A 72,089-nucleotide genomic window follows, 5' to 3' on the forward strand; every position below is an offset into this window, starting at 1 on the left:
TTATAGGATATGCAGTCTTAGATATCTTAGGAACTTAGAAAAATAATTTCAGCGCTACTTTAAGTTTTGCAGTGCTGTATTAATAACTTGGCAAAAAGACTTTTCCTTTACATGTGAGCAGGCTTATGGCTGTTCCTAGAATTCTCTTTCTGTTGTACTACATCTAGAAACTATACCTAACTTCTCAGACTTTCATCATGGCCTTGTATTCTCATGCTATCAAACAAAGTGATCCTTCTGATCCTCTAGTCAGAACAGACAAAAAGGGTCTCTAAAGCCAATCTGTCTTTTTCCTGTCCTATTGCTGAACAGACACCCAGAGGTGCTCGCTGGGCTGCCACATTTCCATGCAACACAGTGAGGCCTTGCCTGGGTGCGTGGCTTGTCTTAAAATGACTGACTCCTCTTCACGAGTCTTAAACAGACAGTTAGAAGAAAGGCATTAGAGACACATCTCTTTATGATCAGGTTTAGATTTTCTGTTTTAAATTCCTCATTATATTTTGTCTGATCAGAAGAAACTGTTCATCTAGTACAGTAAGTGCTTGCAGGCAGACTATAAAAGTATGTTATTCTCTTTCAGCATATTCAGCTAATGGGTAATCTTACCCAAAGATCTAAACTATTTATTTATAAAACACAGTAAAAAAAAGATCTCTGGTGTAAAGCAGTTACTGTAGAGAGGGTTTGGGCCAGTTGGATCTAGCAGTGCAAACGAGAAAGGGAAAACAATCCTATAAATGGATGAGATGAAGAAGATTTATGAGATCATCTTGAAATTCCCCCAAGATAAACATCAGGAATAAGTTACCATAGAAAACAAGTGGTGATTATCTATGACTTCAAGAGATAGATACCTGATTCTTTCTGAGGAACAGTGAATCATTTTATTCCAGAATAAGATCCTGTCATAGTTACATTTCAGATCCATGGTCTAAACTGGGCTGAATGGGAAACCTCCAAGGCCACCTATGTATTACTGGAAATATAACTGGGGATTCTGTGAAGGATTTCCCAACTCAGTATTCATTTCTACATATATTTCTTGTGCTCTAGACTGGTCAAGGGGTGGTGGCCAGAAGAAAGACACAGTACTTTACTGTGGTCTTGCTGCAACGAATTGGGGTAAAAAGGAAGGGAGCAAACCCAGAACCACTGGAGCATTATAGACTAATCTAGTTTCCTACAGACAGCTCTGTTTTCTGATTGCTTTCTGAAAACCACTCAGATCTGTAGATAATATATTTTAAAGTGATAATTCTTCCTTCATTCCACAGGAGCTAAACCGTGCTTCACTGTAAAAGTGATCTGAAGGATATTCAAGAAGAAAATTGACAGAGCACCATGGACTCCACTTATCCGCAGGTCAGAGCTACAACTTTCAGTTTGTTAAACAGTTTCACAGTAGAGAAATCCTAATTTCCTCAAGCCTAATTGGTACTGTGAGAATCCCTCATGGGTGTAAATTGTTACATCTTTATGGATGAATTTGAAATATCTCTTTGGGTTTTTTCTTCCTTTTCTTTATCAAGTCCAGACATCACTGAGTTTTATAGAATGTATGTGAAATCATATTTAAAGCAACATTTACATTGTGGAAAGAAGGAAAACCACCAAAACTGTGTAATATTTTGCTTTTCAAGGTATTCTTTTGCAGCTTATGTTATGAACTCTTGGTTTATTCAGTCAGAATATCTAAGGATATTTCCCAGTAGCACAGCTTTCTAACTGTGAAAAAAGGTTCACAGTTTTAACTCTCCTGCATCATACACACCTGTGTCACAAGAAAAGCACTTTAACTGGACAGGAAAGCATGCTCAAAAGAAATGTGGCTTTGATCAGGAAATGTGATTGAATGGATTATTGCATGAGTTTTAGAAGGGAAATATTGAAGTTCAATATTTCAGATTGTGTATCCTCCCTACTTTGACTCTATCATGTGCAGACTTTTTGCATACATAAATGAAAAGACCTGGCTGATCTGAAAAGCTGGCAGGTATCAACTAGTAATTCTAATATAAATTTAATGCTGGTAGAAAGTATAATGAATATGAACAACCAGGTATAGAATGCAAATAACAGTATATACCTACCTCCTTTGAATGAAGACTAGTGGAAGTCTGCCCTGTCAATAGATTTTTTTCCCCTAAAAGGAAACATTTCACAGAATCCAAAAAATAGCCATGCACAAGCCCAATTGTACATATCTCTGCCGTAGAGTGACAAACTTTTTATGAGATGATAGTTTAAATTGTATCTTTAAGACATTTCCTAAAAAGGAAGAGAAAGAATTGTCCACAGCAGATTAAAAGATGTGCTAAGAAACAATGAACAAACAATCCAAAATTGGACTCGATAGTATTTAAATTTATTTGCACTTAGCACACATCTGAATATCAAAACACTAAGTCAAATTCAGCATCAATTTATATTTTGCCTGGCTTCCTAGACTTCACTGTGGGTTACAACACGGTACACACTTAGCCTGGCTTTCTAAAGAAATGCAGTTTGGAAATCTCACTATGGGTTTGTATGCATGTGAGATCCTGAAGTACTTTTGAAAACCTTGGTCTGTTTCAGTCAGAGTTGATGGACATGTAAATGGTTCAGTTCTGTTTGCTACAAACTTGATGAAAATAAGCAGCTGGGCAGCAGTGAAAGACCCTCCTACTATGCCTGTACTCCCCCAGTGCAGAAAAGGCTGTATAATGAAAGGAGCCTTTTTTAGACATGAGAGAATCCACACAACAGGATTTTGCCCTCTTCCCAAAGATGTGAAAGCTCTTAAAAACCATGATGCATTAACAATGCTGCTTTATTTGTATAAATGCGCGTACTTATGTCTTGATATGCATATAATGTTATGGATTGAATTTTATTCTATACCAGAAAAAGATGCATTACCCAGTGGGTCAGCCACTAACTTACGTTCTTTTCTCAGATTTGCCCACTGACACGGTTTATCTTCCAACATGCCAAGGGCTAATGGTTATGACTTAATGTAGTAAGGAAGTGTTCAGAATGCACCTTGCAAATGCAAGTTAACAGGGGAGAGAGGCAGGCAGTAGGACATTTTTAAATCCATATTCAGTTTTTAGAACTGCAAAAGGAACCCTACAAATGGAAAACTGTATTTTATATTTTGCTTGCTTTCATGTTATATGATACACAGAAAGCAAGGCATAGTGGGCACACTTTCATCTGAGTGACACTTTGCGAGGTGCGTGGGGAAGGGTCAAAGCCCACATTTCCAGCAGGGAAAAGCTCTAGGACTATGCATAAACTGGTGTGCTCTTGGGCTTCTGGCTGTGGGGGTATCCCTGGGCAACTTCCTGTCTGAGATCAGAGCACGACCTAAGCAGACATTGATTTTCCATTCCTATGCTCAGTTTTCAGTAGAAGGAACTGAACACATGGGGCAGACGGGAGCTAGGCATGCTTTGGCTAAGTCTTGATACTGTTCTGCTGAAGGATCTTAGCCTCGGTGTTCACTGTGTCTCCATTGTTCAATGCCAACACAGTCTCAATTAATTAATTTCTGAGTTAAGTGGAAAAGCCTAGAGGTTTTAAGCTGGTGTGAAAGCACTGAGACTTAGTGAGCAATGGCACAGCCTCCTGCAGATTGTGGGACAGCTACGTGTTGGGCTCACAGAGCCGTTTTGGCTTTTTTGTTGCATCAAGTGCAAAATAATCCTCTTGATATATGATTCTTTCCCACCCTGATGAAATGATCTGGTGGAAGGATGCCACCCCACATGTGGACTACTTACCGGTTTTGTCCTTTCATTCAATAACAGTGGGAAAGGAAAATATCCTTTGATTACTCCCACATCAGGGAGCAATGCACAATATTAACAGGATAAATATTTTTCATGATGCAGCAGTAATTAAGGATGTCCGTTTCTCTTGCTTGCTTGCTTTAGGGATAGTGTCAGATACACTGTGGCTACAGGATGGTTTAGGTTTTCAAATACCACTGGGGTAGAGCATCTTATGCCTCATTTAGAACGACTTAACCAGAGAGTTATTTCATGGTGGTCTGGTTGCACCTGTTCACACTTAAATAATTCTGCACAAATTTAACCTCTGCCTGACATCTCTGCTAACGTGTCATGTCACAGTGAATATCCCTCTGTTGCTGGACATGTGTTGAATTATTTCTTGAACTCTGGTGACAGTCAGGTTATTCTAACTGCTCTCTAGACATAGGATGAGACAGTCCTTGCTTCCCAGCACAGTTCCAAAAAGATAAGCAGTAGCAGTCAAACAAATAAATTAGATGCCTTACTGGTAATCCCTGAATATTAGATTTCCTGAAGCCATCATTATCCCATCATCTTGCCCTCTTTTCCAAGTCATATAATCATATTGCCTTATGATTGATTATGCTTCAAACTGAGAGCAAAACCTAGATTTTTTTTCTTCAAATAATATAGATTTTCATGGTAGTTTATAGAAAATATGATTTTTAAGGCATCTGTCATTGAAACCTTATACAGTCTGTTAAGCATATTTACAATACCACATTGTGTATAATCTAGTAAAGCACTACAGTTCCATATAACAATACTCCTTAGATATCCCAGCTAATGCTTTTGGGCTAAGCACTGTCCTCCAAACAATTTACCTGTGCATTTTTTCATCTAATTTGACAGAACAGACAAAAGTTGATAGAAGCACAATGTTATCTTTCTTATTCTAGAGATGTCAGTCTCAGCTGTGAAGATATTAAATGATTTGCCCAAGTTCATGCCCACAGTTCAAGTCTGTGCTAGAGCCAAGAAAGCCTAGAAGTTCAGGTTAATACTGTAGTCAGAGGAATCTTTTCCTTTCCCTCTGTTCTTGCGATTAGCTTGTTTGTCTGACCTAGCAATGCTAGGGAAAACTCCCTTCCCTGTACCACTCCAAGCACAGCTATCAGTGTTGGAAAGCGTGTTACTTCCAGTATGAGAAATGGCATTCCTCAATGTGCACATGCTTAGTGTGGTTAGGATTTCCCCAACATTGCCACAGGATATAGGGCTCACTATAGAATCCTAGTTAACAATTTAGCATATTTGTGGCTTACATTCAGAAGTAATTTCATAAGCCAAATACAGTGAAAGCTCTTGCAACCCTGTGGATGCAGAATGTCAACATTTACAGTCAGCTTGTTAAGTTGCTGTCTCCATCTGCGTTTTTCTAGTGAAGAGCAGTTTGGATAAAATAACAAGTGACGTGAAGCTTTTCTGAATTTAGAAAATACTTGATGATGAAACATAAATACATGAACCACGAACTGCAGATATGTGTATCTGCCAGGAGAGGAAATAGAAATATTATGAGTAAGTCTGTTCTCACAATTTTTCCAACCCAGTAGATAAAATTTACTAGAAATTAAGGTGGAGGAAAAGAGACTATATCCCCAGAATTTTTCTGTACTGCAGCAGAGTGTTTTGTCAAAAAGGACGAGGTGGAAGCCCTGTGAGACAGGGCTAACATCCTACAGTATGATTCAGAAACAGAAAGTAATAGCTGGAATTCTGTTTCTTATAAAGAAAATAAATATTAGAAAGCAAATAAGCCATCCAGTTATTACATTATAAAATAGATAGCAATGATAGCTTTTTGGGACTCCAAGGATTTAAATTTTTTTTCTTTTTATTCTGATACTGCCTTTAGATAGGTGCCTAAGAAGCCTGGCATAAATGTTTTCAGTTAAGGTATTTTTTTCTTCTGATTGTCTAAACATAGTGACAATGATCATGGGTTTCTTAAATATTATTCTTGGTGCACATTTTTCTTTTGAAGAATGCACCATATCTGTAGCCAGCTAATGAGTAACCTAGAACTTATCCTATGCTACAACATATAATGCATTTTTAGTCCACATGGATCACAACCAGTTGGGGATTTGAAGATTGGGGGCAGCCTTGGTTGTAGCGCAGTGACCATGAGATGGTGAAATTCTGGATCCTTAGAGGAGGAAGCCAGGAAAAAGCAAGATCACAACCCTAGACTTCAGAAAAGCAGGGGTCTACCTGGAAGAATCCCATGCAACACAGTTTTGGAGAGAAGAGGAATCCAGAAGAGATGGTTTCTTTTCAAGGATCACCTCCTCCAAGCCCAAGAAAGGTCCTTCCCAATGAGAAGGAAATCAAGCAAAGGTGGCAGGAGCCCTGCATGGATGAACAAGGAGCTCCTGACTAAACTCAGACAGGAAACATACAAGAGGTGGAAGCTGGCTCCAGTGACCTAAGAGGAATATAGAAACACTGTCAAAGCATGCAAGGACAAGGTTAGGAAAGCCAAATCCCATTGAACTGAATGTGAGGTGATGGTGAGAGATGTGCAAGTACAACAGCAGCACTAGGGAGCACAGTAGGCAAAATGTGTCCTCACTGCTGAAAGGGGCAGGGGACCTGGTAACAAAGGTTGTGGAAAGGGCTAAGGTATTTGGTGCCTCCTTCATCATGGTCTACTGGTAAGACTGACCTTCAGGTATCCTGAGCTCCCAAGACCAGTGGGAGAGTCTAGAGCAAGGAAGACTTACCCTGGGTGGAGGAGGATCTGGTTAGGGAATATCTAAACAAAATGGACCTATACAAGTCCATTGGGCCTGATGGTGTGCAACCACAAGTGCTAGTGTTAATGTAAGGGCATTCTTGATAATCTTTGAAAGGTCATGGTGATCAGGAGTGGTTCGTATGGACTAGAAGAAAGCAAATGTCACTTCCATCTTCAAGGAGGGAAAGGAGGATCTTGTCAGCCCCACCACAGTCCCTGTAAAGGTGATAGAGCAAATAATCTTTTAAACCATTTTGAAACACATGAAGGTCATTGGGAGTAGTCAGTTTACATGTATGAAGGGAAAATTATGCCTCCTCAACGCACCAGCCTTCTATACCCAGTAGTCCTCCCTGGCCACTCACTTGTGGGTAACAGGATGTTGGTTAGATGGAGTTTGATGTGATCCAGGACAGCTGTTCTTATGTGCCTGTGACACTGATCTGTGTCATTTCAGACCTAGAAAAGTACTTCTTCCCCCAAGATGAGGGGGGAAGACAAGCTAAATGTTTCCTAGTGAACTTGTGTTTATAGACAGTATGAAAAGTCAGTGGACATATATGCTATCTTGGGAAATACTTCTCAAAAAGTTACTCCGCTACCTAAGACTGTAGTTCAGATTCATAACCCCCAAGTCATTCGCTGAAATTTGACATGTGACTATTTATCATTTGTTGGGCCAGGTGGAGGGATGGAGCCTGGCCTAACATAACTTTACTGCGTTTCCATGACTGTGTCTCATTTGCTTTTAAAATTCTGCCATAGGATGCAGGCAACATAAGCCTGGGAGGAAGAGAATGGCAACACTCTGCCCTGGCAGGTGGAAACCTGGGGTTGGTCTGTGACAAGGACAACTAGCAAGTGTATGGCAAAAAGTGCAGTCCACAGAGTCAGAGCGCCATAATTCCCTTTTGGCAAAGCACCTGGGAGTTGTAAGTGTGCCCAGAGGAAGAAAAAACAAAACCCTCAGTTGACAAAGCAGTTCATAAGACAGGACTCCTAATGTGCAGCAGTGCTGTTCATGTGAGGTTCTCGGTCCTGTGCCTTCCAACTAGACCTGTTCCTGGACCTTTCTCCTTCTTCCCTTCCACATTTGCTCCCAGTGACCTATTGTCTCTCTGATTACTGGTAGCTTTGACCTTGCTCCCCTGCCTTGGAAGACTGGAACTGTCTTGAACAAAGGCTCCTCCCTGATGGTCACTCATGTATCCCTTGTATGCAAAGCCTGAATCTGCCTACTGACCAAGAACACAATTGTCAGTAGAGTTAATCCACTCACACACTGAAGACAGCTGTTATTCCCTGTGACTTTCCTGAGGGTGAATCTTGAAGGGCTAGCCATGGTCTAGGTCCTCAGGAAACGTGTTTGGCACAATAGATGGCATTATTCTTCGCATTCCCAGTGAGGGGTCTATTCCTGGCTGTCTCCTCCCAGGACTCTCAGCTGGTCTGCCTTACTCCAGTTGAGATTGCAACAGATAACTCCTGGGGACCATAACTGCTGACTAGTTCTGTCTCTGGGTTGAGTCTGGGCCTGACTTGCTTTTGTTAGGCACAACTGAGATGACTTAGTACATAATGGAGGAGTCTGGCAAGAAGCAAGGAAAAGGCTCTGGTCCACTGATCTTTAAAAAGTGGATAAACCAGTATCTTACAGTGTCATGTGACTGGTAATCTCTGGGGAATATCTGGGGATTGTGACCTCAAAGCACTTACAGCTGAAAGGAGGCAAGAAGGGACTGGCAAAAAATCCGCTTGGTTAACTGCTGACATGTGGTATCTAACTTGGTGTGAATTTTATCAAAATATAGCTACCTCTGCAATATGTGGGAGCAACTTTCTCCTTGAGAAGTAGTTTTATTGCTCAGCATTTTGTCTTGTAAAATTGCAGCATTTTTTAATATGACAGTCAGGTGCCCTGGAATGGCATTAGCAATTTGCTAAATGAGCAAATGGGTTTGACTTTTCTTTGCTGGATGGTTCTATCCTACATAGCAAACAGGGAACACCCCAAGGCTCCTTCATTTATACTAGATAAAATCTAATAGCATATTGGAGGGCTTCTGTGACTGTCTATGACTTACTGAAGATAAAATTAAGCTTCATCTCTCAGGTCAAAAGTATTACCCACAAAAATCTTCCAGAGGTGTCAGGGTTCTCAAGAGGGACCCCATTCCTGTCTACGGGCTCAGGAGCCCCATTTCAGGTCAGCCCATGGCCTTCAGTTCCTGCCCTAGTGATGCCGTACAGGTGCTGGTCTTCATCTCTGACACAGCTCGCGTGGCACCCTTGGAAGGAGGTTGTAATAAAAGAAAGGTTCCTAAATATATGAATATCTTAAGAAGCAAAGGAAACATAGCACAGACTAAAAGTCACCCATCCACAAAGCTGAAGTCCTGGCTTCTCTGAGCATGAGCTAAGAAAGAATTGTCTTAGACAATGAGGAATAGAAATAGCTTGAAGAATGTGTAGGGTCATACTGCAATGTACCTGTGAAAAAGAATATTCTCTCTGGTGTAAATATTCTGGAAATTTATTTCTCTCTGGGAATACTCTGGTATAAATCATAATCTGTGATTTTATTGGAGTGATGTTAATTTATACCAGGAAAAAAAATCAGTCCTTTTACAATTGTTATAGGGAGAAAACATTCAAAAATAAACAGAAAGTATTAGGTACTTCCTTGATTTTCTAGCATTTGTAAAACATAACTAGGGAGAAGCAGTTAGTGATGGATCCAGCCTTACGTTTGGAGTCAGGAAACCCCTTAAAAAACACATAAAATGAAAGCATTTATAGGAAACAGATGTACTAATGTACTTTGTGTTCATATGAAAAGCAAATGGATGACAAGCAGAACAGTTAAGTCACTGCTAATTTAACTAATTTGCTTACAACAACCATTAATTTCTTTCCTTGGAATAAATCCTGGCATGTCTCTTTCTTAGCTGCTTCTTGCATCATCCAAACTTTATTTGGCCTCACTATACTGGGTCCAACACCTTCCCTGCTAGGCTTGCATCTGGGTTATTTATATTTGACATATCAAACAGCTGCCTCCAATTCTGGTCATGACCGACATTCTCAAAAAGGCAGCCACCCGAATTGTCCCTTCTCTCACTAATTGTAGCAGGAATGAAAAATACTTTGAGCTGATATACCTCCTATGTTTTTCTGAAACTTGGCCTCAGCCTATTCTTGTTGCTTGTTGAGAATTTCCTATGCAAATTAGAGAACATCCTTCAGCCCTAATCCTGATAACTAGCTTCCTTGTTAACACCGAGAAATGCAAAAATGAAAAAGGACAATAAAGTAAAATCATCCTTAAACAAGGTATTATGACTCTCTTCAGATGTATTTATTTTTTTTAGGCTTTCTGCACTTTTCTGTCATGTTTGCATACTGTACAGTTATTTATACACATTTGCCAGCAAATCCAGATGGTTCTGTCCTGTATATGCTTTGTAGCGGTATGGGTAAACAGGTGAAATTAAGTGGATATCTTCAGTACATTAAAGTTTCAAGAGTGTGAATTCAAACAAATATCAGTGATGAGCGGTTTTTATTAACATAATCTAGCTTTGGCAATGTGAGGAGAAAAGTAAGGTCGCTGTGGAAGTCATTAATTATTTGATGTACCTATACAAGGGACTTTCAAAAGGAACTGTGTGTTTGGACAAACCATGTTTGCATCAAACCCCTGTCTCAGGGTTTCTGCTAGCCTCCTTGTCAGGCTGTTTTCCATCCTTCAGTTGGGATCTAGCTTGGAAGCTTGGTTTTTTTTTTGCTTTTCAGTTTCCTCTAAGGCATTGGATTTGGTCCTTGTTAGAAGAAGAAAAAAAAAAAAAAAAGGAAAAAAAATATTTATGTGCACGAGTATTTGACCTGCTCTTTACCTCCCACTGATATCCTCAGCATAATATTGATCACCTCTGTTAGGCTGGCAGGGGAACTGGGACAGGGGTTCAAGGGTTCTTGAACTGGATGGTTATTGGACTTCCTGGTATGTTTTTACACTGTATTGTGCATAGCCCAGCTTGTAGGATTGTACAGATGAGGAATTTAGCAAATACTCATGCAGGAACTAGGAATATGCTTTATAGCTTCTGCTTTCTTCCTCTGGCACGTTTAGATTATATCTTTAGGTCTTCACTGTACTACTTCAGTGAGTGGAAGAGATAGGGAAGTATTTTCTGGCGTACTAGAAGACTTGTGAAGCATCTGTGGAACTTTCAGGGCAGTTGTACAGTTAGCATACTTTTCCCTGTGGCCACAGAAAATTGATGTGATATCCAAAGCAACTCCTTCCAGTCCTCTGTTCCAGCCAGAAGGTCACCATGCAGCAGTATCTTGCTTTTCAGGAAATTGCCATGTAACTCCCCCTTGGAAAGTCTAATTTCCATTAAGAATTTTATCAGGCTTCAGGAAGGCACAACTCCCTACAAACCAGAAATTCTAGGTTTTAATCTGACAAGCTGTATTGTGACAGCTGAGATGCAGATCAAATTACGCAAAGCAGTATTTTACAGAAGACCATGTCAGGACAGAAGCTGAGCACATATCAACTTCACATCTTCTAGGTCTTTACATGTAAGACTGAGCAGATCTGAACAATTCGGGGATCCAGCTTCTGAGGGAAGTAACAAGAAAGCTTTAAAGAAAGACAAAATCTACTTTGCCAATGTAGAAGTCCTGTTCTTGACTTAAGCAAAGGTTCTCCTCCATAACACAGTAGTTCTTTTTGCCTGAAGCGATAGTTATTATTTTAGTCAGACCACCCACCCGCATCACAAGACCTGAGGATTTACAAATTTAGAAGAGCAATCACATAGGAAGGATAATACAGACCAAACCCTCCTGCGGCAGTGAGACATTTTTCAGCAGATTAAGCCAGGAAATCAAGTATAAAACACAACAAAGCAAAAATAACACAACTGCAATAGCTCCTGTAAGAATCTGTTTCTGCTCTCTAGAAAATGCTTTCTTGAAAAGTCCTGAAAGATAATGGCTTTTCATTCAGCAAATACTTTTAATGTTCTAATCATGGTATTTGAAGCTGGTTTACACAGAAAATGTCTAATTCCCCATTTCACCCAAACTTCCCCTGTGCTAATGACTGACAGGTTTTTTCAGTGAAAGTTTTGGCCTAAATTCTCATTAGGTTCTAAATTCTCAGGTCTCATAAAAAACATGTGGCCAACGAGAGCCTTTAACCTGCTTTCTAAAATACAAAAAGCACTATAGTCACAGAACCACCGTTCTTCTTGCATCATGAATGCATTGGAAATCTAATCCAGGCTTATACACAGAGAATATGAAGTCAAAGGCAATTAAGCATTATATTAAAAATAAACACAGTTCTTGGACATTCTACATCTCAGTTCCTCATTTACAGGAATAACATGGGAGACTGTAGCTGCATGTCTCATTAATGCACAATAATATAAGTGCTTAACCGGAAACAGGGGTAATGTCTGTGTTCCTAAAACACATTGAAGGAATGGAATTAGTTAGCATTGAATCCCTAGAAATTTTAAGGATAAATATAATATATATTAAATCATCCATGACTTACATGTTCTGATAGGAAGATACAGATAAATGTGGTTATCTGATGAAGAACAGTCTACAAACTGTGTCAGGTTTTACCTAAAGACTTTGGTGAAAGCTGCTGGAACTTTGCCATTAACTTCATTAGGACCAAAGTATTACTTTTGTCTCAGACTACTTAAAAATCAGTGTATATTCCAGAGGGCCCTAGCCACTTGGAGTTTGCCCTTAAAACCTCGGGAAATAAACCGAATTGGAGAAGTCAACTGAATTAAGATAGTAGAATTGATCTGCCCCTTGGTCCCATATTTCTGCAACTCTACTGCAGTCTGTTTCATTACAGCAGAAAACAAAGCTTCATGGTTTGATGAGGCTATGTACTGAATCACAAAGACGTAGCAATTTAAAGGGTTTTTTATTGTATTGCACAAGATAGTTATGCAATCCATGTAGGTACTGTATTAAAGGATCCACATTTCCCAAAACATTGGCTGTTGCAGCACACATCACAAGCATTGTGAATAACCAGTGCCTTCTTCAAAAATTAAAATAATCGGTTTCAATTTTAAGCATGTGTGGCAGTAAATGAAGAAAAAAAGCAAAGGAGTATCAATACATATTTCATTTCAAACACACAAATATACAATTTTCAGAAGAGCACCAATAATGCTAAGCAACTATTTTGATGATATACTGTATGTGTAGGCTCTGCAGTAAAATGCCAATATGCACACAAAAAATATATTTCAACTTTTAAAATAATTTAACCATAATATCTTGCATGTGTCACCTGTTTACAACATATCATTTCATATACAATGTCAGGCCCAAGCCTCAACGTGTGTAAATTTGTGCATATTCATTTAAAGCAGCTGAGACTCTGGACCAGGTGTTCAAGCTGAAAAAGCCTTCAAATTGTTCACATCTGAATACAGAGTGGTAGTATAAGATCGAGAAAGTAGTTACAGTGAAGGTATAACAGAAGTGGTACTATGGAAAATGAAGAAAAACACTATCCAACCCTCAAACACAAGGTTCTAGAAAGAGGCCTACATGTAAAGTGATGTTGTAATAATTTATATGAGTGAATAATTAGTATCAGTCTCCTTTCTGACACTTAGAAATTCTCATATATTCAGAAGCCGGTAGAGGTGAACTAACCAAATGTCACAATCAGTATCATCCTCAAACTCTGTTTAAGTTTCTGATCATTAATACTGGTACTTAAAAACATTTTATATTTGCTGAAAACTGTTATTAAAATTTACCTTCCTGCTATGAGAATTTAGTGTAATAAAAATCATGAAAAACAATAGGTAAAAAAATAGTATTTTAAGAATATTTTTAGAAAACCCGTCAAACAACTGCAAATACAGCTGATTTTTAAGTGTCTACTTTTGAACTATGTTTTTTTTTTGTTTGTCTTTGTTTAAGTGAATCACTTATAAAGAAGCAAGGGAGTACTAGTTCTAAGATTTATTCTTGTCCATTACATTGAGGACCTCATCCAAAAGTGAAGGTCCCAAGTCAAGTTGTAATGAGAGAAGAGAGCCTGCAAGATCTGAAAGGGATTCTTCTGACTTAGTCTTTGTCTTGGTTAGTTCACATGAAAGTCGACTGTCATCAAATAAATCAACTGTTTGCCAATCAGTGCATCGTTCAGAAAAGCTGGATGAGTGACTGTCTCTACCATTAGTAAAATGTGAAGAAGAACCATTTCGCTCCCATATGTCATCTTTGTATGTTTCTCCATCCTCCATCTGGTTACCTTTTTCCTGCAGTTTTTCTTCTATTACTGGCTCACAGCTAAGCCTAGGATTTCTTGATGACCTGGTGGATTCTTGCTTTGAATTAAATGTCACTGGTGACAATAAGGGCAACGTAAGGGCTTGAGAACCCCCAATGGCAGGAAGGGAAATAGCATTTTTGAGCACTGGTGATGGAGTTTCTGTAAACATGGATTCAGAAGTGCTGTTTGCCCTTAAGAACTCATTGTGGCCACCAGACTGGCTTCTGCTTTCTCCTTCATTTCCAGGCAATAGCTCATAGTTGCCCTGCAAAAAGGAAATGTCTCCAAAAACATCATGTTGTCCCTCTTTTCCAATATGTATGGTATGACGAAAATCTCCAAGTGGTGGACTGATCATATCAGGAGATAAGATATCCCTTAGTTTGAATTTCTTCCCTTTCTTATTGTTAGCAGCTTTCAAGTAGATGGGTGTCTTGGCTGGCATCTTCTTATAGTTTCTGAGAGAGGAAGTTAAAAAAAAAAAAAAAGGAAGTGGAGAAGAAGCCTCTTACAAAGTCAGTTATTCTTGGGAGATCTTCAGCGTTATCAATGTTATATCATCATCCTGAACCACTCTTGCACAGGAAGTCCTTTTCTTCTGATGCAGAGAACTGTGGGGTACGTGAAGGTGAATGTCTCCCACTGCAGATCTTTCCAAGGTAGAACACAAGTTTCGAGTCAGTTAGCAACCAACTGCCCTGCTACTTCCAGAGCTTGAGAAAACCTGCATGGGATACAAAAATCAGGTGATCATTAATTTATTTTTCATGGTTCACTCAGTCTTGTTTCTACAAAAAAAAAAAAATACTATTAGTAATGGTACTGACAGTTCCAGCCTGCAGATTAGCTTTATGATGTTGCTTCCCTTCACTAGACAGGATAAAAGAGTTTAGACTAACAACGGCTAGCTAACCTTTCTCTGACTTCATAGCTTTTTTTGAAGTCAGAGTTTCTTAGACACGGTTACTGAGCACAATTCCTTTGATAAATATCACTATCTCAATCTTTCTTCTCCTTATTCTGGCATTCAAAATCCTGGCCTTTGACAGCACATGCAGGAACACATTTATAACATTCAACAACATTAATCTTTTGGTAGACCCGGAAAGATTGACAGAGTCATTCAGAAAACCTTTTTGGAGATAGAGTAGACCGCCTTGGATTAGAGAACTTCAGATACCTCCATTTACTGCTGGTACTCTTGCAAACTGCCACCAATAACATTTCTGATAATTGTGCCCATTTAAAAGGATCGCTTTAGGTACTTAAAAAAAGTGCTAGTCCAGGTCTTTATGATTAGGTAGAAACATCCAAATGCAGGTATCTTAGAAGAGATTAATTCTTGTGACTACAATCTTTAGAATACAGAAATTCTCCATCGCAATTGGTTATAGACTAGCTCATTAATTATGTAGGCCATGAAGCCATGGTGACTCAGAGTTGCCCTGTGCAACCAAATGAAACAGTGTTTGCAAACCAAGTCATCCCATTAGAACGTGGTCTCTGAAAAGCCTGACAAAGCAGTCCACAAGGGTTAACACGGCTATTGGGCCAACAAGTTATGGAAAAACACTCTTCATTAATGCTTTAAAGGTGTATTTCTTCCTTACAGTACCAGTTCCTGACTCTTGAGCAATCTCAGAATAAAAGCATTTTTCTCCTGGAGATTTTTGTACTTTCCCGTGTTTAGTCTAAGGGCCACCATCACAGGTCACTCCTCCTCACCGGAATACTGAGACACAAATCCCTCACACTCTGTCCATCACCATCCTCACTCTGTAAAGGAGTTGCAGTTTTTGCCCAGAAAGACAGTTCTGTGAAATAAGTGAAGGGAAGCTGTCTGTAACAAGGGCTACTTTTGCTGCCTTTTATCCATGCCCCAGCAGATATTTTCCCTTCACCAAATTAAGCCCACTAACAGTCATCAGTTTTTTAAACTTCTTACTGCATGGCGATACAGCCAGATTGTCAAGAAGCATTTAAGCATTTTCACAAATCCTTTAACCTGAGTAATTAGTTTTTACAGTGGGGTACTTAACTGTGCATCACAAGGGGAGCTGGGAATCTAGCCAGGTTAGTATTTTGGGTTTTTTGATTCCTGCCAGATATATACTGCACTTCAGATATTGTTAGTAAGCCGTCCCCAGAAAGTACAACAGATATAAATAAATGAAATCTGTCATACAAAATAAGCTCAATGTTCAATAAGTTATAAGGACATTTTATACTTTTAAGCTCAATTTTGAAAATATAATTGATCGCATCAGTCAGTTAAAAGTAGTTCAAAGCTTTCTTCTACACAACAAAATGGTAATTCATTAGGATCTACAGAATACTAGGAGATTCACATTACATACCAGAACTCCACCAACTTAACTCCGTGTCAGTACTGTAAAATACAAAAGTCCTATATAAGTTCTCTATTCGTGCCACATACCATGGGAACAGAACTGATTAGTCAACTCTGTTACTTTTCCGTTTTTAACTGAAAAATTCACTGCATTGTTTCTCCCCCTGATTATCATTCTACCCAAGCAACCCACTTAGCTAAACAAAATGTCCTCAACTCTAAAGACAAGACTATTCTTAGGAAACAAAGACGAATGGTGAGGTTGTTTTGTGTTTATCTAGTGGACACAGCTCTACCTCACTTCCCAGGAATAACAGGCCGAATTCCCTCTAATTCCTCATTCTTTCAGATCTTTTAATCTGGAATGAATGGCAACATAGTGTCAATGTGGTACAAAGTTATCCTTGTTGGTCACTAGTTTAAAAATGAAAGATAAATCCTTGTCCATTCAAAGCTTTCATGGCTTCCACCGGTTTGGATGTGTATCAAAAACCATTATCGCCAAACTCCACAAGGAGATTTCAAAGAAACCTCAAGGACACAATGAAACATCTGAACATCAAGAAATACTAAAATCAAGTGTAAAATAACTTTTAATATAAATAATCCATTTTGACACACAGGAGCAGCATTGTCTTTTATTTAGCTCATAGGTCAGGAGGAAAAAAATGCAAAACCCCAAAATAGAGCAAATTTTTGGGCATCCAGCTCTCCTTTAGTTCTTGCACTATGGCAGAGCCCCAGTAAGGGGCAGTGTAAAACCACACTACCTCAGAGGATGCTGCAAGAGACTCAGTGTCAAGAATTATTATCCCTCTCTATACAACAGTCCCTGCAATTGAGAAGGCTTTGCCTTCCATTTGGTCAGCGCAAGAGGCTTTACATTTGAAGATAAGAACTTTCAAAATAACATGCTTACTGCAAGCATCGTTTTCTCTGCTGAAAACAAAGACTGCCCTTGCTCTAGATTTTACTAGCCACTCTATTGAAAATCCGCAAATTACACCATGTAAGTAAAAGATGAGAGTTCCCTCCTCAATGGACAGGCTTTCCATGTACAGGATAACATAAGCTTCGGAGCAACTGTACTTTGTTTCTGCATACCTATCCCCTTTGTCAACTACTGCTAAAAGGAGTACAGATTTTAAGCTACTTTGAACAGCTGAAATATATCATAAATCTGGAAATATTCACTTAGCCTAGAATACTGTTGTTATTCATATTTAATTTACAATTAAATAAGAAAGAACCTATATCAATATATAACATGTGTGGGTTGGTTGTTGTTTTTTTTTTTTTTAAAAAAGTAGTTCTTTTAGTAAGAAAAAAAATATAAATCCAATTTTGGCAAATGAAGAAAAACTTAACGAGACTAAGCCTCCAGCTCAACTCCTGCAAAACTAAAAAAATGACTCCACAAGATTTTCACAAGAACCTTACACACTCCCTGCGCTCAGCAAGATTTAATGAAATCACCAGCACACACGTGCTAAGAGAAGGAACAGAACACACTCCAATCTCGATACTAGGCCACACAGTAAAGTTCACCTTGTCTTAAAATGAGACCTTTTTCTGATCCTAAAGTCTCTGTTTTGACTAATTTCAACTCAGTAACTAAGTGATGTATAGCCAAACTGGAAAGCTGAATGGGAAATTATCAGAAAACTAAGCGCATAACAAAAGTCCAGTCCCAGACTGCCAGCCTACCGTGGAAGACCTTAATTTAAGAGAAAAACAACATGAAACGATTTTTCTTCCAGTTGAAGAGATATCCCGCTCCTAATAAGATCCAAGCATGAGCCAAGACAGAAAAACTTCAGCCCAGTGAAAATTAAAGTTTTCGTTTGGCTGTAACACTTGCCCATTTTCATTCCTATCACTTCACACTTTCATATAAGTGTTTTGCTTGGTAACGAAGACTAATATTTTCAGAGGCACTTCTCAATCTGCCTTGCAAACCTTCTGTCCACTCAGCAATCATCACCTTCCACACAGCTCAAAGTTTTCCATGGATGCTGTAGTTTATTCCACAGTCCGTTTTAAAAGGACAGACTATCAGCAAATATATCAACACCTAAGTTACAAAGGCAGAGACAAATAAGGGTCAAGGTACAAAATTTTATTTGTGTGGAAATCCCAAGAGACCTAGATCCTTAAGCAGTGTCCGAGGCAAAGAAACGATAGAAAGAAAATCCTATTTACACAGGGCAAGACCAGAAGCAAGTGTGCACTCTGGGAAGGCTGTGAGCTTCCTACAGGACAAGCCCTTGCAAGGGATGTGCCTTACACATCGTTGGCTAGAAGGATGTAAACTTTAGAGAAACCCATTTCCAAAACATCGTCTAAAATAGCATTGAGTTACCTCGTGGAGCAAGTCACTAGGAGAAAACAGAGTCTCTACACTATTTAAATATCCAAATGATAATACAGTAACCCAGCAAAAGACAGACACAAACTGCAATGAACTACTGCAACTTTTCTACACAACGAGATATCTGCAAGCATAGAAGGCTTTAGGGGTTCATTTTAGATTTTAGCTACCAGTAGCTTTCAGCAGCACAAACAAATTGTTGAGACCGTCCTTGTCAATGCTGTTACTTTCACTATGCCTGAAACATCAATGCAAAACACCTTTTTATTGGTTTTGTAACAGGGGCTTGAACTCACGCAGTCACAATTCCTGAATGCTGGTAAAACACTCTCTCAGTATAACCGAGTCTTCAGGTACAAGCAAAGCAGCAGATGATGCACTATACAGCTTACCTCTTATGGTCCTGTGGACTTAGGTGCCCGTATCAACTGTCAGCCTCTGAAGATGAGAGGCCACAATTCTGCCCACTTCTAGACCAGGCCACCAGTGAGCCTCTCTATAAAGAGCCACCACCTTCTGAGTATCTTTAACCAAATCAGGTGGTAACACTTCTCCCTCCAGATTGTTTATCTAAATTTACCTTGTTAAATTAAGAGGTTCTAAGAGGCCCAGCCTTTGAATTCATCTGTATTAAAGTCAACTTCCCGGATCAGATTAGAAATCCTTGCCCCTTTGTTTCTCCCTCCATCAAAGAATTTGCACCTTTCTGATTAAAGCTACAGATTTAATTACTTTACAAAAACAATCAGGCTAATCACACTTCAATTCAACTAATTTTCTCAAACTGCACTCAACCTACTTTCCTAGACGAAATCTAACTTATTTTATCCCATTGTCACATACAAGTGTGACATCAAGGAAAAAAAAATCCCTAATCCTTCCCACAGCTACAGAAACACAGGTCAAGAGGGCACCCTATGATGTAGTTCATTCATTTCTCCATCGTCCTGCAAAGACCCAGATGCTTTCTGCTAGTCCTGAAAGATGTTCGTCCACCCTCCTCTTAAAATTCCCTACAGGTGCAGACTGCACACATTAGGTGCATCTTCTCTGATGACTAGCTTCTGTGAAGTAAACTAAAGTCTCCCCTGCTCCAACCTGAGCCCTGATGAATACAGTTCATTATTTTATGCATTCTGTGTCTCCTTTCAGCCTTTTTTTCTTCAGATTAAAGAACACAAATATTTCAGTCTTTTAGAACAGGTCATGTTTTCTGGAGCTCGGATAACCTTCCCCCAACATCCTTTTCTGGTCTTCCTCCCCTCAGCTCAAGACTTTCTTAAATATGCCCAAAAGCAAACACGATATTCAAGCTGAGATCTCAATTTCTCTCTTAATAGAGTGTCTGCATTTTTCTTTCTGCATCACAACATCGTTGGCTTATGTTTAGTTTGTGGTCCACTAAAAACCTATCTCCTTTAGCTTAGAACTGTTGTCTAGCTAGTTACTCTACATCTTGTTCTTGACTATGCCCCTGTAGCAAAGCCTCTGTACTCACTGCATTGCATTCTATTCATTTCAAACTCTTCAAATGGTCAGGATCACTTTGAATTTTAATCTTAGCCTCTGCAGCATACAGGTTTAGCATCATCTGTGGATGTAATAAGCATACATTCAAATCATTCATGAAAATATTGTGTAGTAACAGAGATGGAAGGTAGCGCTGCAGAGTTCCACCTGATATATCTTTCCAGATTAACAGTGGCTAAACACAGATATACTAATGAATGTTAAGGAAAGCTTGGAAAACTTCATCTATATACTAGCTGGGGAGAAGTAATATAAAAAAAAAAAGCAGAGGAATTCATTATCAGTCGTCTTTGGAAGGGAAAGTGAAAGGGAAATGTAAGAAAAATCACATAAAGATACATTTTCATCTCCCTTGCTACAAACACTTCTTCCCAGGTAAATCAAAGCTAAATAGTACACTCACTGTGAGCAGTCCACCTGAGAACTGTTAACTGTCATTAAGCATAAGCACAGACAATGACAGGCTGCATACAGTGTCTTTATCTCCAGGTATCTTCCATTTCTCCAGCATCCTCCTCTTTTCCCCCCCCCTAAAACCTAGGTTCACAAGTGAACAACCAAGTTTCTGAAACGATTTTTAATTGTTGACATCTTCAAATGTTGCCACCTTTCCCTGCATAGTGCCCTTTCAAATGGATCAAGCTGAAGTAAAGCATATTAACCAGGGAACACCTTCAACTTCAAACCATTAAAGTACCTGTGTATTATATTGAAATGAATGAGGTATTTCACCTATTTATAAGTTTTCATTTTAGCTTGTAAAAAAAAAAAAAGAAATAAACGAAAGCCAACCTGATTTGAAAAAAAAAATAAAATAATTCTCACAGTTCATTGTATCCTTCAAACAGCTGTACTAGCACAGCAGGAAGGAGATGCTGAAGTTATCTAATTTGGGGCTACTGTCTAATTTGAGCAACTGGCCCCAGTGTCCATTTGTTATTTTGTTCTGTATCAGTCTGTGATATTATAAAGGCCCTTTATCAGCCAGTAACATTCATCCCTGTTAAGGTACTTGAATACTAACCAAGTTGTTTCTCAGTCATCCTTTTTGATCGAAGTGAACAGGGGGAATTCCTCATGTGGTGATGGTGGGGGAGTAATTTTAAGCCTTCAAATATGTCTCTCTCTCTCCTTTGAACCCTCTCCAATTTTCCAACATCCTTTTCAGAGCAGATCAGAATTAGTGACAACATTCCAATATCATTCTCCCTAACAGCATATACAAAGATAAAAATCACTTCTTTCTTCCCATCACTGCTGCCTTGTTTATAAGCAAGATCATATTTCTGCTGTTATCCCCACCATCTTACAACAGGAATTTTCCTGTATTTACAGGGTAGCATTATATTACAAACCATTTAAGAGTTCTTGTGCTTCTATAACAGAAATGAGTTCTCCAAGCAGAATAAACTATATTGGCAAAAGTAGAAGTTTGTTATCACTGCCATTTCTTGGTTCAGAGTGGGCAACCCCATTCTATTTTTTGGGATGAAGGTACAGATATATTCATTTAAAAAAAAAAAAAAAAAAGGCTTTCCAAGTAATCGTTTTCCAGCAAATAAGCTAGATTTTTATTTTTTAGGATAAATAGCAAGGCCATACTTCAGAAAGAGAAAACACTTTATTTGAATGTGCTCAGGCTGTCAATCAATAAATCAGTTGAGATTTCTCCCTCTTCCTCATGAATATACTTCCTCACTGATCTCCATCACCTGCAAATTTATACTGCAACAACTTTTACACTTATTTGCAGGCTGCTCATAAAAATAATATGCAGCCAAAGCTGTATAAATCTCTGCATTATTTCAATAGAAATACATAGCTCTTTGATGCTGACTTCTTTCTGACATTTACTCTGAGATTCTACGTTTTCAATATGTGCTTTGTTGACAGTGCAGAGAGCTAATGTTTTAAAAACCTGTCTGCGATACAATATTAAGTCAAGTGCCTTACAGAGACTGTTTTTGCAGTTGTGCTTTTGACCATTCATTGGAATAATCCCCTTTTTTTCCCCCCTCAATCAAGAAAAAAAAAATTCACCTTCCAACAGGTTTCAGTCACAGCTTTCTTTCAGCTTTGAAAAGTTAGTATCTTTTCCAGAATAATAAAAACCTGTTTTCTTCTCTTCTCCAGAGACAGGAATTTAATGAGCTCACTGTATTCTGTTGTTTGGCTCCATGGACTGAAAACAAGTCCCTCTTTATTACCTTCTCCTTAGCTCTTTTGGCTGGTACATCATACATAGAGATTGAATACCATATAGTTCAGTTTTATCATTGGCTTTCAAAAATTGGGTGAGTGCAAGACCATGCAGCTTTAGGCATAGGTACATGTCAGTACGAAGTCTAGCACCTTAACTCATGCAGCCAGTGAAGGTGAGGTTATGCTACATCAGACAGACTGTGCACTGAAGTACAATCACACATTTCCTCCTACAAAGCCAGGAGACCAGATGAGCAAATAGCTGGGGACCATAAACTCCTAAGCCACAGGATGGAGAGATTTAACAGCTTGTCCATACATTCTCTTAGTCCAAAGGAAAACCGTTGTGAAATGTGATGAAAAAAACCAACAAAACTCCTATAACCTGAGCCTATGTGTTTCCTAAAAGATGGGGTAACTGCTCTGGTTGAAATCTCAACTGCAGAAGAAGAAAGGAACAGTTTTTAGCCAAAACAGCTCAAGGCATGTTCACTTAACTGCTGCTATTGCCATATGGAAGAACTTGGGAAGATGTGGATTGAGGCAGGCAGTACTGCCCCTTTGATGTCAGCCAGCGCTCATATCAATTTAAGTGGATTACAAATCCTTTGTAATTCTGAGCAGGTTAGCATAGATGACTTTCTCTTTTGACACAGAGGGTGTAGTTCCCCAACCCAGCTCTGCCCTCAAAGCTGGTTTAAGAAGTTCCCGCCCTGGATTCCTCGCTCCTCGCTGCTGGTTCCCAGTTCTGCACTGCAGTTCCTTGTACCCTCCGTGGGTAGGCAGATCTACAAGCCACACTACAAATCCATCACGGCAACAATTCTCCTCACGGACTCAGTTTACAGTAAAGGCTTACCAACAGCTGCAGTGTGACTGATGGCAAAGCTTCAAGAGTGTTCAAGCTGAATATAACTGTTGGTGTCAGAAAGGCATTCTCCCCTTCACCTGTACTGCGTGCACACACTTCACCCCTTATAAGCCAGTTCATCACACTGAACTGGGTGAAAACTGACTAGAAAAGGGGAGTAACATCACATGGCTAGCAGTGAGACTGCTACCTTCATCTGCAACATGAATAGCTCAGCTGTCTCATGAAACATCATTAGAGCGCACCGAGTTCTGGCAGAAGGGATGGGCAATTCTTAACCTGCAAGAAAACATGTCCATGGAATTACATTCAGATTTTATTCACTTCTGACGCAAAAATGGCTTGGGAGCTCTTCTAGCTTCTGCCTTAGGGTTCTCAAGGCTGCTGTCGTGTTGAAATGAAGTTTTTCCAACTATAGTTAAGATATTATTATTACTATTTTTTGAAAAGGATCCCTAGCTTAACATTTCCTTAACTGGTAGCTCCTGACAAAAGGCAATCTAAAATAAATGCATCTTGCAAGATCACAATTAAAGAAAAAAAAATCCATCCTACCCTGAACTCCCCACCTCCAATTCTCGAATACCCTTCATCTTTAAGTCAAATACTCTTTATCATCTCCTTGAAACACGCAAGTGACATAGGCATATTATAATCACCAGTTCTCCTATTATTCAATTCTCAAAGTGTTTCACTTGAAATAAGTATTTACCATCTTGAAGTGGCTGATAAACCAGGTTTAAAACAAACTTGAAGGCCAGAGAGCCCTCTATATGCAAAGGCTAAAAATGAGGCAGAGGTACAAAGCTACAGAAAAATATAGAGTTACTCAGGGCTTATTTGTTTTATTACATAGAAAAAGGATGAATCCTCTGCTCTGTTGCAGTTCTGCCTCCTTCAGAGAGTTGAATGGTCATCGAGATGAGATGAAAGAGCATGGTATTGGGGTAGACAGAAGAAAGGAAATTATTCAATGGATTACAAAAATCTTCACTGAATTTTTTTTTGGCCCAACTCACACCCTCTTTAAGGAATGGGGATGAAATGATGGAATAAATAGTACTTCTAAAATTTGTTATCTAAATGCAATTCAAACTAGATTGTTAATACAACTAAAGTAACTGTTTTAACACCATTATATGAAACAAAAGGAAAAAAAATAGAAATTACATCTTCACTGTGAGTTTATACTGTACTCCTAAAAAAACAACTCCGCTATTTGACGGCATCAGTTGAGCAGAGGTAAGAATCTGGGGGAATAAGCGACAACTGAAAGACATGCCATATTCTGGCTCTGCTCTGCAGCATGACCATGACATTTCCGATGTACTCCAGCTGATAGGGACACATCACACTGGACAGCAGTGAAGGGGTCCCCACTTCCTCCTGGGAGCTTTCTGCCACAGACACTTAGTTCTGTTAACTTAAGTTGCTTGTACTAGATTGATCAGACTTTTTTTTTTGTCCTGGAATATAGTAAGTAGTATTAGAGTACATTCACTCTCTGTGCCAACAGTTGTATTTCACGTACTGCTCTTAAAACCAGGCAGAGTTAATCAGTTTAATTTGAAAGAAACTAATATACTGAGTACTTGTACAGAGGTATACTGTCTGAATATTCAGTGGTAGAGTGGCAATTCAGTACTAAAGCTAGTTTACTGATTAGCAGCTGGCATTTCTTTGAAACTCTAAACCCCATGTATTTAATTAAACTGTCTGAGATACTGCTGTCTCAAATCCCACTAAAGCTACCTTCTCAACGCTCAGGGTTTTACCTCAGCTAGTACTCAGCATCTATCTTCCCATTACTGCAGCTCTGTTTCAAAAGATAAGTATAGCTCTAAGACACAGGTTAAGCCAAATGGTGAGTAAGATTACAGCATCTGTATATAGAAAAGACTGGACCTTGAGCTTGCATGTGCAGGCAACGTGATGGAATAATTAAATGGGTCAGGGAAACATGCTGTATCCAATGAAGCCAAGGAGACCTAGCGTACTGCAAGTTAAGTCCTGTCCTTTGCAGCTTTCTGGAAAAGCATTTTGCAGACGTTCTTGTTCTCTCTGCCCTCTGCAGGGGCTCCTGCTTAGAACTTTGCCTTGAGACTGCACGAGAACATAAATCCCTCTATTTAAAGGTCAATATTTCAAAGTGTTCTGAAATGGACATTTTGTTTTCAGAAGTAATGTCAAGGGAAAGCGTATTGGCGGCAAAAAGGAAACTTCTAGTAGGCAGTCACATTAGGGTAATGTAATCATGACTCATGCTCCTCACCCATTTCCTGACTAGGGCTGTGCACGATCAAAAGAAAACCAGCCACAGTAATGCTGCCGCTCGTTAATGTTAGCTAGCCTGAAAGGATTACAGACTACCAGAAAACAAACTCATGGCAGAGTATCCTATTTAAAGCCTGGCATAAATTGACACTGACAAACACAGTGGCATAATACCATACTCAACCAAAACAACAACTTGCCTTTGTTGCGAGAAACAAGTTACAACTCTTAATGATGAGTTCTTCTACCTGAACAAACCCTCACACACCTTAAAACACTATAAATCCTTGGGGTGTGTAAGGAGAGGGAGGGGAATATCCAATTGCAGTGTCAAAAGAAATACAAGATATATGGCCCTTTTGAAGAGGATCACAGAAAACTCAGATTGCTATAAAACAACTACCGCCTCCCCAGAAAGGCTGTAAAAGAACACACACACATGCCAAAGCACAAGCTGGGCCTAAGTGCTGTCAGCTTATAAGAAAGGCACCACAAGAGGCAATTTCTGTCTCAGTGTTCAATCCTGTTGGGCAGCCCAAGTGAAGCGTGCGCTTAATGATGCAAATTGGTGTTCATTTGTATAAAGAGTTCTTCAGCAGAAAACAAATCTCAGATCCTTGTTGGGACCTTGGTCACATTTAATTTGTTCCAAAACCCACATAAATGAAAACCCCAAAATTAATGAGATATTTCAACAGAAACTAGGCTAGACGTTAGGCAACACAGATGACAACACCCAGCTGCACCACTCTGCAGCCCTCACAGGCCAAATAGACTCATAGAATTATTTAGGTTGGAAAAGACCTTCAACATCATTGAGGCAGCTCTTCTCCTACCCTCCTACCCCAGAAGCAGAGCCCTGCATTTCCAGGTCGCTTTCACTCCCCTTTACAAATGCCAACTAACTGCTAAACACGGTCCTCAGCACCAGTCACTGTGTTCCTCATGCTACTTTGACAAGGGAGCTCAAAGGGGAGAGAGATCCTGCAGTTGACAAATATATAATCCATTGCCCAAACGGTTGTCAATAGAATTAAGACTAATCATCAGCAGCACTCCACTCCCAGGTTACTGAAGACACCTATACCAGGTGTCTGACAGCCAAATTCAAGGCAAACAACCTGGCTTTTTATTAATGCCTCAGCTTATCTCTTAAAAATCTCAGATGTTCTGCCCCTCATATGATACAGAGAGCTGGAGGACAGGTAGGAGAAACAATCAGTTGCACAAGGCAAAAGTTACATTTACGTCTGACTAGACCAACACCAGCTAAATATACTAAGCCTATACTTTATCTAGGTTGCACTAATTACTTCAGAGTTGAGAAAAGCTAGTTCGGAAACAGAGCACACGTTTACCAAGGCCTTACACTGTACTGTGGCACTTGCTGCTAGACTGTCATAATTCTGCTTGGTCATCACATGTCTTATTTATACAACTCTAACAGCACAGAACTGAGGTGCAGCAATCCCTTTGGGCATGGATGCACCTCTCTCTTGACCAAGAACAAGCTGTTACCGCATGCTGCAAGTTGTTCATGTACCAATTCATACAGCTGGTATGGAAGGCAGTGGGATGTAGGCAGTAGGCAGACAAATAACATAATTCGGGGACGTACTTTCCTGTGTAAAGGGCACATTTATTCACTTAATCCCTTAATAAGTAGGTAAAATGAACTTCTGCCTTTTACTGACGGCTATTTAAAGCAAATTTCTAATGGCTCTTGCAAGCTCCAGGGAGTCAGAATTCAAGTCATGGGAGGATTGATATGTTGCTTAGTGTTGTTTACCATCCTTTGGAAATTTAAGAAAAGGTGACACATTGTAGAGCCCTGCAGGGCTGACAAAACCATCTGCTCAAACACTAGAAAAAATGACCCCAAAATCCCCCAAACAAAAACTAAATTAACAAAAAATTTAAACACAACAATTATCAAAAGAAATCCCACCAACTCAGAAAACAAAACCAATGCAAAGGTGGTCAGAATCCAAGCCACAGAAGTAAATGGCCAGATATTCCTGATCTCCTTAGGGGGAGATTTTTTTTGTCCCGAGTACAAATCCAAACCATATCCAGAAAAAAATCCCCTATATAATACTGTAACAATGCATCAGGATTGCATTAATTTAAGGCACAGCATGGCACTCTCTTCTCTTGTAAAAGTCTGTACTATTTCTTTTAACAGAGACAGTCTCTGCAGAAACACAGGGAAGCAACACACTTTAGCTTCCTGAATTACAGAAGAGCGCATGGCCAGAGACTTAAGAAATTTAAGAGGGAACTTGCATCTGAGGAGGGCATCAACATCTCAGTGTTGCTGCTTCAGTACTGGACAGGAAGAAATTAATTGATAATGCAGGTCCTGTTCCACAGACTCTCTGGGTATAGCTCACATGGGAAAGAATAGGAATATTATAACCAAAATACTTTGAAATACAGTCACAGCAAGAGACACGTACATTAACTTCTAGAAGGAAGATGATATTACCAAACTTGTATTCCTTCTTTTCCTTTGTATGTGGGTGCTACCAGGAATCATCAGAGGTATGCTCCTTCTGGCTGCAGAAGCAGCAGGGCAGCATACTTGGGCTCCGAGAAAGGAGCCCGGGGAAATCCTTACTGGAGGAAATCGTTAAGTTCTTCACCAACAGCTACAAAGATCCATGTTAGAAATAGTTCATCAACGCCCCTATTGTTATAGTCTTATGCTTCTTAAGTTAAACCACATCCTTGGGGAAAACGGGATGTTATTGTTGTTCTTTTAAGTTCTCTCAGAATACAGAACACTAAATACGGGTTATCCTACAATAATTAAAATTAAATATATATTTTTTCTTAAACAAAAATCCGGTCATAGACACTGCTGTTAAACTCTTGCCATTCCTGAAAAGACCATAACCCATTCACTTCGGAGAACAAAAGTGGGAAGGCAGAGACAATTTACCATGGGCAAAGAAGAAAAGCCCAAACGACAATGACAAGGAAAAAAAAAATCTGCACCTAATCGGTAAAACAAAACTCTCCAGATACAACACATTAGCAGCTTGCAGTAGAACAGTTAACTTCTAGTAGACACCAGCTTCCCAGGTTAGTGGCGGCTGATTAAGGAAGTTCACACCTCCCAAAGTGACTGTTTCAGACTGTCTGAAACAAGGCAGGCAGTTTCACCCAGGATGCCAAGACAGGCTGAAAGAGCATTACATCTTAAAGTGAAATCTCCATTTTAAAAATAAAAATATTGTTAATAGCTGAAAATTCAGGGAGACACTTCCTCTGCCTTAAATTTTGGCTGTTACATTCCCAGTGACCAAAATGACAAACTGAGTGCTGCTTTAGAACTTGATTAAGCCTAATAAATAACGAAACTCCCTTCATACCTCATGCTAGTCACCTTTCTTATGCCTGAGAAGATACAGAGATTTTTCTTATGTGTTTTTCCAGACACCTATATACTCTTGTTGGGCTTTCCATTGAAAGGCTGTCATTTACTAGATACCTGGGAATAGCCATTTGCTCCTTGGTTAAACTTAGCAGTCATGCCCTCAACAGACTGCAACAAAGAGTTTACTAACACAATGACTGTCTTGGTACACATGCCGCATTTGGAAAGCCACAACCCCTCACCCCAAGAAGTACAATGTTGTTTTTTTTTCTAGAATAATCAAATTAAATGCAAGAATGAAACCAAATCAACATGTTGAAACACTGTAGCAGCTGATGGCTACTAATGACACTTTTCCGATAGGTTAAAAAACAACCGAGATTAATTTTTTTGAGTCCACCTAGTCCACATCTTCGCTCTCTCATTTAGCAGTAATTAAATCAGTGTAATTATTGGATGCTATAACTACTGCAAATCAGATCAGAATCAGGACTCTTGCTTTACTAAATAGATGACAAGGTAACAAAACCAGTACGTCTGCAATGGAAGGACAGGTCTGTACAATGCCCAGTGTACACAGCTCCTCTTCTGCCCCATACATCCACTCAAAACCAAGAGAATATTATTTTTTTTTCCTGTCACAGGATCTCAGAGCAGATCAATTATGACTTCTTATACACCAGCTTAATATGCTTGATTTCACAGGAGTTTCTCTCCCTTTGTACACTGTAAATGGTAGTGCAACTCCCAAACAAGACTGGTGCTACAAGAAGTTACAAACAGAAGTCGTGGCATTTTTTTTTTTCTCTGGGCATTAGGACTCATGTGGGCCTTCTGCTCAGCACGACTTTCAACCTGCATTGCCAGTGGATGCTCTTAAAAATCTTTGCCTTCAATTCATCCATGTAAATTGGAGAATTAGCCTAGAATGACCTGGAGTGGAGGACTGGGGATCAGGGGGAGGAGAGGAAAATTAACAGGCAGATAGTGGAAGAGAGAGATCTTGGTTAACTGATATCTGCACAACAGTAAGCCACTTGAGTTTTAACAGTAGCCAAAGTCATGCATTCAAGATTAAAATTTAAGACTAAGTCACATAGGCCATACTTTCAGGAGGGAAGATTATGCTCAGAAACAGTAATAAGAGTTTTGCAGGTCATAAGAGATCACCAACTGAAACTCATCCTTTTGTGCTGTAGTCACAAGGAGCTACTGCAATTCCCTGATGCATAAGGGGGCACCGGCAAGGGAAAGGGGAGGTCCAGTAATTCTGTATTTGGCCATCACCATGTCCAGTCCCAGTAGCCACAATTCCAGGAGGATGCCACTAAACAGGAGATGTTCAGAAGAGCCACAAGACTGATACTATCACTTATGTTTGCTAGACTGAAGCTAGACAAACAAGGCAAGAAAAAAAGCGTACCTTTTCATAACAGCAAGAACAATTTACCAAGGTTTGTGGTGGATTCTCTATTATTTAGATTTTTATTTAAAAAAAAAATTAAAACTGCCCCTTGTCTAATTCAAACAATTCAGGCAGAGCCAGGAGTCATACTAACACAGAACTGGGTAACAATTCAGGAAAGGCCTACAGCTTGTCATGAACAGGTTCCCAATGGTCTGTTCTGGCTTTTGGCATTCAAGATATGAACAGTATTTTTTCCCTAAATACATTACATTTCTCTTAAGAATTAAATATTTTGGAAAGCATTTTTATCTAGAGAAAGCCATCCTAAACTTTCAGAGCCTTTTTGTCCACAGCTTGTTTTCTTGGCCATCAAGATGATTATGAAGGTTGAAAGGGCAAATCTCCTGGAAATTATCAAAACAGAGCTTTCATCCAAACTGTTGTGCTTGGAAAGTTCTTGTCTTTGCACACAAAATAGGAAAAAAAATAAAAATAGGTAACTATGCTTGCCACTACTTCAAATCTCGCATGGAGACCTGAATAAATTCTTTCCTGTTAAATTGCCATGAACAGTTTGAGATCTGCAAGCTTTAAAAGCTGTTTCTCCTCTGATGCTCTGCAAGCAGAAGGACATACATTTCACAGAAACTTAGCCCATTCAAAATGAACACGGAAAGCTAAACATTTTAAAGTACAACTTTCTAACAAGGTTATCTCAAGTCCATCACAGAGGAGACTCCACTGTCCAACTTCAGATACTCGGTTTTGAAGAGAAGCACAATGAAAAAATAAGATGTGGCTTCATTCACTTTTGCTCAAGAGAAATTGAGATAGTTCTTGAATTTGACAATATTCTATAACTTCTTTTCAAACCACATTTCCTATGTATTGTTACTACTGTAAAACTTGACTTCGGGACCACATTTGTACTTTCAGGATACTAACCCAAGAACTACAAACTTGAAATTCAGGAAGCCCAGTAACTACTGACAGCTACCTCACCAGATGGACTGAAAGGACACACTGAATCAGAGCACCTGAAAAAGCACCTGGTACCATTTCAGACAAGATTCTTCAATGTACACACACAGACAGCTGCTCCTACTTCTGCAGATACTACACTGTTTTATTACAGAGAGAATACAGACAATTTTTTAGATTATGCCTTTTTAACATGTCCACCTACCCTTCAGATGTCTTGGAGGCTTCCATTTTCAAGCTCATTTTCGGAGTTGTTTATAAATATCAGACTTTGCCATTCAAGCCATTCAAGCCATTTTCTATACTTCCTCTGCAGCAATCTGTATATGGTTGTTGTTTGTTTGTGGTTTTTTTTTTTTTTTTTTTTTTTTTTTTTTTTTATTGGGAGGACATAGAAAGAGGTGGGAGATTTTTAACCAAAGTTGTTAAACTGTTTCTTTAATGAGACAAAACAAAATTATGTATTTCTACTCCCCTGCTCTACTGCAATGCTCTTTACTCTTATGCATACATCACCCATCAAAATCCACAGCCTTGCTAAAAAGTTCTGGCACTTTTGTACTTTCAAAGCTAGTCCTGACAACCAAATTTCGGTCTGGGAATATGTTGGTCACTGTGAATTACCAGGACGGTAAATTTTAAGGTGTTTTAATTATATAATTTCCACAAGATTCAGTAGCTTAGTGTCTGACAGCTAAAGTCTTCCAAAATCCCCTCTCTATTAAAAATACCACCCCTCCTGCTTACATTGCTCTATCCCCACAAACAACTCAGCAAGAAGGAATAACCATCAACCCAAATTCAGAGGAAGGACAGAACCCTTGCATAAAAACTAGGCATGTGGAACCAGGAGATGGAGGACAGTGGAACCAGGGAAGGAATAGATCCTTATGCATAGATGCAAGGGAGAAAGACATGGAAGGAGTCTCGATGAAGGAAAATTAGCTGGAATTTGGCAACAGCAGTTAGTTTCATGTTTAGATTGCTCATTTGGGCAGTGAAGCCTGCCTCTTTCCTTACAGATTCTTCAGGTTCATGCAGATTATATCTTTGTATTTTCAGAGATTACTTGAATACACATAAAGATTTACATTTCAATGGGTACACTGTTCTTACCAAAGGCAGTGACAAAATCTTCCAACTACTCTGTTCTTGCTTCATTAGGTGCTACTCCTCTCCTCCTCCTATAAATTTGTCAGAGCACATCCCAGCAGTCCAACTGTTACACTGTGACACAAAATACCTTATTTACAATGCATATTCCTCTGCCAAGGTAGAGGCACTGTTGTAGTCTCAAGGTAAAATAACTACTGCAACTAGAAGTGTAATTACTTCCCAGACAAAAATCTGAAAACTGCAGCATAAGCCGCTTGACTGTTCATCGCTTTCATTTGGAGAGGTGGGTTTTATTTTTGTCCTCACAAATTCCTTTAGGAACTCCCACAGATTCCTAACCTACTGGGCTCTTGCTATTGTAACTTTTCTTCTTTGGGACTAGAAATACGTACTTTCAAGAGAGCTGTACAGCCCACTCTACCATAAAATGGACGATTTTGTTGTCTTTGCTGTTGACCTTAGTGGACCTTATCTAAAAGACTTTGGAGATTTAGACGGATATTCATCATGCCTGAGGGTGCATATAGACAAAACCAGAAGAAATATAGCCTCCCTGCCCACTAAAATCATACAGCACAAGTGGGGAAGGGACATACAGGAACAGAGCAGCTGCCATACAAATTACTAGCCTGCTCAGTCTACTATCTTGTTCCTAACAATAGATTTTCCTATTCAGTCTGTATGACTTCTCTGTACCACTGATTACTTTGCATAGCATTAATAAGAAACAAGACCATATACAAAAACATTAACAATCCAACATTTTCATTTAATGTTTTCTTCCATCTGACTAGATTCTACAACTTACTTCTAGGCAAGATGACCAAACCGAGAAATGTATTACTATAAAATTTTATTATTGTAGCATCAGGAGCCCTAATCACAAGCCAGGTATCCAGTACATTAAGAGTTATGCAGACATAAAATGACAACACCAAAGTTTCACAAGAGACAGTTCTTCAGTTGTTGCGTCTTTTAGGGCAGGGAATACTGTTAGCTTTGCAATAGAATTGTAACTTGTGAGCATAGCTCCCTTCCTATTTTACCTTTTCACTACAAGTGTTTGAACTGAAATAAAATACAATTCCGTATGCCACACAGCCTATACATGGAGACACTGCTCCATTCTTTAACTACATATTCCCATATGGTTTTTAAACATCCAAGCAGAAAAGACCCCCAGATACGCTGCATCTTACCCTCTTATGAACTGTGGTTATTCTTCCAAGGTCATCTGCTAGAGAGCCACAAGCAAGCAAAGAACCAGCTTAAACTTGACGAAGAGCAGTAATCTTTTTTATCTGGAGCAGGACCATGTGAGCTGCATCTGACATGCAGGACGATCAATGGCACTATTCTTTCTTTGTCCCTCTTTTGCTCACCATGTAGCTCTCCTACTGTTCAAGTCTTCCTTAAATTGGGCTAACCCCTAACACTATTTGTAGGAGCCACACATCCTTAAAATAAGGGAAACACCAAAGACTACACAGCCACATACCATCCTCCAAATTAATACAGACAAGTCATGCAAAAACTAAAGAAAAATGCCTTTGGAAGGACCACAGCACTGGGGAAAAATGGCATGGCTGGCCTTTGCATCAAACAACAAAAGGCAGAACCTGCATTTGCTTTTTCCTTCAACCTCATTGTGGCACATGCGGCTTTTAGGGTCAGAGATGCTTTTGATTTTATTCTTTGTGGTTACAGAAATATGTACTGAAAGACGTGGTTTAGCGGTAACTTGGTAGTGCTGTATCTAAAGCACATCAGTGCTAGGTTAAAGGCTGGACCTGATGATCTTAAAGGTCTCTTCCAACCAAAATGATTCCATGATTCTATCCTCTCAAAGAACCAATGAGTCACATTAATGCTTCGAATGACAGGTAGCTTGTAAAATTAAAATTTAGCAATCATTTGAGATCTCAACATTGAGAAGATTGGCCTAAACATTCTCTGGAGATAAATTTTAGCCAAATGGAAACTATGCTTTAGTCCCCAAAAGACAGCTTATCAAATAATCCAAAAATAAAAACCAAAAAGTAATACTGATGACCATTTCCCAAGAGAATTCATCATTAAAAGCAGTGGCAAGAGTGTCTGAACAAGGTGCTGTTCCTTAATGGTGGTCTGTCACACTGAAGACAGGGTATTTACGGTGTGCATCTTGAGCACAGAAAAGGAGAGAGAAAAAGCAAACCAAAACATTCACCTTAATCTCCATCACATCTTGAACTAGTCTTTGCCTGAGTTTCAGATCTTATTACCCAGTCTCATGAATAAACTGTATTAAAGTCAAACTAAATCAAAATATACACTGAACCATATTAACTGAGGCAAAAAGATAAAGTTAGAGGTTTCTAGAAAACTTAGACCTTCATGAAAAAGATATATGTAAACATACGTGATTTAGGCTTTATTTAACTAGAACTGGAGATACGCATAGAAGGAAAAAACAATGGAACTTGTTTCTGATCACAATATCTTGATGAATACAATTTAAAAGGTTATATTTATTAAGTATCAGAATGAAGAGGAACATTCAAAAATCGTTCTAGTATCTCAAGGATTTTCTTAGGGTTCTAAATTACTTAAGTATTGATTTTTGTAAAATTCAAAAGCTTTCTTAATGAGGAGAATCCATTAATATTGTCATATGCTTCTTGACAACATAAATGAAATAAGGAGAAAAAAATAAATAAAAAGGCAAGAATGTGGACTTGGGGGAAAAAATCCCCAGCACCACTGGCTGTACATCACTTGGTAGTAGTGCACCACTCAAGCCCTAGAAAAAACAACCAAACACAAAACTGTCTACTACCCAGGAGCTGACCCAGTTATGTGTCTTGAGAAAACCACCTTCTTAAAAGTCAATAAGGAGCTTTACTAGAATAGGAGAAACAGAGAAAGTGTTTATCAAAGCAACAAGATCCATCTGCCTCTTCTTCACTAAAGACTTAAGCCTCAGGTGCTTCCTGCTGGAGATTTGAAACAATATTACTCATACTCTTACATGTATCAGGGTTTCTCCTTGTGAGGATCATGACAGAGAGCTCTGCTGGCTAGAAAGCTAGTTTCACAACTTTGGAGAAATGCTTCATAGATACTGACTGTGGTGGCAGCAAAGCACCTTTGATCTTACTTGCAGAGTATCAGTGAGAATTCTGAACCCCATAATTAGAAATATCATACGTGGAACACTAAGGTCGCAAAGTCAAAGAATACAAAGTTAGGAAATCCCAAGATTAAATTACTTGTGCAACCATTATTTGGTTCCTTCACCATCTGCATTACAATGTTGCCCAGCACCACCCAAAAGGACTATGACAGAGCAGGACCTTCAGCTTTACCCCAGAATTTCAAACAGATCTTCTCTTTTTATTGCTTCTTGCCTCATTCACCCCACATGCCATTTGAGACAGCAGGGCTATGAGAAGTAATGTGACCGTAGTGCACTTATATATGTATCACCATTTTCTCCAGGCATTTCCCAACTTACAGATACTTGCTTTTGCCAGCATAACAGGCTTTAAGTTTTTGGGTTTGCTTGACTTTACTGCTATATTGTACAAACTTTTTTAAAAGGCAACCGAAAAATTAAAAAAAAAAAAAACAGACTAACAATTTGCTTGTTTACTGTTTTTATGGTAGCGTCTAATATTCTAATATGAAATAAGTCGAACATTTGGAATGAAGACTCAACACCCGTTTCCTTTGTTTAAGGCACAGCACAAATATTCACATACACATAAAACTTCTACAGCAAAACATTGAGAACTGGACTTGAAACATCGAGTATTTCAAAAGGACAGAATAAAAAAATGCACCAAGCTCTACATTTTAGATCTTCCCAGCAAAGACCTGAAGTATTTATTTTTAGAAAGTTCTCTACAGATTACTTAAAAAAAAAATTTAATTGCCATCTAAATGCATCTAAACAAGTTTGCAGACCTGACTAAGCAAGTCATACCTAGTTTCAGCGACCACAGCTCACCATCAGCACTTGTATCTCTACAGAAGGTCAGCTGCTGTTTACATATAACCACAGAAAAGTTCACTTAGCTCATTCAGAATGAGCCCCAGCACAACAACTCACTATATCAGTCCATTTAATTTCTTATCTAACTTGTTCCCTGTTGACCTTTATGATAGAAATCAAAGCAGTGTATCAGACTTGGTGAGCTTTCTTCTATTATTCAGTGCAAGTAAACAACATTAACGCAACATTTACATAGTGAAGTTGCATGTTGTTGTCCCACACATAGTGGGGGTTGAAACCCTCAATGTGGCTCCCTGGCATTCACAAGATACTAGTCATCAAGCTTTAAGAGTATTGCACAACTTGCATTATTTCAAAGATAACTATAACAGTATTTCAAATTACTTTTGTTAAACACACATTTCAGTAAAATGGTCTCACATAAAAAGCTACCATGGTCATGAAGATATGACTCAGTTTGACTATTCAAGTGGCACTTTCACATTTTCAGAGCTTTAGGTATTAAAATATGCTACTCCGATGTAGGCTCAGCCTGTAAATGGCCTGCGAATGGCCTATCTCCCCCCTTAAAAAAAAAAAAAAAAGTAAACCACATTCAACAGTTCACTAGCCTCTCAAAAGAAAAAAGATCTCACAGTAGCTTACAAAAATTATTAAATAATCGTGCTTTTGTGGACTTAACTAGTGGCAGAACCGTAAAACAAGCATTTCGTTTCTACACCTGACTATTCCATAAACTTCAATGAAACCCAAGTAAAGGTATAAATATATCTTGTCACTCTGGCCAACTCCGTCCATTTGTACTCACCTCATTTTATCTTGGCAGCATGTTTTATGAAGCTTTACTGCATCTTGATTTAACCCTTAAACTATGAGGAAGCTAGTCTTCTCATCAGCCAGTTCCAGCTACTCCTGTAACACTCATCTCCCCAGCAGTCACCATGCTGGATCAATATCTTTATTTAATGACACTGTGAATGTAAGTACAGAAGCATTGCTTACAAGATTTTACAATGTTATCTTCATGAATGTCATCGAGAAATCTTTCTTAGATGAGCACTAGATCAACACATAGCACTAGAAATAGGTCTCTTCCTCGGCATGAACTTTACCTGAGCTTGGACCCTGGTAGCTGCACCTCATTCTGCCATCCCGCTTCACACAAAACCCTCCCCTGCATACGTGGTGCTTCAAATCCTCTCTCACTGCTCTACCCAGACATATACACCAGCTAACTGCTTTCACCGGCTAGTAGCTGGCCTGCTTTGCAGTGAGAGGAAATCATTTAAAATCAGTCCTCCATCCCACACCTGAATACAATTCTTCCCACATCCCCATTTAAGTTCAGACTTGAGTTTATTTGGGAAATTCACCTAGCTGTCACACAAAAAAAACCTCAACCAGCCACAGGATACACCTTCAGCCAATTGCCACCCCTGTAAGCACTGTACCTGTGGGGATACCGTGTCGCCACACCTATTAGGCTCAGGCCACCCAATTAGTTCAGTTTTGCCACTGTGGGAGGGAGAGGCAGCCAGTTCTCCCTGAGAGATGGTTCAGATCTTTAGAAAATATATTTACTCTGCCTTGATCATGATGGGGAGGGGGGGGGGAGTAAAGAAGTGATGCTTTTTTTTTTGTTTTGTTTGTTGGTTTTAGTTGTCGTGTTTTGGGTTTTTTTCTTCTTTCAAAAAGTAACATTTGCATGTGGGAAGGTGAAAGCCTGTGGTATTTTACATCATTATGAAAGGCCAAAATGGACACCAGGTGACTTCCTTCACAGCAATTCTGTCAATGAGGGTGAGGAACAGGAGGAAGAACTGGTCAGAGAGCACTGCTGAGCCCTTGGCACACAGCCTCACAGGCAAGAAGCAAAGGAGAACTTGACAGCAAATTCTGCATGGCAGAGGGAAATTTGTTTTTAAATACCAGTCCCCTCTCCTATCCCAAACTATTTCTCAAGACTTGGGCAGAGGACCAGAATTTCTTCTATAAGAAGCCATCTAGTTAGAAGACTATAAACCAAAGCAGCATACGTAATTATGAAAAGCTGAGAGCAAAACATGTTTTGCCATGAACCATGACTTTCTTTGGTTACAGTAAAGCTGATATAAGTGGTTTGGAACAGTTTTAGACGCCTCTTTGAAGTCAATGTGACATTTAGCCACAGCAGTCAAATAGGGACGGTGCAGAGCCACACTGCCTCAGCAGAAGAGTGACTCTGGGCTGCTTCTTAGGTGATATCCATCTCTTTCCTTTCCAAAATTCACCCGGACCACCTCCTGGTGATTCTGGCTGGCTTTACCCATCACAGAAGAGAGGCAGAACCACAGAGGTAGTTTCTGCAGCCTGGTTTTCCCTTCTGTGAATGCACAAGGTGCTCCGGAGAGAACAGTAACCATGATTATCTTTAATCTGATGAGGAGATAGGCCCCATTGTTTCCTTCCCACATATTGTTGGCTTATGCTGAGGCCAGGAAAAATCATTCCCTTCAGTACTACCCTACCGACCAAAGAACCTGCTCAGTTCCTCTCCTCTGCATGCTGTAATAAAAAACAAATGTTCAAAGCAAGGAGTGCCTTGAACATAGGAGCTTTCTCTTACTTTTCTGAATGCTTCTGCTGAAAGACTATTTTTAACGTGCCATAGAGCTAACTTACGCTAAAAAAGGCTGGACCCTTTCAGTACAAGACACTTTAAAAATAAATCCTCACGACAGTAATCACCTGCTGATACATGCTTTTATGTTTAGCCAGCTGCTGAGATGCCACATCTGTCACTTCTTGCTTCCAGAAATGAGCTTTCCTTTTCTGTAGGGAAGGAGAAAATTCTGCTCCTGGAATTGCATGGAGTATCATGATGCCTTTTTTGGTATCTCTGTCATTCCTCTAAACATCTGAACCACAGCACATGGATTATAAGATTTCTGGTACTGTGCGCCTTAAGAATAGTTCAGCTTTAGATTTTCATACCTTAAAGCCTCTGATTTTTTCCCCGACACTTTGCTGAACAATGTTACATACTTATAACATATTTGTAACTAAAAATAATGGTCTATACACGAATAATTTCACTCCTGGGAGCTCTCCTTGCCTCCTCCCGCAAATATTTTTCAAAGGAAAGAGATCGGGATCATATTTGTTACATTAACCATTTCATAATGAGCCCTCTTCCTATTTTTAAAACGTAACAACAATCTACAGTGACGCAAGTCCCAAATTAATTACTTCCTCTATTTTGGTGTCTTTTTAATTTCAACTGAAAATAAATCAGGTCCCTCTTATTAATCTACCGCCCGCATTTCTTCAGCGGCAACCCAATGCAAACCCTTATTTGAGTTCCCGACTTGAACTCTCTGTTTGACACCAGTCATCACCCCGGGACGTTGCCTTTTCCCCCAGCCCTGTGTTTGCCCCAGCTGTGCACCCCCAGCTCCAGCTATGCCCCCCCCGCCCGCCTCCAGCTCCAGTACGGAGCCACCGGTGGCGCGTTCAGGCGCAGGGTTATTTTTAAACCCACGCAGAAAGGCACAGCAAAAGGGCACATCCCGCACAAAAAAATGCCCGCGCTGTTGATGTGGGGTATGTCCATGGCAGGCCATAAAATCAGGTATGTCAAAATACGCCAGGAAGAAAATTTAAACCGATTATAAGGGGCGAATTTCAGCTGGGGAATTTCAGTGATTGCAGAAACACCCCGAGACGGTTTTAGCAATACGATTGCTCCGGCATAAATCCCCCCAGGCAGCCAGACACGCGGATTAATGGATACTCTCCCTGGCCACTCCGAAATGCCTCCCCTCCCTCCCGGGCTCCCTCCCTGCCCCCCGAGCGGGCGCGGTGCGGCCCCGCCGCCGCTCCGCGGGGAAGAGGGACCTAACCGAGCCCCTCGCCGCCCCCCGGCCGCGCAGCCCGGCGGCGGTGGCGGCCCGCCCCACTCCGCGCCCCGACTTACGGCGCTGCCGGCTGCTCCCCCGCCGCTCCTCCCTCCCTCTCTCCCTGGCTACCTCCCTCCCGCGGGTGCGGAGCCGGGAGGGCAGCGGGGCCTCCCCTCCGCGACTCGGGGCGAGCGCGGCACCTGTGAAGCGCCTGTCAGTGCGCGGGCGGGCGGGCGGCGGCGCCCCGTGTTCCCGGGGGCGCGGCGCGGGGCCGCGGGCGGCGAGCGGCAGCCGCGGGGAGGCGGCGCTGCCGGCGGGGCTGCGGGCGGAGGGCGGGCTGCAGGGAAATCCTGGCACCGCGCAGCGCCGCCTGGGAGGCGGGCAGGGGAGGCGAGTGACAACCACGGTTACAATAAAGGGGGTTCCCTCCCCCCTTTTTTTTCTTTCTTCTTTTTTTTTTTTTTTTTTTTTTTTTAATTCCTTGCGGGTAGCGCCGGGAGGCTACCCCCCTCCACTACCCCGGCGGCGCTCTGATGAAGCCCCCGGGTGGGCAGCCTCCCCCGGGCACGGACAGCTCGGAGAGGTGCTTAAAAGCCGATGATTTTCCACCCAAACCCTCTTTCCCCCCTCACCTCCTCGAACGCCCTGGTCCGTCAAGGGTGAGGCTTTCAGCCCGCTCTCCGCAGCGGTGCCCGCCGCACTCACTCATTCCGCCTTTCCTCCATTATTCACCCGTTTTTAAGGAGCGCTCAGGCTTTCACGACTCCACGGTCTGCGACTTGCAGGTAAACGGCAAATGCTGCGAGAGCTGGCGAGGCGCAGGGGCGTCTCCTCCCACCCAGCGGCGTGGCCGGGGCCGGGCAGCGGCGCGAAGATGCTGCGCGGGGCGCGGAGCATCCAGCATCGCCTCCACGGGACCCGCTGGGGCCAAGAGCCCTTTAATGACAGATTTCGGGGCACCTGCCCATCTGTTTTATACAAATGAAAGTACCTTGCGCAGAACGGGAAAGGGTTCAAAAGAGCTGCCGGCAGTTCAGCAGATTGCTGACGAGGAAGCCCATAACTACCGAGCTGACGTTAAATTTTTTACAAGTTCATTGGTTAGTCCAGATAGAGACCCCGGTATTGTTTCACTTCACCCAGTGACATCCTCCCAGAAGTTTCTGTTGGCAGGTACCTGAACTCAACACTCCACACCTGACAGTTTTACGGAAGGGTCATTTTTCAAAATGTTACATTTGGCACTGCTGTACAAGCACTGCATGTGCATTTGTTGAAATATTAAGTGTGGTACATACCTTACCCAGGCTAAGGTATTTTTATAAATATTTGCATATTTTTCATTACGTATGGCATTTTTAAATAAGTGTAAACAGTGGATGCATTGTATATAAATGTATACTTAGCTTAAAATACGTTTACATACCCACATCTGGGTGAGTGAATTTTCCCCTTTGCTCTCTTTGCGTTGTTAGCATTGAAGCACTTTAATGCTAAAGCACTTTACCACAGGGCAATTGTATTTTCTTTTCTGTAAATACAGTGCCCAAATTCAGAGAACATTTTCATTTCAAGGTGTCAAAACTGTAACATTCAGCACGCCCGCAGACTGCTGTGCCCTTACACGTACAGGGTGATGTCTCTGGGCAGGAAATTTCAGGTCATACATAGCAGTTTATACCCTGATCTTGCTATCTGAAATAAAACTTATGCAGAAAATACTACTGCCCTTTCACATGAAATTTCTCCTTGCTGAAGTATTTTCAATTCTGTGAAAATCCTTTTAGCCACTTGATTGACATAACTTTTTTTTTTAAAAAAAAAAAAAAGCGAAACAAAACACACCAAAAACCCAGGCCCTTCATATGTCAGTTTAATAGCTGAGGATGAAGTTTGCTCCGTTGGAGCAAGGGCTTCCTGGAAACAGTCCTTCCCCTGCCCGATGTGCAGCCCCCATCTGGGAGCGGGCACCCACCGAGCAGGTGGTTGGAAGGAGCAGCCCCGCTGCTGCCCAAGGGAGCAGGATGGCTCTGTGCCCTGGCCTCCGACAGTACTGAAGGCATGGCCAGAGACTGCACAGTTCCAGTAATTCTTAATTGCTTTTGAAGAAGCCAAAGTAAATTTGAGAGCAGCCCAGAGGCTGCTCCCAGTTTATGCAGAAGGACAGTCAGAGAAAACAGCTATTACAAAGTTTGTGTAAGCAAAAGAAAAAAAGAATTCTGTAATAAATCCTGTCTTCTTTGGATACATTTCCAACTTTGCAATTATTCAATTATTTATCACATGTGAATGCACTCCATGCTACCTTTAATCTACCAACTCCACTCTTGAGAGTACTTTCTCATTTAGGAACCTAATTTAAGTGGTTTAAAATGTTTTAAAAGGGGCACTCGAGGGATGACATTGCTCATACTTCTTCTTAGTTCAGAAAGCACATGTGTGTGGGCATGCATGTGTGTGGCTCTGTGTGTTGAAGCTGAAGAAAATCCACACAACAGTTTCTGAGGGCAAAACAGACAGACACACAGATTTGTTTGCTATAACAGGCTGGCAACAATTTAGAGCGGCACACTCAAAAGCTTGTCCCAGTCATGTCATACATCCCTGCCTCTTCTGAATACTCCCCCTGGTTCTTCTTTTTCAGAGCTAGGTTTCAAACCTCTGTGTGCCACTGTACAGTGCCACAGTTCGTTTAACTCAAGTTTCTCTCTTGTACTCTTTCATGTCGTGACTTCCTGCACCTCTGACCTGCGGCACCTGCTCCAGCTTTTCCTCTTAAGTTTTCCCTTGTCTTTATCCCTTCTGAGGTTCACTCTTGTTTTCACTGTGATGAGGAGATGACCTGCTTCTCTTTAGCCCTAAAAGCCTATTTGTCCTGAAGCTGCAGCCATGCCATTTCTGCTGCTTGTGTGGCATTGCTCTTACTGTTTCCAATCCCATGTTAGTCATCCCAAGGTTCTCAAAGGCAGGCTGCATTCCTCAGCACAAGGAGCATGTTCTTTACCCTGCACTGCACCCAAGTGTACCATCATACAGGAGGTTGAGGGGAGACCTTATCACTCTCTACAACTACCTGAAAGGAGGTTGTAGTGAGGTGGGGGTCGGTCTCTTCTCCCAAGTAACAGGTGATAGGACAAGAGGAAACACCCTCAAGTTGCGCCAGGGAAGGTTTAGACTGCATAGTAGGAAAAATTTTTACACTGAGAGGGTCATTAAGCACTGGAACAGGCTGTCCAGGGAAGCTGTTGAGTCACCATCCCTGGAGGTATTTAAAAGACAGGTAGACGGTGCTTAGAGATATAGTTTAGTGATGGTTTTTGTCAGAGTTAAGTTGATGGCTGGACTAGATGAACTGAAAGGTCGCTTCCAACCTAGGCGATTCTATAGGCCATAATGTTACTGGTTTGTTCTCTGATGAAGAAGCAAAAGGCATATTAATAGGAAAGTGTTATGTGTACACATAAATACAGTTAGCCTTTTGAGGCAGTAACGGGTTAGACTAAAGTTTCAGTTTCTCTGCAGAAAAAAAATGCAGATCCCTTCCCCAGCTTAGTGTGTTATGGGAAACCCTGGAAGACAGAAGTGTAAGGGCCAGAGGCAGAACCAAGATGACTAGGAGGACCTCAATTATGAATTTCATCAACTTCTTAGCAGTTAAAGTATCAGCATTATTAATGACATGCAGATCTTGAATTGATCACCAGGAAGGAGTGATGGGATCCTCTGCTGTTTGGTCTATTTACACCACATATTTATGCTGTCTCTCCTGTCATTTCAAGCCTCTCTCATTAGGAAAAAACTGTAGTTCAAAGCATGATCTTAAGATTCCTAAATGGTAGGCATGCTTGAATACTTAAATACTTGAGTACTTATGTCCCTGTGATATCTAGAGAATGTAAGTATCTGTTTAAATGCTTTGTTGAATCAGGACGACTTCTATTCGTCATAATATTGGTTTTATTTATATATGTCCAACTCAAGTCTGTGGTGCTTTTGCATTTCTTTCAGCTGGAGCTAGATCATGAGTTTAGTAAGGATTGTTAAGCAGTCTGTTATACTTTGAAATTGTCTGTTTAAAAATTGTACTTTGACAAAGGTTTTGTGATCCTTGAAGTACACATGATTAACATAAGCTCTGGAAGCTAAGAAGTTAAACTGTTTAATGTAAACACTCTTCATACTACCACCATTAACAAAAACCCTTTTCAAAAACTGTCTAATACTATTTCCCAGGGTTCCTGAAGATTGCATTCTGAAATACTATTGCTAAATAGTGTTTAGCAATATTATATAGGAATAGTCTAAATATTTGTCCCCTTTTTAATAATTCCTGTGGATTACCAATGCACACACATCCAAACACACAACACTTCTATAAGTTACTTTATACAGCAACAGAACTGTAGGGTCAGCGGGGGCTTTGGTGTCATCTCCTCCATGTTGGGCCCTGATGCGGAATCAAGCACTTACCTTTTAAAACCTTCCCAAACCTTCCAAAATCTTTGGACCTCACCTGTTCTTTTCCAGGGGAGATGCAGCCCCTTTAGAGTTTCCTGAAACAGGCTGCTACCTAGCACACACAAACTCATCTCCTCATCTGTCTTTCACAGTCCCTTCCAGATCCCTGTTGCACTGTGGGCAAGTTGGGCTATCACACACCTCAGCTACTCCTACACGTGTTCATTTATCCTCTGTTCCTAAAATCATCCACTGATGGCAATTCCACAACCTCCTGAGGTAGCTCCATAGTCTCATCTTTTCTCTACCCGCATTTTTTTCTGTCTTCCCAACAGATGAACAGCTTACATCTCTCTTTGCTGCAAATTAGGCTGCTTTCACGGAATCACGGAATCTTCAGAGTTGGAAGGGACCTCTAGAGATCATCTAGTCCAACTCCCCTGCTAGAGCAGGATTGCCTAAACCACATCCCTCAGGGCTGCATCCAGGCGGGTCTTGAAAATCTCCAGAGAAGGGGACTCCACAACCTCCCTGGGCAGCCTGTTCCAGTGCTCTGTCACCCTCACTGTAAAGAAGTTTTTCCATGTATTTGAACGGAACTTCCTATGTTCCTTTCTTCTCTCACTAAGCCTGCAGAAAAGCAAGACCATCTTCTTTATAACAATCCTATTTGGATGCTGTTATTTTCCCCAACCTTATAGTTTTTCCTTGGTGTTTGCTCTTACCAGGTCAAAACAATGACCAGGGCTACATAATACAGCTTCTTTTCATGGAAATTATTATACAGCATTGGAAAGAAAGAGTATGATCTGACTGAGGGAAAAAAATCTTCTGCAACTTGTTTGCCACAGATTATTTCTGTAACTGTCACTTTGGGAATTTCTATAAATAAAATCACTATCACTCTTCTGAGAAGTGAGCATTTACTACCATTTTTTAAACAATGAAAAAATACGGATCTGTTTTTCATCTAAATTCTTTATATATTTGAAATCACTCAGAGAAGAAAGTCCAAAGAAATGTGGTTAGGTTTGACGAAAAGAAGCCTCCCAATGGGATATTTAACAGAATACCTAGAAAACAGTGTTGAAAGACTTATAATATTTGGAGCACATTTTTTTGACTCTTGTTCCATGACCTCTGAGCTCCAGAGGACCTTACTTGGCTTTAACTCATTATCCTCTGTGGTGATAACACTTTGGTCCCAGGGGAGAAAGAAGGACTAATTGACCAGCAGTTTGAGCAAGGCTTTTGCTTGACCTTGTACATGTTAATGATGGATGTTTCACTTTCAACTTTTTTTTTTGTATTCAAACACCACAAAAGATTTGGCTTTCCTAGTCAGCCTTTTTCCTATTGCATTATGAAATGCGAACTGGAAGCAGGCATGTGTGCAGGCACCAACCTTCCCCTTGCACCCACCAGTCTTCCCAGGCTGCCCAGTACTGCCTGGGGGAGTGCACGGGGTGAAGTGGTGAGTCAGCTGGTGAAAGGAGGTGGCAGTTCACATACTACCCCAAAGGGCTTTTCCTTTCTTTTGTCATCTGCTCTCTCTGGGTCCCCTAAGCTCAGAGCACTTTTCTCTGCAGAACTCCCCAGGGAAAAGAGGACAAAAATTCCACAGTGCTTGATGGGAGGGGACGCAAACAAGTCTGTAATGCCAGATTACTGCTACTGTCTATGATCCCCAGCAGCTTCAAATACATCACTAATTAATTTTTAATAAAAGAAACTTAATGGTTGTTTTAAGCTTAGAAGGGGAAAAGTAAACCAAAAGTCACTTTAAAGTATATTGCAGTAGCTTGTATAAATGTAATAAATAGATACAGCATAGAATAAATATTACTTTCAGTAATAATTGCTCACTTTACTAAGAAAAAGAAGAGTGAAAGAACAAGGAGAGCTCTGGAAAATGTTGTCTTGATTAATACGAACGTTTGCGCATCACTATCAGCATTTAGGGACTAATTCTGAAACTGCTGAGTACTCTTCCTTTCCATTAACTACTGTGGGAGTTGAGAGCACCTGGCATCTTGAGGAATCAGGCTCTTCAGCGGTTTTAATTTAGTCTGACAATAACACTGAATAAAAATATTCTTGGGGATAGCCTGCAATTATATAGCACGAGCTCATTTCTTCATTATAAAATGTGAGCTGAAACCATTCATAACTGCCAGCCAATATTACAACAGGCAATTCCAGTTTTTCATTGCATGGGAAAAGCACTAGCAGGCTTTAATGAGTTTCAAAAATAGCTGCCACATCAGAAAATTGTAATTGTGCTTGTTTTTCTAATGTGAATACCTGTTCAGCAGACATCGCCTAAACAATAGCATCCAAGTAGACCAGGGCATGTAAAATAGCTACTTTTATTTGTCAGCTGCACACCCATTGTTTTCAGTCAGAGCCTGCAGAGCAGCTTCAGCTGTACATTCCTGGGAAGTGAATAATATCAGTTGAGATTACGCTACAGTACCACATCTATTACAAGCACATTATAAAGATTGAATATAACCTAATTAGGAAATGCTGAAGTCGGCTGGGTGTGGATGTGGGCTGGTAAAGAGTCATTTTACATGACCCTCACTTACTGAAAATGAGAGTTCACAGAGGATAAAGCAAAGGTAACAGTGTAGATTTCAGTCCTGAATCCAGATACCCGAATCCAGATATCACATACGCATCTCACATTCCTCATTCCATTGCTGCTAAGCTAAACAATTGCTCCCCAAGTTTCACTTCCATGCAACTCTTCTGTAAACATTTTGTGAATCCAGCAGGACAAACCAAATTTGGTCACATTCTTATTTTTGACCCTGATGAGAATTAGAGCGCTATTCCAGCTTTTAGCGCTGGAAGGAAGAGGTTGCAGAGGGGGGGAGCCAGAGTTTCTCCCAGAAGGCCGTTGTTCTTTGTGCCCTTGCAGAAGGTTGTGTTTTCCTAATATTGCCTCCTACAGCTCCTTCTCCTCACCACACAAGCCTCACTGTCTCACGCAAGAAAAGAGAGCTTAGCAAGCCAGTGCTCTTCTTTGGGTCTTTGCACACTCTCTTGGCTGGGTATTAATCCAGCACCAAAGACAGCAAATACCTGTAGACCACAGTGTCCTACCTGGATGATGGGACACTTCCAGCTGTAATGTAGCTTCAGTTTTGATTCATTTTTGGATTTGGATGGGATGTATTTAGAGCATCAGAAGACCTTCTGGTTTGTTTCCTTTTTTAAACAGATTCCTTAAGGGTTTATCTTTACTGGACAAGTGAAGGGGCAAGCTCTTCCAACAGCTTCATGGGACCTGCCTCTTCCCGTAGGTCTGGCCCTTCTGGCCCGCCAGACAGGGCTATTTCATTGCTCTCTGCTTGCAACCTTGCCACAGCACCACTGATCAGCATTATGGGATTTCACAGCTCTAAAAATTTGTATCAGCTGGCCCTGTGTCCGAACATTGTTGTTAGCCAGCAGCACGCCTGGCTAACAAGTCACTGACAAAATGCTTTCAAACATGTCTCATGTCTTGCATTTACCTCCTGGTTCCAAAATGAAAGTTGCCTTAATGCCAACAGCTGGAACAGATCAGTGCTCCAAGTTGGACTCATGCCTTACCACTGATTGGAACAGAGGTTGCAGAGAGAAAACATCAGCATGCCAAGCTGAAAGTAGTTTACTATGTTTATGGGACAAAGTCTCATCTGTACAGGTACTCACAAAGGACAGAGCAGTTTTCCCACAGCACACCACAGAATCGTGCAATTGAGCATGCAGTTAAAACCAGTAAATATAACCTCAGACATCATGGAATGTCCCATAACTGAATATAGTAACAGAATAGATACATTGAGCATAGCTGTGCTGTTCATGTACATAGACCTGAGCTAAAAATCAACAATTACCTGTTTTCTTTGTCATGAATATATTTTTGAGACCCTATTGCCACTGGAAACAGAGGAATGATTCATCTTTTCTTGCGTTGGCCAACTCACATTGTTTAAGTACTATGATTCTCAGCTGATTTTACTGTAAATCAAGAGTAACTATTAAGATCAATGGCATTATGCTGGTGGGAAATCTCATGCAAGCATCGCTTGAAGAAATGCACTTCACAGAGACATGTCTTTACTATGTATTTACTACAGTATGCATTTCTGCATCTCCTGATGTTACCATAGCTGTGCAGTCCCCAACCTGTGCCCTGTAGATTGGGACCATGTCTGCCTCTACCATAGACTCCATAAACACTGTCAAGTTACCTGGTCTCACAAATGTGATCAGCTCTGTCTATCCTCTGCATCAATATCAACTATATCTGCACTTAAAATGCAAAATTTATAAAATTACCTATTCCACAGTCCCACAAATATTCTCTAGTTTACAACTTACACAATTCACAAACCAAGAAAACCCCCAAGATCGTAAAGATCTGACTTTTTCCTGTGGCCAGTGTCCCAGGAGCGAGAGAAGAGAGATGCTACCTTACTTTTGAAGCACTGGTACTGAACCTGTTGTCTGTGGGTCCCTGGTGCCCACTTCTGCGGGGCTTATGAAAGGTAAATAAGAAAAGCATGCTCATTGTCAGTAGGTTTACATCTGCACAGGAAAATTTTTAGGAATCCGCAAAGTGAGAAAGATGGAAGTAGCTAATCCAGGAAATGCAGGTTCACACCTTTTTCTTACACATGGTAAAGATTTAGCAATTTATTTTAGACTGAAAAGTATTTGTGGAAATGAAATATAGGGAAAACTTAAAAATGGTTAGCATGATAAAATTCAAAATACATCTTTTAAAGATACCTCCATTTTGTAGCATACCTTGTGCCTTTGCAGAAAAGTGCCTGGAAACCTAATAACAAATACAACTGTTATATTTGTTTTAATTTTCATAATACATCAATTATGGTAATGTTTTTACCAGTGCTCCTGTTACATAATTAGATGACCTGACATCTAGCTAAACAAACTACAAGCTGTATGTGATTAGAACAATGATCGAATTGCATGGGGTAATAATATGACAGTGCTCGAAAAATGCCTTTGCTTGTAGTAAATAGTTGGGATTCCCCCCCCCCCACCCCGCCCGACAGAAATACTTTCATCTGAAGAATATAACTGTTATTAACTCCTTCTCTCCCTTCCTTGCCATCCCACACACATATAAATATGTTGTCATCCTAGACGATCATTTGGGAAGCAACCGGACTAATCTTTTTAAATACTTTAACAGCCTACAAACTGTCCATTAAGTACAGGCTACAAGTGCCCTGCTAGTGTAATTAAAGCCTAGAGTAAGAAAACTCCCACTTAATTCAGTAGAAATCCTGCCTGCACTAGCTTAGTCCAGAACCAGGTGCTTATGGTTTGGGGATTTTTGACACTCACTGAATATTTTAAATCCCATTCTGTTTTAGCTAAACTACTCTATTTGAGTAACCTCTTAAGCAAACTGGTATGACTAGAATACATATTTTAGAGAAGAAAGGTGTGTACCAAAACTTAATCAACAGTCTCTCTGCTGAATGACATAATTTGTTTCTCTTAAGTAACCACAACAGTAATAGGTTTTTATTTGGGGTCTAGTATGTTTAATGTTGGCTTTTTTCCTTTCTTTTTTTTTTTTTTTTTTCCTTTTTCTTAATGTTTACTATAGGTGTATTACACTTACACTTACGTCTGAAAAAACTACTAGAGTGGAACAAATAGAGTCAGCTAGTAACATCTGCCAGTTTACTAGAAACACTCAAAGTGCTTTTGTTACAAGATTTCCATTACTTGCAGCAACCACTGCTCCGAAACCTCTAACAGCTCCTTCCATTTGGTCTAAATTTTCAGGTTGCTACAAAGACGTATGTGTTAAAACAAACCCCGCTATACTTTTGTGTTGATATCACCTGATGGTGGAATTAAAAAAAAAAAAAAAGAAAAGCACGAAAGTTTGTTACAAGCCCTCCTGTAAGTGCAGACAATATGGAATCTAACAAACCTTGCTACCTTGCTGGATCTGAGCTAGCGCCACACAGGGAGCAGAAAACCACAGCACTTTCCAACCATTTGCTTATTCATCCGGTCTGAATACTTAGAAAATCTGTTGCATGCATCCTTATGTTTGATTTCTGGTTGTCTGCTCAAGGCTGTGATAAGTAAACCTGTAAGAAATAGAAAAATGTGAAATTGCTTTCAGATATCAATTTTTCTTCCATTTTGACCTGGTTTGTAAGAAGTGTGAGTGTCTTTTTTTCCCATCAACTTTGAGTTCCTTACAAATATTTCAGGTAGATTCATCAATCTTCAGTTTAACATTGGAGCCACATCAGCATAAAGCTAGGGTATTAGTGCTCAGCTTTGGATTTCCAGCCATGTGCAGCTATTTTGCATTTCTATGCTTGAAGAGATGTCTCTTCTACTCAGTCCATTCCATTTTAAACCGGACTCCTAACTGACTTGCAAATCTCAGTTGTATATTTTATGCAGTACAGCCACATCTTTTGGAAAAAAACCCCCTTGACATCATGGAAAAATGTCGTGTGATGACTCTCTCATGACATCTCCAACTATGAAAAACTGTCTTAAAAAAATGCATCGTTGAAAAAAATGCCAGAGCAGATTACAATAAATTCCCTAGTGCATTCTATCAAGAAAGGAACATGTCTTACTCAGCGTTTGCTCACAGTTGACCAGTTCCTGAAGCCCTGAACAAAGATTTGCTCAGGCTCTGATTTGGTAGGATGTGCACGTGGAGATGCAGAGGCCATTCTTCCTGAAGGGATGCCAGAACTCTCTGCATTTCCAGTGGTTTGGAGAAGGGAGGAGGGTATCAGCTGGAAGGAGGCAGAGGAAGGGATCCTATTTCTGCATCTCAGTGTTTTCATATTTACCTTAGTTTGGCCTTGCTTGCCATTGTGTAGTGTTTGTTTTAAAAGTGACTCAGAATTTATGGAGCCTTTCAGGAGGATGTCCCACAACCTGTGATTCATGACATCCTGCAGAAATTCCATGCTGGTTAATAACACCCTCTCTCTATGGAACTGCATTTCTGAGCCGTGAAACATGACAAGTGCTGACAAATCCTTCTAACTTAACTCTGTCAAAAAACCTATTTTGTGATGTACAGCCTTTCAGAGTATAGCTCTACCCCCTTAAAAAGCTTCCAGAGCATTTGGTGGCAGCTCACAGGCCCCACGCTGCCCACCCATCCCTCCACACACACTGACCCACGAGTAATAAGGGGGTCATACTTAAAGAGCTTACACACGTCAATGCTACGCTATCCAAAAAACTGTTGGATTTTTAAAATACAAGCTTCCAAATTAAACATTTAGTCTTCAAAGCCAATCGCCATGCCCAGCACTCCCTGCTGTGGAGTGATCCCAGGGATTTTGCCTGGGAGGGGTTATCTTATGGCCCCCTGGAGTCCAAAGGAAAGTTTGTTGACTTTAGGTAGCTCTCTGCCTGGCAATATGCCTAATAAGGTTTACAAGTTTGGAGCAGGTTGACTCGCAAGTTAGTTATATCTCATTTTAAATTACACTGTTATTTAGGATAAATAAACCCCACAATATTAACAAATTAACATCATTAACACCTAGGGAAATAAATTTTGAAATATGCAGTCTTTTAAAAGTGAAATGTAAATAAAAACGTAGAAGGAAAGTGCCATTAAGAGCAAGCTACTGCAATGATGCAGCACGGAAACAGGTGGGCTATAATAGTGAACTATAAAGTTCATTATGAGTTCCCATGGAACTTGCTGGTACTTTGCTGCTGAGATCTGGCAAAATGTGCCCTTTCCAGAAAGTCCTGCCTGGACATCAAACTGACTTACATGAGCATAGAGCCAGTGCCATTATTATGCATAACTGATGGTTTAGGGGATTCCTTTCCTGCAGGGTAAGAAGTTCTACTTTCCTCAACAGGAATTACCTGAAAGGAAAATATTGATCAGAGAGATAAATACTGATCTGAACTGATTTACCTACAGCTAACTAAGCATTTCTGTGGCTGGGGACACGCCAGATGACACTAGAGAAGGATCAAGAAACACTGAACTTCTACATTCCAGCACTTCTCATTTTGGAGTAGTATTGCCATTTGCCATAAATAGCTGTGGCTTCAGCTGAGCAGTACAGGATATTGTAAACTGAAACACTTCCTAAAAAACACAATGCCTGCACAGGTGCAGTGAGCCAGCAGGATGATATCAAGAGTTATTCTGTGACGCTCATCCTCACAAATATATGTGTCTCTTGATTCCTGTAGCCATAAGAAACCCTTTAGCCGCCTTTTCTTTTAGCATTGAAAACTCCAACATGTGAAGAATGTTTTCAAACAGGATGACAAGGCTACATCCTGCACTGATTTTAAAGGAATTGATTGCAAAGAGCAGGCAATAGCCCATAATATCCTTCCTGCTCAGTTGGCCCTCCTATCGCTGCTGATCTCAATATGGGGAAGTCCCAAATAAATAGGAGCTTTAAACTTCCCCTGTTGTGCCGCATTCCTATTTGGCATCTAAACCCCTATTATTTGCTATCCAATGGGGAGACAAATGGATCATCGATTAGCTCATGGTAGGTTTGAATCGAGGAATGTGAGTACGTGAAATTGCAGCACCATTAGATCACCCTGGGCTCATAGCTGCTACAAACGGACCTCACCCAGTTGTTTTTCAAGGATCTTTCCCATTCCCTGTGGAGAACAGGTATCCCTGGTCCCTGGTAGATGCAGCTGGCACATCCAGGCTGTGTCTCAGCTGACTCCTGCTTTGGCATCCAGCGAGGATCCTGGCCTCCTCACAGTGCTATCAAGGTCTGGCGCTGAGCACATGGCAGCTCTCTGCTCAGTTTCCATGTTGCTTCCTGCAGAAACCCAGAAAGGGAGGAGAGAGCCTGTGTCTGAGTTTGCCTCCAGTACACAGCTGGGAAGTGGCTGGGCCGTCCTCACCCAGGGGACTGGAAGTGCTTCTGGATCCACCAGTTTGGACAGGCCTCAGCCTGGTTTTACAGCAATAGTTTGGTTTGACTGTGAGAGTCACCCCTCTCTAGATTCAAAACACATGAGCCACACCTCACCTTTGTTGGCATCTCACATCCAAGCTCTTTTCACAGCACCCATATGGTGCTTCTTGACCTTCTAGTAGTAACAACTGTCTAGTAATCAGCCTTTCTTTCCCTCCACAGTCATTACCTGTAATTGGGGGCAGATCGGCAAGTGGGGGACAGTGGGAAGGCAAGAATGGGCATTGCCTGATTGCGGCTCACTGGAGGACTCTGTACTGATGATGTGCAGCCCCTGGGGCGTTTCAAGCAGGACAGGACTCACCCTCAGGTGCTGGTGTTCTTCTGGCCGTGGGGTAAGGATCTGTCAGGAGCAAAGCAAGGGATTTGCTGTGGAGACAGCGGGTGGGTTTGGCAGAAAGCCACAGTCCCACTGGTTGCCGCGGGGCTCTGCTGTGGACACCTTGAAGGGAAAGCAGGGGCCAGATTGAATCTGTGGCTGACTGCATAGATTTATGTTTTCTCTTAACTATCTCTGCAGTTACCCAATAATTTTTTAACTTTTATCAGGGCTGTTTGTTCTTCCTCAGAGTTCATCCATGTCCTATGTTTTTGCCGTGTTTGTTTTTCCAAGTTTCAAAGAGTGAAAAAGGAATTTCACATGATTTTGTGGGACAACAGACTCCAATAGTAATTGTGTCTTTCCCCAATATGCTTTTTGCCAGCAACAAAATGGTGACAAAATGGTATTCGTTTCCACAATGTAGGTCCCATAAAGAAAATGGCATAATCAAATAATGCAGCATTTTGTATTGCTTAATTAATGGAAGGGAAAGGCTGAGATAATTTGCCACTTCATCATCCTCCAAATTAAAAGTCTGGTGCTTGAGACTTCTACCCAGAGCTCCTATTTGTTACTATTAGGGTAAGGAAAAAAAGGGGTACGCCGACAGGCCACATTCTGATAAAATGATCATAGAATCATGATGACCTTTTAAGGGGCTGATTCTGCTTTCGTTAAGTGTAGTGCAAATCAGAAGGAAACTCCACAGCTTTCAGGGGAGCTGTAATGCAAAAACAGCAATAATATCTGGATCTTAGATATTTATATGAAAATATGTAGTGTTCGTCTCTGTCCTATGTTTGTTGATAGTTTAGTTTGAAGAAGAAGGTGCAAACCAAAAGCTTAGCCTGACAGTGATTACTTAATTCCTACTTTCTTTTCTAAAACATACATGTCATGTCGAGATTTTCTTCTACCTTATATTTAGATAATTTCATAAATTCGTGAATAAAAGAGGAAATAAAAGAGTCTGCACTAAGTAGATAACATTGTACTTTTTGTTTAGAAGCAAGTCTTTAATATAATAGACTAAGCTAAGGCACTGGCACGAAAGTCAACTTTAAGTGAAGATGAATATACTTCTATAGTGTTCTCTGTAAAACGTCCTAAATCTCCATGTGTATCAGAGGAAGTAATTAATTATTTTCTTGTAACAGCCAGGTGGTTCTTGATAAAAGGCTTAAAACTGGACTTTGAAGGTATTATTGTTTTCATTAATTGGAGGGAAGAACTGGATCAGAGCTGATGAGTCATTGCAGGAGCCTGCTGGAATGTTGGCCCAGCTGCGTATCGAGATCCACAGGTGCACATTTCTTGTCCCGGATATTCAAAATTAATAGGGAGGCTTTCAACATTCAGCAAATTCTTACTAGATGGAGAACACTTTCTCCAAAGGAGAAAGGCATGGGAGCCAGATTCTCATGGTAGCATATAGTACATATTACAGTATGGAAATGCAGTGATTTCTGATCTGCCTCAACTTTCTGCTTTGGTTTCTTTTTTTGGCAGTCCAAATGCAGTAATGCACTAGTGAGCAGGACCCAGTACTAAGAGCTGTCTTGAATGTTTTCCTACATTATTTTTTTTTTGACATTTTTCCCTCTAGCCTACACTGAAAGAGAAAGTGAACATCCTGAGGCTGGCAGCCAGCCAAAAGCTTAGGGACTTCTCACCTACCAGGGTTTCTTGTGGACTACAGGGGAGAGAGAGCATGTGCAAAAGACATGAGCTATTGTTACTCAGCTTGGTATCTGGAGAAGTTTAGAGTCAGATCCGCTCTGCTCTGCAAACGACTCTGCCTACAAAATCCAGCTTATTCTACTGGCAACACATTACGCTTCTAGTCAAAGTATTGAAAATTATGTTTTCTTTTAAACACTGTGCATTTTTAAAATGTTTTTTATTTTTTATCCTGTATCTTGTAAGGTGCTTGGTTTTCGTTATGAACAAGTATTGAGAGAATTTCTCAGCATGTTTTACGCCGCTCCTCCTAAGGTTTCCTTTAATCCTAAACAAGATAAATTATAGTTGTATATCTTTAATAAGACTTTTCTGACCTAAGCAACAGAAAAAGGTGAACTGTAATCGTGGAAAATTATGCAATGAATCTGAATTGAGTTTGATCCATCTCTAGTCATTAATATATAACATAATACAGACTTTTGAATACATGATTTGATTAGTCAGTAGGAAGACATTCTTCTGCAGAAGGACTTTTAAAATTTATATTTACATACTTTCCAACAGCAATAGCATGCATTAGCAGCTGTGAATGATACAGCAAAACTGCAATTCCTGGCATGTCCCCTGGTTTGTTGTTTGCTTTCTGTTTCCCAGCATGTGCCCCCTTCCTGCCTGGAAATCTTGCCTGGGCAAATTTTGATCACTTTCTATATTTGTCTGGGATTTTCAGCCTTCCTAGAGACTAGTTCTCGGTGAAAGGTCAGATGCTGTTTTGCATATGCCCTGTACTGACATACGAGCTGACAGTTTTGGACCTGGCTTGTATACCGAGGTCCTAGATAACCACAGACTGTGGACACACGATATGGATATATACCTCACTCACGCAATGGCTGGTGCTTTGGCAAGCATAGGATATACCTCACATGCATTATATAGTCACCTTGGACCTATGCAATCAGTGCGACACTTATAGGAAGAATCAGCTTTAGTTACTGGGCTGGTGTTGCAGAATTACTCTGTGGAGGGGCAGTAGGTCTAGGAAATCCCAGAAATATGTATGGTGGTGCCACACAGAGATAAAGCATCTGCGGCAGAGTTCAGCTGGTCCTATCCTCAATTGTACAAGAATAGCTATTTAATCAACTTTAATTCCGTACTTTCAGTTAATTAGCCTTGGCTTTCTTGAGTGCTTTCTCAAAGACAAGCTCTCAGCAGAGATAGTCTCATTTCTCGCTTGGCTCAGCCCTACGGTTTTTTCAGGACTACCAGAGATTTTGGACACTGCTGCCTTTTGTGGCTTAATATATTTGTGAATACACATTAGACATTTAATTACATTTGGGATTTCAAAGAGCTCCCAATTATCTCCCATGACAAGATCATTCATTCTGCGGCCCACCGAGCACATGAATATATGACCCTCCGAAGTGTCACTGAAACACTGAGGTATAGTTCCTTTTTCAATTGACTTATTTTAACTGGAATTTAGAATAATCGGACATTATATTTTTTTAGATTTATGTAATTACATAAGCACCACTAAGACTACAAATAAAGCCTTAGATCATTGTGAAACAGCAATAACAGTCCAAGAAAAACTCCAAGTTACCAGAAGAATGTTCACTTATGGAAGGAAAGATAAATATTTCTAAGACTCACATCATAATTTTAGCCATATCTGAAAGAATATTTTTTTTCCCAGTTTATCTTTTACCTTTGGTAATTAGAAGTTATGTTTCTTGCCCTGAGGAACTCCAGTTTCCATTTAGCTTTAATTTCAGTGCATGAATGGAATGCAGCCCTCTATGCAAAACGCACATGCCGCCCTGTGGGTTTCTCATCACTGAAGATGTGCTTGGCTGGTGCTCCTTTTAAAAAAAAAAAAAAAAGCCCTGCATTTTCGGTTGTGCAATGTCTCTTGCTTATGGGTGTTTGAGATAGATTTGTACGTAGATAGGGCTGCTGGTATCATTTCCATTTATGTGAGCGAGTCAAATATATGTTTACTTTTTAATCGTGATTGCGTTTGTGCTCATTACATGGTTTTGCTTCATTAACTCTTTCATTCTGAATTTTCAGTCAAGAAGGGGTTCCATTCTTTTCCATAAATAATATAATATTGGAAAAAAGATAAACATTAAAAAGGGAGAATCATCTTTTGCCAAGATTATAAGTCCTACAGAATTTAGCCAGTGTATTTGACTAACAGGTTTTATTTAAAATAATAACTGCATTTATAACACACCAGTTCCTCTCCCAACTAAACTCCTTTGGGATCTGTAAAATCAGAATAACAGATAATCATAACAATTTAAATTTAATCAGGAGCTGTTTTACCACACAGTTTATTTCATGCAATTGCAAAACTCGGGCAGCCTGAAATACTAAGTTAGTTTCCCCCTAAATCATAAGATTTTAAGCGATAAAAATGTTGATGCTGTTTTTAATCTTTTCAAACAAAACGTGTTTAAACACTTCCAAAGAAAGTGTTAGATACGCTTTGTGTGACCTTCTGCCTAGTCTGTGTCATACCTTGCTCTAAAAACAGCACATCATATTATATTTCATTCTCCTTAAAAGCCTGCTATGTCTCTGGACATTCAGCAGATCTCTCTGGCATACCATCAGTTTCTGTGCAGTTTTACTCAAATGAAAAGTATTTCCAAGTAAAAATCATTCCATATGTGCATTAAATTAATCAGTGCAAGTTTTCTCATGAATATGGTGTCTGTTTACACATACACATATTAGCAATAGCCAATATGAAGATTTAATCCTGTTTAAACATAAGCTAGGTACTGTATTTCTTAATTTAGCCTTCCCAGTCCCAACATTTTGCAGAATGGGAGTCAAGCCTTGAGGTCCACCTACAAATCACAGTATTAACAATAAATAAATGTACTTTCTTTTTTTTTTTTTTTATGTCTTTATAACTTATTTAATAGTACCATGTCTTCATGCTTTTTGCACACGGAATTACAGGAACTAGTTTTTTTATGAAATATAGTACATATCATAGGACTTAGAGTGAAAGGCTATGTTGGCAGCTGTACTGCCATTGTAACATCATTTAAAATTTTCCAGCTTTCCTCCCCTGCCAGCTATATGTAAGAACATTTAAAGTGATGCAGGGGGAAAGATATAGTAGTCTGGCTACAAAGGGCTTGAGAAACTGTGACAAAATCAGTGTCTAGTTTGCAAAAATAAGTTTGTCTTTATAAGTATAGATCCTGCATTTTTTCATGTACTTAAAAGCATAATGAAGAAATCTGAATGAGGAATGAATAGTGGACTGAAAAAAGGGTTAAACAGCAAAACAATCTATCTTAAATTTCCAGCTCATTGTGTCTAGAATTATGTATACAACAAGCTTAGTATGAAAATTGTTAGAGGGGTAAGCTAGGATTTCTAATACTGTGTGTAGTTCAGAACGACAAATGTTCGTAGTGCCTTTATGTTATATACAAACATTGGTAAACCACCCAATTTTGAAAAATACGGTAACTCAAGAGTAGATGTGAACGCTACTGCACAGTCTGCTACTTTTCAATTAACCCTCTACTTGAAACATATTCAATATGGAATAAGAGTAGTACATTATCACAGTCTCCACATTTCAGGCATATTTAGTGCGAATTATGAACACATACATGGGGAAACAACTGTCTACCACCTTCTTCTGATAGATCAGAATCAGTGCGACTTTCAGCGTTAGCAGCAATTGCAATGAGTTTTGTCCCCCATTCCTTACTGCCCCCTGAAAATTCAAGACCTGATTCAAGGCTGAGCCAATAAAAGGGTTGCTGTACTTCAGCAAGACTTGCATTAATTTGGCAGTACCTAAATACGTCATTCAAAGCCCCCTTAGACACTCGTCTTTCCCTTGTGGGGATACAGGTTTATGGAATTATCATAAATGACTTTTATGATCATATTGAGAAACGCCTTCTCCTTGCAATACATTTCTTCCTCCCTTAAACTTGACCCTGTACATATACTTTTAAAACCGTTTAACCATATAACTTGTTTTCACACAAGTATAGACACATACACACACTTATAGATACATATATATATATTTCAAGGGTCTCTAAATAGCAGTAACATACAATTTGTTTAGTCTTCCTGTGGTCCACACTGGGTGTTATTAGCGCCCTGCATATACTGAAATCAGCATGCGTGATTCAGGAACACCCGATATTTGCCTAACTCCAAACCAAACTTTGCACCTCTGGCACAAGATGTGTTTATTCATAGAATCACAGAATCGCCTAGGTTGGAAGGGACCTTCCAGATCATGTAGTCCAACCATCAACCTAACTCTGACAAAAACCATCACTAAACCAATTCTGTACTTCCTAATTCAGTGAAGGGGTTCTGATAATAAGCTAAATATGTCTTCTACCTGAATCTGTCTAATGATGGCTCTCAGCAGGATAAATGGGCTTTCAAAGAGCCCTGTGATAATTGCAGCCGAGCTACTTCCCATATTTGAACCAGATCTTTTCAGCTCTAGTTGGAGAAATGTTTTAAGTTGCTGTTGCCATCTTTCCCCCTCTGCGCACCCCAGATTCATGTCCCCACTTCCAGGGGTGGAGAAGCTTTTCTTATGCCAATATAACTGTTTTTAAGCCAGATCAGTTCTCCAGCTCACCCTGTGGCTGCCCAAGTACATGTATTGGCACCACGTAGGGGATAATCAGGGTAAGGGCATTAGCAGCTCAGGCCAGGGTGAGACTGCTTCCTTCAGCAACAGCTGATACCAATTTCTGCTGGCTGAAAGTGTTTGTCAACACTTGGACATCCATACCTTGCACAAGACATAATAAAACATAAAAGTACAAACCAGCCTGTCCATCAGATCTACTGTTCGTTGAGAAGTCCTACAAGGAGCCATGGAAGTTGACATGGAAGTTACCGATTTGGAGAGGACTCTGTGCTGGCCCCGGTATGCACACGTCACCTGCCATGTCACAGTCATTCACACAGATCTAAAATTGGAAGCACACAAATAGCTGAAGTACCCTTAAAACCCCATTCCTCAGCTGAACCCCACTGAATGCCACTGAATCCACCCTGAAAAAGAGCCATTGCCCTAGATGTGCACCCAACCTCAGTGTCAGTATTCTAGCTTAACTCACACACAGCGTGGGAGGAAGCAGACCTTAAAGTTGTGACGGGAACAGGTTTTTTTAATTTCTGAAGATCGGTGCCAGTCGCATCCTTGTTGTTAGACAAAACTATGTCCGCTAGAGGGCTCTTTTAATTTTGCCTAATAAAATAAGAATTTAAATTTCATTAAAATATTAAAATCAAATTATATAGTTATGTGAACTGTTAGAAATTGAAGGCTGAGTCATATCCTACTGAAAAAGTAAATATTGATAACAATACTTAGCATTTTTTGATTCAAAGCACACTTGATTATCCAGTAATTATCAACTGGTTATCTACTGCCTACCAATTATCCACTAATTTATGCTCATAACACCTCCCTGGCATGGCAGTGACTTCCAGTTTATGCATGGAGCAGTCTGAGTGGATCAGATTTACCTGACACCAGATTTTGACTCAATGATGCAGTGAAGATCAGACTTCAAATTCCTGAGCACATTGTCTTCCCACTGGCAATTAATAATTGGGTAAATTTATGTAACTGAATAAATGTGAACAAAGATTTTCAGTAGCCAATCTGTATTATAAAGGATATTTTTTAATTAATGAATTACCAATTGATTTTGATCTATCTGTCGCTGAAGTCTGCAGCCTGGATTTTATCCTAGAGTTTACATGGTCACTTCCACCAAGAGAATGTGAAGATAAATTGCATCCAAATAAGAAGTGCAGCATTTTACATTCACTAACAGACAAGTGGAAGTGATTCCACAAGGGATGTGGGGCTCTGGATATGAATCCTCAGACTCTAATCTCAGATTGTCTTATGCTGTGCCTCACATGGTAAGGCAGATGGAGTATGTTGCATTGCTCCAAATGAAAACTCCGGAAAACAAAGAATATGAAATTGAGGCACACATCCATCTCTACAGCATAATCTCACGTCTGCCTTTCTCACACGACGACACCCCACACGAGAAATGCACTAGCTTTACAGATGGCGTGGGGACACTTTGTGAACAAATGCCAAGGCAGAGCCCTGAAAGCCAAACCCTTACCTCTTCTCTTCGCTCAGACAAATCTCCAGCTCAGGTCAATTACACTGAGCAGGAGATATTTACTTCACACAAGCCTTCTCAAGTCTTCATACACAGACTTCTCAAAGTCTGTAAATGTTATTTTTCTCCTTTCTTCTGCTCTCAGCGTTACTGCCAGTCTACTGCCTTCCTCTGACCCTCACTAAGCCTTGGAGTCCTTTCTGCAGGATACATCCATCTTGCTGATAATTTCTGTGGTGATAGGAGAGCTTGTATACCTCTGCAGGCACAATCTACAGAAATAAGTGTTGACAAAAGCCTTGTTTCATGTATGTGTAAACTTCCCCTCTTGCAGCAGTCACAGCTCCAGGGAACTGCCGCTCAGTGTGTTCACCATTCTCTACAGCTACATGTAGCCCAATGGCTGCAGCTGGACTGAGTAGAGAAATGCTGCAGTTAAACCACAAGAACACAACCCTAGTAAGAGCAATTATTTCAGTCCTCCTACTGTTTACTTTCCAGGTACCTCAAAGACTAAGCATGACCAAAGCATTTCTCCGAGGAACATGAAGCTGGGCCAGAGAAGGTGCCTCCGATTCACAGCCCACAGCAGTGGCTACGGTAAGGACAGGCAGGAGAGGGAGGGGGAACAGGTTCAGATGGAAATAGCGAGTGTAGAACTGCCCTCCCCTGTCAGCTCTGACTGCTCAGCATTTTTCACCGCATTTGGCCCCTGCAAGGCAGGAACCTCTGACCTAATCACTCAGCAGCTTTATTTGACCACACTCAGTCTCTCTCTTTAGCAAACGTGATTACTGGGTCCTAAATGCTTCCTACAGTCTTTCATCTTTCCTCTATCTAATTAATGCTAATTTCCTTGATGGTACTCCTAAAGTACAGTTGGAGCCTGGATGTAGATTACAGAGCACTTTACAATACCAGCATTAAATCAAGCAGAGATTGTGAAGCACATATAAAATGCATTTCCTGAGACTTGTGAAGGGTGGGATTTTATCTTGCAGTGCATTAGTGCCCCTAAGATTGCATAACACTATAAGTCACTCAGTTATCATGACGCTTGATTGCCTGGAAATCCTCTTCTTTTACTCCATATGTCTATTTCATTTTTGTAGACAAATCAGTTTGACACATGCTAACCCAAAACTATAAATTTTACCTTTCTGACAGTTTTCAAGAGTCATTTTTCTCAAAGAGCAAAATATGTAATAAACTTGCTGAGAGAAATGAAGAGGGACTAAAATCTTCTTTGGAAAGATCACACTCATATTTTGAGGCCAGAAATGTACCTGAGACCTAACAGAAGAATACACATTAAAACTAAAAGGTATGCTCAGCTTTACTGTAACAGGTAAGATACCACTGAATCCATGAAAAGAAAATTATCCTCCATTTTAGCGATACTTCCTTCAGTAAGAAAGGTATATGGATTATTTTTTAATGTAATGTTAGACCACTTAGCTATATGACTCAAGCCAAATCATGCAGTCAGCATCATTCCATGTATTACTGAGAAGTCTTTCATATGGGGATACATGAGTGTTTGCAGAAGCACATTTCAAGGTATGTTTGTGGGCGTACATGCAGAAGTGCAAGTGGAATTTGGAGATCAAGTTCTAAAGACGCGTCGCAAAATGCTCTAAAAGCCAAACCTATCTGGTTCTATAACTCCAATAGCCACTGTGCTCCATCATCTGGTCACTTCCAGTGGTGGAAAGCAGGTATGAAATACGACTCTTTCAGTTTGGTAGCATTTTGTCATCACTTCCTACTGATTACCCAGAGATCTGATCAACCCAGGGAATTCCCACAGATTTTGTCTCTGCTATTCTGAACAGTATCTCTTTGACGGCAATACGTGCAACCCAGTACAGTTTATAACTTGACTCAGATTACTGTTGTAACTCTCATTTACAGTATTTGGTCAGTTTCTCTGTATCTCTTGTTACTGACAAAGATCAGAAAAGCCCTCAGTAGATCTTCCTAGCTGAAGTACAGTGTCTTCTAAAATCCAGTCAAGGAAGGAAAATCCAAACAAATATACCCTTTCCTCCTTAATAATGCCAAACTTCCCCATGTTTTTACCTGAGTTTTTATATAAATTATAAAATGAGAACATGGTCAGGGCATATATATAAATTTAAGAAAAATTATATATTGATCTTTCTCCAGAGATGTTTTTCTGAGCCACCATAAATGAAAATCAGTTCATTTTTTTAATAAAAGTTTACCTTCAGTGACTAGTGACCCAAACCCAAATTATTTTCATTGTAAATTATGACATGCACATTTTACAAAATCTATGTGTTATTTAGTTTAAAATCCTCCTCCCTTTTAATGAAATGCAGTAGCTGGCATTTCTACTGAAAAAATCATTGAATATTTCCATATTGGCTTCCAGCTTGTCTGATGTTTTTGCCTGGCAGAGTACAGTGCATCTTTGTGCTTTATTAATGGGCTGAGCTTCTGGACAAGACCATGCTTTTTGCCACTGCAGAATTTTCTTACAAACTATGCACTGTAAAATGGGCAGAAACAGAAACTTTCATACACCCAGAGGACTATTTTTGCCAGAAGAAGTTAAGTCACTTTCATTAGACAAAAGCTGAAATAGATACTTCCTCCCTTCAAGGCATAAATTACATATTTTCGAAAAATCCTAGGCATTTTAGCAGTTGCGAAACTGGGAGGAATGCGGGAGGCCATTAGCCTGCAGGTCTGGTCTTTAGCCTGTATGAATCCTACCCTCCTTTTCACTCTAAGATGGTGGATAACGGTATGAACGCCGCAGATGCAGAACTACATAGAAGGGTTGCCAGGTGTGGGTGGTGCAGACAAATCAGTGTCAAGCGTTAGAGAAGCCTTTCCAGGAGTGCTGCAGGCTCTGGGCTGGGAAATGTACCATTCCCCACAGCTCTAGGAACCACATGCAACGCTGCTACATCCCCCAAGCACTCTGGATATAATCCAAGACCTTAAGGTTTAGTGCTGAAACACAGCATTTCAATATTAGGTACCCTCACTGCCCTGGCATCCAGGAATCCTCCAGCAGGGCAGTGCAGATGCATCTCTGAGGCTCAACTAAGATCTCTCTGTACTTCATGGCACACTCAGCGCAGGTGGCGGAGCAGGAGAGCAGCTGTGTGCGGCCCTGTGCCCAGAAGGCAGGAGCTGGTGGAGCTGGTTCATCTCATATGGAGGAGTTAAACAAGAAGTTTCCTTGGCTATGCATCTGTCCTCTTAATCCTCACTCCTGCACCTGAACAAGCCTTCTGAAGTAAAGGCGGCACAGAAAACTGTCTAGGAACTGTCAGGCCTTTGAGATCTTTATACTACAAAGACAGTTTTGGGGGAATCTGCCAGATATTGTCACCCCTGGAGCAGAAACAAATATGTGCCGTGGTCTCAGCTGCAGTACATCATAAACCTGGGTAATGTGTTAAACTGCTGGTGAAGAAGGAGTTGTGCTGTCAAGCCAGCGTGTGAGTTAGGGAGGTAATGACACACTTTCCCTTGTGCTGTCCCCACAGTGCGGGGGAGCAGCTCTGGCAGACAGGCATAGAGGAATTTTCTGAAATTAACTGATCTAAATTTGCCAAAAGATACCCTGCCCTAGATGACAACAGAAAGGTCTCATGGAGCTGAATATTTTATTGGCAGCATTTCTGGCTTCCTTCATTACAGAATCATTTGGACTGGGATAAAAACAGACACAAGCAGACAAATTGGTCCCCTTAATCTTTTATTTATGAAGTTTAATAAGGTAAAAGTTAAGGCAAGAGTCACTCATTTAAGCTGCCACAATCACATTCAAAAAATTTAGGTATTTAACCACCACCAATCTAAATTATTTCAAATGTGCTCCTTCCCCACCTTTCCATTTACCCCCAAAACCTACCTTCCTACCTCAAGGCTGCTAGCTTTTGAATGAAGAAAAGTTAGAAAAGTGGTGTTCTCTATTCTTTGGAAAAGTGAAAGTTTCCTTCAACTCAGTACAGGATGAAAAATTAGAGTGTCCCTAGCCTTGACCAGGTCACAAAGTGAAAGTTGCACAAATATGGGAGACCATGTCCTAGGAGTTTCACTGTTAATTTAGTGGGAAGGGATCGAGATCTGACCAATGTGGACTTGATTTCCTGACTGATTGGTAAAAGTAAATCTCTCAAAATGATTTTGTGCACAGTGGCTGCCCCATGCTTAGCAGTCTCATATCCTGTAATGAAACACACAGAAATGAAAAAGGAAGCAGCAGTGGTTGAATAAAGAACATGACAGGATATGAAATATGGATTTTTTTAATGGAAGAAACATTTGAATAAGGTTCTAACATAAGGTCTACAGTGGAGGAAATAGTATGTCTCTGATGACAAAGTCTTTCTTCCCTTTTGCTGAAAGTTCTGTGGTTAATACTGCAAGAAAATAGTATTAAGGACATGGTTTGATGGTAGACATGGCAGTGTTAGGTTTGCAGTTGAACTTGATCTTAAGGGTCTTTTCCAACTGAAATGATTCTATGATTCTATGATTTTTAATCAGCTTTAACAAGATGAAAATCCAGATTGCTTTTTTTTTTTCTTTAGCTGTGTGCGCTCTAAACACCAGCAGCCACTTGCTGGGAGCAACAACCAAAACTCGGGAACGCGCTGCATGTTCTTCAGCACCATCTGCTGGCACTTTCCCTGTCCACCACTTGGGCATTGCATCACCTACAGCCCTTGAGACACTGACAGGAGGAAAGAAAACAAGTAAAATCCTCCAAGAGACCGTTTTTACTTAGTAAACCTACAGACTATCCTGGCTGAGTTGGTTTTGATTTTTATTTGATAGATTTTGATTCTAATAAGAAACATCGTACAAACCAGTCAATTTATAAGCTGTGTAACCAAGCTAATGGTCATACATGTCCCCTAACAAAAGCATAATGGAGGCCAGGGACAAAAGACAGCTCAGAGCAAAACAAAACTCATGAGGTGATGAAAGCACAAGATGAGGTTATCTGGGCAGGGAAAAAGTCTACAGGAAATGTAAGAAGATTCTAAACTAGAAAAGAGCTTTTAAAAGCAGAGACTGGGAACAGTATGTATTCCCTGAGACCTGTGCCATAAGAATGGCATTCCTGCACAGGCTTGGACTGTTGTTTTCAAATTTTGCAATACTTTTGTTCAAATATAAAACTGATTAAGAGGGATGACTGTTTTTTTTAAGAAGACTTTAGATAAACAAGCTCTGACCCCTCTGACTAGAGCAGGTCTACATACTACTTCAGTGGGCAGATCTGGTGCTGGGTTTGTTGACAGTCTCTACTGTTTTCAGAAACAGTGACATGAAAACAGAAGGAAAACAAAATTTGAAGCACATCTTGTAGACACTGTAAATTAGTGCAACTCACTGACATCAAAAGCACTTGCTGGTTTGCTGCAGTGGAGGAACAGAACAGAATGTGCTACTGACGCATTGGGATAAATACTCATTAAGCTTGCCTAAGGTTTGTTTTTGGGGTTGGCTTTTTTTGTTTTGGTTTGTTTTGGTTTGGTTTGGTTTTTTTTTTGTTTTTTTGTTTGTTTTTGTTTCGGTTTTTTTTGTTTGTTTGTTTTTTTAATCTTCAGCTCTGTCTTCACAGATTTATAACAGTTCAGTGAAGCAGTACAGAGGGAAAAGTATATTCTCTTCAGCATGGAAGTTGACCTCAAAGTCATCTAGTCCAATAAAAATCCATTGATAAAAGGGTTCTATACACAACTTTCTATTCACAACCTCTTCTTCTTAAAATCTTTCTACTTAACATTATAATTAATTGCAACATCAGCAAAATGTTGACAAAATTAACATTTTGCTGTATCAGTTTGCAGTGTCTTGACAGCAACACCTTCTGAAAGATGTAAAGTTGTCAGCTTGGCCTCATGGGAGCAAAATTTAGGGAAAATCTCATTTATCGTCAGTGCTTGCTTATGCTATTGTTGCAAACACAAATGCCTCCAGTTGCTAAAGACAGCATAACTCAGTTACTAGCTATAGCTAGCAATTCCAGAGAGCTGTGGGCATCCATGACATCTACAGGGTTGTGAGTTTGTAAATCATTTTGGAAGATGTTATTTCTGTCCTTACAAGGACCTGAGATGTCTTCCAAAGTCAATGACTCCATCTGTGATAGAAATGGTCATATGTGTGGGCAGTAGTTTAATATAGGAGCAGTCAGTGGAAGAATAGACCAAGGGTACAGCAAGAGTGGATGATAAGTGAGGTTAAGGAAACAAAGGCTTGAAACGACAAATGTCATTAACATTCTTTGAAAAGGCAACTGCTAAAGAAGGGGCAAAGGCAGATCCAGAAAAAGTAAAAATGACAGAAAAATTGCCCCCCACAGTTGTTCTGGAAGCTTCTTCAAGCTGTTTATTATTTATGTACTTCTTTTAAAAGACTAAAAGAAAACACTGGAGTATGCTTTTGGGGTTATAAAGCATCCAACAGGCTCCTCCACTGTAGTGCAATTTTATGATGTTTCCAAATTTAGTCATTTTATCAACTATGAGCTCAGAAAGTTGCTACTGTACTTAACTGAAGATCAGAAGTTGGCAACGCATTATTCCAGATGGCTTTTAGACAGATCCAGGATGCCCAGATAGAGCTGAAGAGCGTTTGGTGAGCATATGGGTGAGTGAGTTGCTTGTAGATTTTGCAAGACGTTGATAGCATCACATTTCTGGCAAAATACAAACTACTTGTTCCCATTTATAAGAAATGAAAGCTTTGACAAGTGTTTGTCTTGGATGACACAGAGTAGAACGTGCACCAAAGAATTTCCTAGTAGCATCTATAGTTGAGGTAGAACAAATCCTACAACTTAGGGATAGAAACGTAAAACAATGAAGCCCCACAGCTGGAGTGCTGGAGCTGGAATTTGGTCAGGAACTTGCAGATGTAATGATAATCATATCTCCTTCTAAGGGCTGCAAGTCAGTGTGTTAGTCAGTGTTACAGTTTGGTTTTCAAGGGAAATTCAAAGTGGTGATTCAAAATTACCATGTCTTCCATCCTCCAGGGACAAGTCAAAACTTGACATTAATGGAAGGTGTTATTCCTTGGTCTGAGGGTAATCAAAGATAGTTTTGGAGGACACTGAGAGTTAATACCTGAGCAGATGGCCTATGGTAGTAACACATTTTAGCTCCTATTCCCTTCCCATTCAGTGCTTTACACATGGCACATGGACCTTTTGCTGGTGCTAGCATAATATGTTCTGTATGCAAGTGCAGAGCAGCAAAGCCCAGAATAAAATTAAGGAAGATAAAAATGTGCCTCCCACATGCACACATGAGGGACAGGATTTTTCCATGCATATCAACAAACTTGTTCACGAACTACAATGAAAGGAATGTAACTTCCTGTTAATAAGGCCAAAATCTCACGGCAAGGAGTCTTTATAAATTATCCAGTGCCCAGACTCCTACCTTCAGTTTGCATGGGGACATCTGTGCACCCGGAGGACGCATATGCAGAAGGAAAAGGACTCCTGGCCTGTCCTTGCCCCATGCTAGGCACCCAGCCAGCCCCACCTCCTCAGCTGCCTTGTGGTAAGGCCTGCATGGAGTTGTTTGCCTTCCTGCCCCAGCCCATGCCCACAAGCAATTAGCTGTGGTCCACAACCACCGGGGTGCAGGTCTTAGATCCCGGTACAGAGCCTGCTTCGTGCATCCCTTCAGAGGAACTCACGTACTGTCAGCAGGGAACACACCCCAGCTCTAGTGAAAGCTGCTTCCACTGTTGAAGTGGTCAACTGAAAAGATGGACAGGAAACCCTGAGAGAAGACTCTGCCGATGGGTAGGGTCCTACAGCTCAGTAAGCAAATCGAATTATTATAGCAGTGAAGTAACCACACGAGTAGCTATATCCTGTATCCCTTCAGTTCTATTTTAAATGCCAAATAGTGGATGACTCTCCAGAGGAAAAAAGAAGAACCAAGCATCCAGTCACCTGTTTGCAGAAGCCCAGCAAAGTCCTAATTTCTGGGTAATTCAACTACCCTGTCTTGCTGCCAGCTACCTGAACACTGCTTAATGATGCAGGGTAACTACAGCTGCATCCTAGTGACAGGTAGGTAGCTTGTAGGTAGACAGGATATAGGAGCAACTGGAAGAGTTTTCTAGCAGAGCAGAATTAATAGGAGAGTGGTTGTAGAGATCCTGTTGGGAGAGCATGAAAAACACTGCCTTTGGGAAGAAAGTGAAGTTGGAAATCTGTATTTTGAGTGCTGGGTAAAGAGCTAAGTCTGGACTACTTTTAGAGTATTTCTATAATCTTTGCTAGCCAGAATTCAATAAACTAGTATTCACTGAGTTTTAAGTAGAAATTTTGCTGTTCAACACAGCAATATTTTGTTAGTCTGCAGATATGCCTCTCAGTTTTCAACAGGCCCACGCACTCTCCTGCTCCAAGGCAAAGGAGCCCACAGGAATGCCATCTGCAGCTCAGCAGGGAGAGGGGAGTCAATAAAAAGTGAATGTAATGCCCACTTCAATCAACAGTGCTATCAAGTGTGATTTTATGAAGCTGAAGAATATTCAGTGGCATTGCCTATTTACGTTTTAATGAACAGATCATTTTACCACAGAGGACTGTTCACAGTCACAAAGAAAATTGAGTTTCTTGCAGTCATTGCAATTATGTTGTAATACATAATTTAGTCACAGTATACAATGATCTCTCCTGCGTATGGCATATACAGTAGAACTATAAAATAAGATACCTAATGGAACTTCTGTCTCACCTGAAACTGTTTCATCTATTTACAACAATATTTGGGGGAACAGAGAAGTCATTCAAAAAGAATAATCCATTTGTGGAAATGAAGAGTATAGATTAGTATACTCACATAAAAATTACCTGTAGTAATAGCAATGGGGTACAGGACACCAGTGCTCAGTACAACACTGCTTGTAACTCCTAGAACAGGTATTTGAGCCTGTTTTAGGCTGATGAGAGTTATGGAAGATCTATATAAAATGAGCCTGTAGGCTTAGCTGAAGCATTTATACCTATGTTTAAAAACCACCAACTCAGCTGAAACTTTTGCTTAATAAGCATTCAAGCACATACAGCTAAGGCACACCAACACTAGCGTATCCTAGCAACTGGTCAAGGTGATTTCAAAGAATTCTGAATTTAGAGAATGTTTTGGTTTGCTTTTATTTCCTAGCTACCTGTAAAGATTGGCTTTTTGCCTTGTTTTGACTATGCTTCATTAGCTATGAATAGGAGCTTTATTGCCTGTGCTTCATTAACTATGAATTGGAGCTTTAAGTCTCAAAGGGATGACAATCCGGCATTTACTAAGCACTAAAATCAAATTGAAATATTATCTTAGAAAAAAACCAATAAAACTAGTATTGCATTGTCTGACAACATTAGTGCAAAGTCCAAAAGGACTTATTCAAAAAAGTATTATCTAAATTATCAGAAGCAAAAAATGTTCTTGTTAATTGCGTGGTTCTACTAAGCATTTTCAGAATACGTTTTTTCATTTTGTTATATTTCTAGAGAACTAGAAAAATGTGCGTAATAGTGGGAGCTACCCTGCAGGGATGGATAAGTAAACAAATTTTGGCAGACTAGGTTGTTTATTCTACTTATTATAGTAAGGTAATTACAATTCTTGCTAAGGGTGAAGAATGAAAGACTTTCAGAGGTATTCAGTAGATTTTAATACCGAAGTAAGAGCATGTGAGTAAGTTTTAATGATGTTGGATAGATTCAACTTCAAAGAGTGGGCACACTGAGGTCATTTAATTAAAAACTTACAAAATACATGACTAGAATATGCTCTTGACTGATTATTGGCCAAGAATATGCTCTTGACTGTTTATTAGCCAAGGTAGCATGTAGATGGCCAGTCTGCAAACCAATGACAAGAGTCTTCTTGAAACAAACCAGTAACAAAAATGCTAATGGTTGAAAAAAATCAGGCAGAAGGAAGCTATTTTTCATTGGAAAGAGAAGATCATCAGTCAATCCTTGGCTACTTCCATGCGTATCATAGTGTTATCTGAGAAAATAATTTCTGATATGGTCCATGTATCTAAAATGCAGTCTGGAGAGCTAAAAGCCAGTTAAAAGGCTTCCTTCCCTGAGCCAGGAAACAGAAAGAAAGCTGAACAGTTGCAGTTTGGCTAGGAATATAACTGGTGAGGTACTCTGATAGAGACTGG

The 72,089-nt window shown here is 40.3% G+C and overlaps 1 protein-coding gene across 4 annotated transcripts; it reads right to left on the reverse strand.

Moving 5' to 3' along the window:
- Nucleotides 1–12,494: 12,494 nt before the first annotated feature.
- Nucleotides 12,495–41,032, reverse strand: CDC42EP3 (CDC42 effector protein 3). Of its 4 annotated transcripts, XM_054196721.1 has the most exons (3): nt 40,323–40,529; nt 37,176–37,338; nt 12,495–14,609 (listed from the first exon to the last, which is right to left on the reverse strand). In XM_054196721.1, exon 3 carries the CDS (start codon nt 14,328–14,330, stop codon nt 13,566–13,568), a length of 765 nt encoding a protein of 254 aa, XP_054052696.1. In that variant the 5' UTR covers nt 14,331–14,609; nt 37,176–37,338; nt 40,323–40,529; the 3' UTR covers nt 12,495–13,565. The 4 variants fall into 4 exon arrangements, with proteins under 4 accessions (XP_054052696.1, XP_054052697.1, XP_054052698.1 ...); XM_054196722.1 differs by lacking the exons at nt 37,176–37,338; nt 40,323–40,529 and adding an exon at nt 40,878–41,032; XM_054196723.1 differs by lacking the exon at nt 37,176–37,338 and having other exon boundaries at nt 40,446–40,551.
- Nucleotides 41,033–72,089: the final 31,057 nt, after the last annotated feature.

This window comes from Rissa tridactyla, chromosome 3 (genome assembly GCF_028500815.1).
Source record: "Rissa tridactyla isolate bRisTri1 chromosome 3, bRisTri1.patW.cur.20221130, whole genome shotgun sequence".
Taxonomy (NCBI): domain Eukaryota; kingdom Metazoa; phylum Chordata; class Aves; order Charadriiformes; family Laridae; genus Rissa; species Rissa tridactyla.

What these genes read in the sequence shown, in the direction of transcription:
- CDC42EP3 (XM_054196722.1), bottom strand. Translation starts at nt 14,330, where the DNA reads ATGCCAGCCAAGACACCCATCTACTTGAAAGCTGCTAACAATAAGAAA.